At 59.6% G+C, this 69,930-nt stretch overlaps 1 protein-coding gene across 3 annotated transcripts; it reads left to right on the top strand.

Moving 5' to 3' along the window:
- The first annotated feature begins 33,178 nt into the window (after window positions 1-33,178).
- On the top strand, window positions 33,179-69,515 carry PHF24 (PHD finger protein 24). 3 transcript variants are annotated; one of them, XM_074952227.1, is made up of 8 exons: window positions 33,179-33,627; window positions 50,337-50,733; window positions 53,959-54,144; window positions 55,519-55,597; window positions 56,168-56,370; window positions 60,270-60,436; window positions 60,893-60,994; window positions 64,130-69,515. In XM_074952227.1, exons 2-8 carry the CDS (start codon window positions 50,344-50,346, stop codon window positions 64,227-64,229), a joined length of 1,227 nt encoding a protein of 408 aa, XP_074808328.1. In that variant the 5' UTR covers window positions 33,179-33,627; window positions 50,337-50,343; the 3' UTR covers window positions 64,230-69,515. The 3 variants fall into 3 exon arrangements, with proteins under 3 accessions (XP_074808328.1, XP_074808329.1, XP_074808327.1); XM_074952228.1 differs by having other exon boundaries at window positions 33,180-33,627; window positions 50,340-50,733; XM_074952226.1 differs by lacking the exon at window positions 33,179-33,627 and having other exon boundaries at window positions 50,340-50,733; window positions 64,133-69,515.
- Window positions 69,516-69,930: the final 415 nt, after the last annotated feature.

Raw genomic sequence — 69,930 nt, 5'->3', positions numbered from 1 at the left:
GGACCGTCCCTATAAAATCGGGACATCTGGTCACCCTAGTCCCAGTACAGATCCTTGGGGGACCCTGCTATTTCCTTCTCTCCATTATGAAAACTGACCATTTATTCCTACCCTTTGTTTCCTGTCTTTTAACCAGTTACTGATCCAGGAGAGGACCTTCCCTCTTACCCCATGACTCCTTATTTTGTATAAGAGCCTTTGGTGAGGGACCTTGTCAAAGGTTTTCTCAAAGTCCAAGTACACTATATCCACTGGATCACCCCTGCCCACATGTTTGTTGACACCGCCAGAGAATTCTAACAGATTGCTGAGGCCTGATTTCCTCTTACACAAGCCATGTTGACTCTTCCCCAACATATTGTGTTCATCTCTGTGTCTGATAATTCTGTTCTTTACTATAGTTTCAACCAATTTGCCTGGGACTGAAGTCAGGCTTACCGGCCTCTAATTGCTGGGATCACCCCTGGAGCCTTTTTAAAAAACCTGCATCACCTTATCTAGCTGCCAGTCATCTGGTACAGAGGCTGATTGAAGCGATGGGTTACACACCTCTGTTGGTAGTTCTGCAAATTCATATCTGAGTTCCTTCAGAACTCTTGAGTGATACCACCTGGGCCGGGTGCCTTGCTCCTGTGAAATTTATCCATTGTTCAAAACCTCCTCTGCTGACACCTCAGTCTGGGGAAGTTCCTCAGATCTGTCACCTAAAAAGAATGGCTCAGGTGCGGGAATCTCCCTGACATCCTCTCCAATGAAGACCAATGCAAAGAATTCATTTAGCTTCTCTGCAACGGCTTTGCCTTCGGTGAGTGCTCCTTTAGCACCCTGCTCATCCACTGGCCCCACTGATTGCTTGCCTGGCTTCCTGCTTCTGATGGACGTAAAAGAAATTGCTGTTCGTTTTTGTGTCTTTTGCTAATTACTTTACAAATTCTTTTTTGGCCTGCCTAATCACACAGTTACATTTGACTTGTCAGCGTTTATGCTCCTTTCTCTTTTCCTCAGTAGGATTTGACTTCCAATTTTTAAAGGAGGCCTTTTTGCCTCTAAATGCCTCTTCTACTCTGCTGTTTAGCCATGGTGGCATGTTTTGGTCCTCTTACTGTGGGTTTTGATTTAATTTGGGGTATACATGAGCCTCTATTACGGTGTTTTTTAAAGGTTCACATGCACCTTGCAGGCGTTTCACCCTTGTGACTGTTCCTTTCCATTTCCATTTAACTCCCCTCCTCCTTTTTGTGTCGTTCCCCCTTTTGAAGTTAAATGTTACTGTGGTGGGTTTCTTTGCTATTTCCGCCCCTACAAGGAAGTTACATTTAATTACATTAGGGTCACTATGACAGAGCAGTTCAGGTGTATTCACCTCTTGGATCAGATCCTGTGCGGCATTTAGGACTAAATCAAGAATTGCCTCTTCCCTTGTGGGTTCCAGGACCAGCTGCTCCACAAAGCCTGTCCAGAACCCGGCTGGCCCGGGACTCCCTCCAGTTTGCAAAGCCCAGCTCATTCCTTTTTCTGGCTGATGCTTCTCATTCCAGCTGCCTCTGCACTCCCCAGGGGCAGCCAGGTGGAAGTCTGTTCCCAAGGTTTTTGTGACCCCAATTGAATCCAGGCAGATATGGGAATCTCGGTGAGCGTGTGATCATTGCTGGCAGCAGAGCCCTGGGACAGAGACTGGTCAGCACCGGGGTGATGCTGGGAGCCTCATTACTTTAGGCAATTAAAACTGGCGTGGAGAAGGCACAGCAGAACCAGCTATGGGACCATCCTGTACTGGCCTCCGGGGCGGCTAGACTAGGTGGGGGCTTGGTAAGCCCGTCCGGCTGGCTCACAGTGCTCTGGGCGGGTGGCACCATCTGCTGATGCCGTACCAGAGGAGGGTGACGGATGGATTCATAATCACAGCAGCAATTATAGGTTGTAATTTTTGGTTCATTTAAGAAGCTCCTTAATCAACAAGGCAATTACTGTTGCCGCCCTCAGCCTAGGGAAGGAGTGCAGAGAGCGTGTGCTGCTGTGTCTCTGGGGGCGAAGGGGGGTGGGCTGGAAGAGCAGAGAGGTAGGTGGATGTTGTCTAGATTCTCCCCCGCACCGCCTAAGGCCCAGGAGAGGATGCTGACGGCACGAGCTGCGGAGGCCTCGGGAAATGATATCACGAGGCTACGGCTTGTTCCAAGAGGCTGGTGGTCTCACGCCGGCCTGTGTAACCTCGCCCTGGCCCCAGCCCTACCCGCGTTGCTAGCGTGTGGCGAACACCCGTACTACGAAAACCTGCTGCTGTCCCGTGAAGGAGATAGGGCCAGCTGTCACCTTGACTCCCTGCCACTCAGCACCCCGCGGGGAGCAGCCAGAGCCGAATCTAGCTCCTGGTGCCCACTCCTCCCCGAGACGCATGGCGTCTGCCAGGCTTCTGCTGGGGGTGGGAGTTTCATGGGAAGGGAATGGACATTGCAGGGGTATTTTGCAGCACCCCTGATTGACGGAGTTTCTGGAGTGCTTCCCAGCACAGCCCTGCCGTCCATCCCTGGCTTGCACCCCATGTCTCCTGCCCTTTCCCTAGCCAGACGTTCCCAGAGTCTCACCCCCCACTTACCCCCCGTCTCATGTGAAAGTCGCTAGGTTTGGGAACCTCACTGGACAGAAGCGAGCCTGGGGTGCCGGGACCCGTTCGTTTGTTCTGCAGCAGCACTGGTCGGAGTCCAGGGATGACGGGGATTGAGCGTGTCTGCACTGACATGCGATGGCCCAGGCCGGGACCATGATGGACTGGGGCATCCGGCAAACGGAAAGAGACACCTTTGTCTGGGACGCCGCAAATGGTTTGGCCAGATGGATGGGATAGTGATGGCCAAGCCCTGCTGGGCCCTGTGGAAGGCGGAGCACAGCACAGGGGCACCGGTATGATCCCCGTGGATCTTGCACAGTGCCCGGGGCCCTGGCAGCAGGGCATCTCCTAGTAAGATCCCTGGACCCCTCAGTCCAGGGAATTCTCTGGTGCATGCAACCTGCAACCTGACCAACCAGGCAACCAGGGCTTGGACATCAGATTGGCAGTCTCTGGCATGTAAGCGCTAGGATTCCTCCTGTCCCCTCCCCTGTGCTGCACTGGCATCCCCTTCCCAATTATTTCCCCTTCCTCTCCATTTCGCTCCTTGCTGGCGGATTCCAAGCCCGGCTTTGGGCACTGCTGATCTCCGATGTCCTGCCGCCACGCTGAGACCGCACCATCCTGGCGTCCAGAGGGCTTGGGGGAGGAGACCAGGGCATTCAAACACATCAGAGCCACATACATGAAAAACACCTACCGCAGAGCCAGGCCTGGGGCAGGTAATTGCAGTGGGGCTGGGCAGATGCAGGGTAAATGCAACAGAACCGAGCTTGTAGTGTAGATGTAGCCTAAGTGTTAGGGGCTTCCTGGTCCTGTTTGCAGGCTAGGGGGCTCTGTAGGCAACTGTGTGATCTAGGTCAGTGATTCTCAATGAGGGGGACATGTATTATTGGGGGTACGCAGAGGTCGTCCAGGGGGTACGTCAACTCATCTAGATATTTGCCTAGTTTTAAAACAAGCTACATAAAAAGCACCAGCAAAGTCAGTACAAATTAAAATTTCATACAGACAATGACTTGTTTGTACTGCTCTGTAGACTATTCACTGAAATGCAAGCACAATATTTATATTCCAATTGTTTTATTTTATAATTATATGGTAAAAATGAGAACGTCAGCAATTTCTCAGTAATATTCTGCTGTGCCACTTTTTATATTTTTATATCTGATTTGTAACAAGTAGTTTTTAAGTGAGGTGAAACTTGGGGGTACGCAAGACAAATCAGACTCCTGAAAGGGGTACAGTCATCTGAAAAGGTTGAGAGCCACTGATCTAGGTCTTCAGCAGTCAGTCCGCAAAGAGCCAATTTAAAGCAAGGTGGTTTGAGTTGTGCCACTCTGCCTTAGAGAGCAGCCTGCTTTGTTTCTCTCTGTTTTTGTTGTTGTGTGTTAGGGTCATGGATTCTAAGAAATAAAGTTGTGTTACATTGCAGCCTTCCAGCAAGAATATTTATGTTTTTATCTAATGTCTCTGTGTGGATGTTGTGAGCATAACATTGTACCCTTGGAGATTTTGTCTCACCTTTGACCGAACCCCAAACTCAAAGCAAATGCAGCCTCAAACACCAAATCTGCCTATCACAAGTGTGCTTCAAGCTGGGAGCAGGAGTGCATCTGCTAGTCACGCTTCTTCCCATCTCACAAACAAGGGCTGTTCAATGACAACGGAAGGTGTCAAATTCAGAATGGATCAAAGGAAACATACTGACACACAACACACAAGTAGCCAGTGGAACTCAGTGCCACAAGATAGCGCTGAGGCCAAGAACCTAGCAGGAATGGGAAAAGGACTGGACATTTCATTGGGAGCAAGACTATCCAGAGTTGCAGCAGTAAGGATTGAAAGAAAACTAACCAAGAAACCTGGAAGAGGCTGTAAACCCTCCTGCTACAGTGCATAAGCCAACCTCTCACTGACAGCATCTGGGGGAAATTTCCCCAGGGGTAGGTTATCCCATCACTGCTGCCTGCAGCGTTCTTGCATCTTCCTCTGAATCATCTGGGACCGGCCACTGCCTGAGCTGGAATACTGGGCTAGCTGGTCTGATCCCATCTGGCAGTTCCTATGATGCTCAGTGTGACACAGACATGCCCAAACATGCTTGGCAGGTAGGTTACATCTCTGTCCAACCATTTGCTTGATATCACATTGAAGGGGTTCATGTGGGGTGTGACAGAGTGGGAATTTTTCATAATATTTAGTGTGTGCCTCAGTTTCCTCTATGTGGTGCCGGTAACTAGGTGGTGGGGAAAGGTTGTTTACTCTTTGCAGAGATCCAGAGATCCAGGTGTGACTGACATCTAGCTGCCTGGGGCCTGAGCCCCATACCCATGGAGAGTCCCGGAAGACAACGGCCACTCCAGCTGCCCGGACATTTGGCACCTAGCAACTAACAACCATGAATGGCTGACCCTGATCCTTGGCAGGAAGCCAGTGGGGGTCTGACCAGCTGGAGAACAAAGGGCTAAGGAGGAAGCCAGGTGACAATGGCTGCCAAGAACAAGGACAAAGGACGGAGGAGGGGCCAGGGAGGTTGTTAAGTGTGGGCTGTTGGTGGTGGGAGATGCTCCTGCACTGGAACTAAGGAGGGGTCAGAGGGCTCTGGGACTGACCCAGCTGGACTTTGCTGTAACTTTCCGTTCTCTGTGTGAACTAAGGACTTTCTACTCTGTGTCCCAGACAGCTAATACCTCTCCTGCTGCTGCCCCGCTGGCTGGGAGTCGCTGCAGAGACAGGAGGTCGGGGGGGCATTGCTCCCTTTGGGGGTGCAAGTCTCCCTCCGGTGTCTAGCTCAGGTGGACTTACAGCCCGGAGCTCACGGCGTTAAGTAACGGGGCTGAAGGCTCCGAGGGTCAGTCCCAGGAGGCCGTGAGGCTACGGGGCTGACCCCCTTGAGAGTGTGACCCTAAGGGGCTGACACACTGAAGGGCTCCTCCCAGGGACTGTTCCAGAGCCATGCGAGAGCACCGGGCCCGTGGATCCGTGGCATGGGGTCTCTGCCGAGAGCCAAGAACTAGCTGGTCGTCATGGTTCTTCTGAGATGTTTGTATGGGAATCAGTTGTAGAGCTCTGAGATCTGGTGGGAGCGAGACCTCTCACCTGAGACCTCTCACCGCAACAGGAGAACAATGGGCGTCCCTGGAGACAGCCTGTGTTTAGTGTCTGGTGAAGTTTCAGGCCGCAGTGACAAAGGAACCCCAGGAGATTTCCTAGGAGAGGGGGGCGCTCTCCTAAGAGACAATAGGCTGTAACTGTATCAGAGAGAAGAAATGGCCCGTCACAGAGGAGAGACTCTGTCAGTGAGGGGGTCTCATGAACTCCAGCTCTCTGGACTGGAGACGTGCTGAAGAACTAACGGGTGGGTGAGAAATCCCGTCGTAGACAGGAAAGTTCCTTGTTAATAAGTGCAGCTCTAGACGACATTTCATGTTATTCTTTTACCTGTAACCTCCTGTTTCCGAATCCTTTTACTCGCCTTGATTGGGAATCGTTACCACAGGCTCTGTGAAGTAACCTTCCACCTGGGCTGATTATAAACCCGTCTACACATAAGGGGAGCACTGAACGAGGTGAGATCAGGTAGCTGGGGGGCGCTGTCTCCATGGCAGCAGCGGATCAGTGTACACTGTGGGTGTCCAGAAGATAAGGGCCTGGGCGTGCGAGTGTAACAAAGTGGGGTGTGCCAGTTGCTAGCCTGCACTGGGAAAGAGCGGGGCTCACGGAGCCTGGAGCACCTGTGTTGCTAGCAGCCGGGGAGCGTTTCCCCTGCTGGCCCCAGACAAGGCTCCCTCCTGCCACGAGCAGGGGGTAGCCATTTGCCCCAGACACCTGAAAAGTGTCACACTCCATCACTGCGTAGCCAGCCAGTGACGTGGATGTTGAGGGCCAGCATCTCCTGGGCTTCCTAGGACGAGGCAAGGAAGCCTGCTTGGGGACTGTGGCTGTTCTTAGCTCCCCAGGGGCCCCTTTCCCCAGGGCTGCCCAGCTGGGGCTGTATCAATCGCAGTGCTGATGGCTGTTAGCAGTGTGATGCATTGGCTGGCTGGCTGCGTAGCGGGGGAGTGACTGATGGAGTGACCGACTGGCTGGTTAATGGATAAGATTGCTGCCAGTGCGGCCAGCCTGGTACGGTGCCTAGAAGAAACTAGGCTCCTACCCCAGGGATGGCAGAAACTCATGAGTCAGATGGTGCTAGTCAGAACAGCTCTCCGCACGGAGCTGAGCAGGGCAGGGCAGGGACCGGGGCACTGCCCCAGGAGATACCTCTGTAGGACTCAGTCTCCTCCCACTCCCCTTTGCTCTGAGGGGCGAGCAGCTAGTCCAGTCAGCACGCCCTCTGCCAGCTCTGCTGCACTGGCCAAGGCCCAGGCGCCCCTCTCTGCTCACCCCTGGGCACCAGCACTCCAGGTCCAGGTGGAGGGAGCAGTTATGACTTCCCTCTACCAGCACGTGGCTAAGTCATGCTCCAGCACCGATGCTGCATAGAATTGTAGAATCATAGGACTGGAAGGGAGAGGTCTCTAGTCCAGTCCCCTGCACTCATGGCACGACTAAGTATTATCTGGACCATCCCTGAAAAGGTGTTTGTCCAGCCTGCTCTTAAAAACCTCCAGTGACGGGGATTCCACAACCTCCCTCAGCAATTTATTCCAGGGCTTAACCACCCACACTGGAAGTTTTTCCTAATGTCCAACCTAAACCTCCCTTGTTGCAATTTAAGCCCATTGCTTCTTGTCCTATCCTCGGAGGTTAAGAAGAACAATTTACCCACCTCCTCCTTGTAACAACCTTTTACGTACTTGAAAACTGGTATCATGCCCCCTCTCAGTCTTCTCTTCACAAGAATAAACAAACCCAGTTTTTTCAATCTTCCCGCATAGCTCATGTTTTCTAGATCTTTAATCATTTTTGTTGCTCTTCTCTGGACTTCCTCCAATTTGTCCACATCTTTCCTGAAATGTGGCGCCCAGAACTGGACACAAGACTCCAGCTGAGGCTGTATCAGTGCAGGGTAGAGCGGAAGAATTACTTCTCATGTCTTGCTTACAACACTCCTGCTAATACAGCCCAGAATGATGTTTGGTTTTTTTGCAACCATGTTACACTGTTGACTCATATTTAGCTTGTGATCCACTATGACCCCCAGATCCCTTTCCGCAGTACTCCTTCCTAGGCGGTCATTGCCCATTGTGTATGTGTGCAACTGATGGTTCCTTCCTCGGAGGAGTACTTTGCATAGGAAGGGACAGTTGTCATGGTCTCTGAGCTCCGGGCACTGCTCTCTCCAGGGCCAAGTTTGAAACAGCCCTCGCCATGGGGCTCGTCCCCTGGGAGATAGAGGCTCTCCTCCTGCCCTGACTGGACGGCAGCGTGGTTGGTGGGTGTTGCTGTGACCGCCGGCCACTCTTTGGCGGCCTGGGCAGGGTGAGCTGACGGGTCTCAACTTGGCTCCTCGTGGGAAGGTGCCACGTCTCCAGAAGCGCCGGGGTCCCTCCAGGGCAGGGGTGCGGTGCCTGGGCAGGGCCGTGTGTTGGAGGAGCTGGCTAAGGGCAGCATGCAGAGGGTGATGTAGCTAATGCCTATAAGTGCCTTGCAGATAAGCTGGCTCTGTCCATGCTCAGCAGGGATGGGTCTGAGAGCTGTCACCTAGCTGATGACCTTGCCACGTGGCTGCTGCTGACACGGCCCAGCATTGGGGTCCCAGCTGAGTCTGTGTGAGCTGCCACCATCCCCCACCGGCCACCGCTCAGCGCATTTCCCAGCTCCCCACACAGGCTCCAGCTGGCAGAGGCAGCGTTCGCAGCACTCACACGCTGGAGTGCTCCGGAGACACATGATGATGATGAGCAATAATGACTGGCATCCGCAGAGCGCTTGTCATCAGCTATGCAGAGTGCTTCCAGCCCCGCCCTGGGTGCCTGACAGTTGGCACGCTGGATGGGCAGAGGCAGATTGCCTCACCTCGTGTGGAAATGCACCCCCTCTGGGGCGGAGCGGGGCAGCTGTTTAACAGCCACCCAATAGTGCCACCGAGCCGTTTGGGGCAGGAAGGGAGGAAGAATCACCAGGAGCACTAGGACTACTAGCCACACCAGGGAGCAGCCGCAGGCCAGGAGGGGTTCCCTGGACTCTACCAAGCAGAGCTCCCAGCCCAGGGGTCTCCCCGCCCCGCCCTGGAGAACCCACACACGTCAGCGATGTCAGCAGGCTGCAGGTTTGTTTCTGTCTGCCGATGATTGTTAGCTCCAAGCTTCACCCTGCCACTGATCTCACCCGCCTGCCTGTCAGGCTCCCTCTAGCCATCCCTTCCCCACATCTCCCCAGCCCCTATTTGCTCACCCCTCCCACTCTCCCCACCTGGCCCTTCTGACCGCTTCCAGGGTAGCCCCGTCCAAAGCAGACACCCACCAGAGCCTCTGCCCCAGGCTCCTGCTGAGCCCAGCCCCTCCTTCCTGAGGGCTCTGCCTTCTCCCCCTGATTCACACTCTCTTCTGCCCACCCCCTGGGCTCAGCTCTCACCCTTCCCAGGCTCCTGTCCACCTCCCATAAGGCCACTGCGGAGAAACTAAATGAATTCTTTGCATTGGTCTTCACGGCTGAGGATGTGAGGGAGATTCTCGCACCTGAGCCATTCTTTTAGGTGACAAATCTGAGAAACTGCCCCAGACTGAGGTGTCATTAGAGGAGGTTTTGGAACAAATTGATAAACTAAAGAGTAATAAGTCTCCAGGACCAGATGGTATCACCCAAGAGTTCTGAAGGAACTCAAATGTGAAATTGCAGAACTACTAACTGTGACATGTAACCTATCATTTAAAGCAGCTTCTGTACCCAGTGCCTGGAGGATCACTAATGTGACGCCAATTTTTAAAACAGGGTCCAGAGGTGATCCTGGCAATTACAGGCTGACAAGCCTGACTTCAGTACCGAGCAAACTGGTTGAAACTATAGTAAAGAATAAAATTGTCAGACACAGAGGTGAACATAATTTGTTGGGGAAGCGTCAACATGGTTTTTGTAAAGGGAAATCATGCCTCACCAATCTACTAGAATTCTTTGAAGGGATCAACAAGCATGTGGACAAGGGGGATCCAGTAGATATAGTGTATTTAGATTTTCAGAAAGCCTTTGACAAGGTCCCTCACCAAAGGCTTTTAAGCAAAGTAAGCTGTCATGGAATAGCAGGGAAGGTCCTCTCATGGACTGGTAACTGGTTAAAGATAGGAAACAAAGGGTAGGAATAAATGGTCAGTTTTCCGAATGGAGAGAGGTAAATAGTGGTGTCCCCCAGGGGTCTGTACTGGGCCCAATCCTATTCAACATATTCATAAATGGTCTGGAAAAAAGGGCAAAGAGTGAGGTGGCAAAATTTGCAGATGATACAAAACTACTCAAGATAGTTAAGTCCCAGGAAACTGCAAAGAGCTACAAAAAGATCTCTCAAAACTGGGTGACTGGGCAACAAAATGGCAGATGAAATTCAAAGTTGATAAATGCAAAGTAATGCACATTGGACAACATAATCCCAACTCTACATATACAATGGTGGGGTCTAAATTAGCTGTTACCACTCAAGAAAGAGACCTTGGAGTCACTGTGGAGAGTTCTGCGAAAACATCCACTCCATGTGCAGTGGCCGTTAAAAAACGAACAGAATGTTGGGCATCGTTAAGAAAGGGAGAGAGAATAAGACAGTAAATATCATATTGTCTGTATGTAAATCCATGGTACGTCCACATCTTGAATACTGCGTGCAGATGTGGTCGCCCCATCTCAAAAAGATCTATTGGACTTGGAAAAAGATCAGAAAAGGGCAACAAAAATGATTAGGGGTATGGAACGGCTTCCGTATGAGGAGAGATTAATCAGACTGGGACTTTTCAGCCTGGAAACAAGACGACTAAGGAGGGATGTGACAGAGGTCTATAAAATCATGCCTGGTGGGGAGAAAGTAGACCAGGAAGTGTTACTGACTCCTTCTCATAACATAAGAACTAGGGGTCACCCAATGAAATGAACAGGCAGCAGGTTTAAAACAAACAACAGGAAGTATTTCTTCACACAACGCACAGTCAGCCTATGGAACTCCTTGCCAGAGGATGTTGCGAAGGCCAAGACTATAACAGGGTTCAAAAAAGAACCAGATAAGTTCATGGAGGATAGGTCCATCAATGGCAATTAGCCAGGATGGTCAGGGATGGTGTCCCTAACCTGTTTGCCAGAAGCTGGGAATGGGCGACAGGGAATGGATCACTTGATGATTCCCTGTTCTGTTCATTCCCTCTGGGGCACCTGGCATTGGCCACTGTCGGCAGACAGGATACTGGGCTTGATGGACCTTTGGTCTGACCCAGTACAGCTACTCTTATGTTCTTATGTTCCCCCCCTTCCTGGCCAGCCCCCCAGACCTCCTCTGGCACCCCACAGCCATCTACCCCCTCAACAGCCCGCTCTCCACTGCTGACCTTTCTTCTCTCCAGTTCCACCCAGCGCAAGTGTAGTGGGTTGGGGCTAATTGAACAGGGCCCTTAAAGAGGCCGGCCACCCCATTCTAGGCCCCCAGCCCTCCCAGGTATCATCATGGTGCACAGAGATGGTGGGGCTCCATGTGCTGGCAGCCCAAAGCAGGCCAGGTCAGGTTTGCTGGGTCTGTGCTTTGCTTTTTCTTGTTATATTCATGTTCGCTCCAGCACTCCATGGCAGACCCGGGTACCCCAGCGGTTGAGTTTGGGGTGGCGGACCCCTGTGTTCTGGGAGAGCATGGGGGTTGGGAGCAGAAGGTCCCACTGTGCAGGGGTGACCCTCAGCAAAGTACTTTGTAAGCGAATATTTTTACTCTACAGCGAAACCTGCCTGAATGGCCATTTGCCCCAGGCCCCCCCCCACTCCTCCGTGCCCCCTGTAAAGCATTCTCGAGGTTTCTAGCACGTTTGTTCCACCTCTGCATAAAGATCCCCCACTTCAAGGCTGCTCATTTTGCCAGTCCCTTGGTTCACCACTTAAGGCCAGTTTCACTGGCTCGTTATTTCATCGTATGCTTTATTCATCCAGCACCCAAACGAGCCCTGGACCCCTGGAGAGCGGGAACCAGTCCCTGTCCCAAGCAGTTCACAAGCTGCAGAGAGTAATTCCTCAAGCTCGGAAGAGGGGGCGAAAGGCCAAGGGAGAGGGAGTGAGACCTGCCGGGGCTCAGAGTGGTGCCTCGGAAACTGTCTGGTTTGACTGAGGGCAGGTTGGGGAGCTGGGGCAGGGCGGCTTCTCTGCCCCTTGGCGCCTTTCAATCAGGCCGAGGTGTCTCTGTCTCAGTGAGGCACTGTGGCTGCACCAGAGGTGATGGACTGGATGCAGGGATCACTGGTGGAGAGTCCCTGGCCTGTGCTGTGCGGGAGACCAGACTGGATGTGATGGGTCCCAAGAGGAGAGGAGGGGGCAGGGGCTGGGCTGGGACAGCGAGGGACGGCCCTGAGGGAGCGGAAAGGGGATGCGAGGGTGGAGGCCAGGGCGAGGTGCAGGGTGGGTGGGCGTGAGCAAGGCCAGGCAGCAGCGGGAGATTAGACTAGACTCCCCCAAATCCCCCGCTGGCGGATGGCATGGGAAGGGTGTGGCAGCGCTGGACCCCTTGACAAGCTGGCAGGGGGCTGGTGTTCCTGGAATTCCTGCCTGGGGGGCAGGGCTGGCGTTCCCCCAGGCAGGATGGCTCCTGCCAGGGTCATGTCTCTTGCGTCTGGCTCCAGCACCCAGCCTGTCTTCAAGCAAAGGGTGAAGGGGCCCAGGCTGCGCTGGCCGGAGGAGCGTGCTGCAAAGCTGCCGGCTGGCTGGGGAAGTCTCCATAGAGCCCGGCCGCGGCTCCGGAGACCAGGCAGCCAGACTCATACATCATTAAAAGACAGACATCAAGGGGCTGGAGGGAAGAGACTCGCCATGGGCGCCTCTCCCACCCCCCAGCCTCCAGCAGAGCCGCGCCCGGGGCTCTGCGCAGGACAAGAGATTTTCCCTCGCTCCCCATGGTCAACAGCCAATTTCTGAGCCCAACGGTTGGGGGCTGAATGCCGCCCTTTGTGTCACTCGGGGGGGGAGAGGGGGGCTGTGGGCGAGGTGCTCACATGTGCATCTATCTGCAGGTGTGATTTCCTCTTTCTGTGCCAGGGAGTTTCTCTCGCGGGGGGGGCACACACTTCTCTGCCACTCGGCGCCTTTCTCTCCGTGCGGGGGGCTGAAGAGTGCGTCTGGAGGAGAGCTCTGAGGGAGGGGGCACTATGTTTCTGTGAGGGAGGGGTTGTGCGTGCGTGTGTGTAGCTCTGTGTCTGTGTGTGTAGCTGTGTGGCACTGTAGTTTGAGGGAGTACTGGCTATGTGCGGGATTGTGATTCGGTGGGTGTGAGCTGCACTGCATGGCTGCGGAGGGACCTGGGAGTTTGTGGGTCTCTCTCGGGGGCGTGGGGGGCGTGTATGTGAAAGCAGGGCTGTCTGTCTGCAGTGGCGGGGAGGAGAGGAGAGGAGAGATGTGTGTGTGTCCCTGTAGAGGGGGTGCATGTGTGTGAATCTGGTGGGGGGGGGTCTGTGTTGGTGTGGAGGGTGTGTCCGTGTCCCGGGGTCTGTGTCTGTGTCTGTGTTGGTGTGGAGGATGTGTGTGTGTCCCTGTGGAGGGGGTGTGGTGTATCTGTGCCATGTGTTTGCACACGGGGGCTCAGTGCCCTTTGCCGAGTGGCTGGGAACCCGCTGTCCGGACTCCAGGCCCCCAGCTCCCTGCTGCCTGGACCTGTCACACTCCCCTGGCTGGCAGTGCCCGGGCTCCGGGCTGCCCGGCGGAGGCTGCTCCCTTTGGGAAGGTGCGGGCCGGGAGACGGCAGGCTGCACAACAGAGGGCTAATGTATGAACCTGTTAATGAGGGCGGCTGCCTGGCGGCACCCACAGGACAAGTTCAAGGAGACAGACGCGGCTTTGAAACGGCGCAAACTGCCAGCGGCTTCCCTTTGGGCTTAGTTCTGTCACGTGTTTGCCAGGGAGAGCAGCTCCTGTGTAGCAAGCAGGGATCGGTCACTTGTGGTTCATTTTAAGACGTCTCCTCAATGGGGCTGAGTGAGCGACTGATGACATGGATGACCCAGACACCCAACAGCACAAGGCTCGGCGCAAGTCAAAGAGCCGATATTTGTTGGTATCACCCCTTGAAAGGAGAAAGGCGAGAGCTACTGCTGGATCCCTGCCCCTGGGGCCGTGCAAAAGCCAGATCTGCTGCAGACTCCCCCCTCCCCCAAAGTATTATTCCCATTTTGTACAAGGGGAAACTGAGGCACAAAAAGGGGGCATGAGTTGCCGAAAAGAACCATGGAGTCAGAGGCAGGATCATCTCACAGTCTTGTGCTCAGCCGGCTGTGGGTGTAGTTTTGGGGGTGATGGGCTGTGGGTGACACTACAGGCTGTGGGTGCTGTAGGTTTAGGGTGTTGTTCTAGAAATGGAACTGAGGTAGGACCCTCTGCCAGGCGAGGATCACCCTGCGGACCATAAGCTGATCCAGGCATCGTCACTGGAGACCAAACGGCCGCTTCACTAGAGCGGTGGGCACTTGGCAACACCTACCCACGTGGTCTGCGGCTGGGCACCGTGGGTAAGTTTAGCTAGCTGGAGAGATTAGATTGGCATGAGCTCCTTGTGCCTGGCCAGCTGCCCAGGGCGAGCAGGGGGAATGGGTAAGAAGTGCCATGCTCTTTCTATGGCAGATCCCGGAGCAGCTGGAGACTCAGCTCTGCTGACGCTGGAGACGCTGGGGGAAGGAAAGGAGTTCAGTGACCTCCAGATGGGCTGGGAGGAGGCAGGGGTCAGCGCTGGGGCCAGTCAGGCAGGGCCCCTGGGTCAGGGCAGGGCCTGGGTTCAGACTGGACACTGCTAAAATCTTTCAATCACTAGCTCCCAGCAGCCCAGCCCAGCTCGGGAGATTTCGGCCCTCTAGAGTGTCCAGTCCTGGAGATTTTAGTTGCACCTGACCGGAAGCAGGGGCTGAGGGCAGGCTAGCTCCATGCGCAGCTCCGTAGCCAGGTGCAGTTGAAAGGCTGCCCTGGCTTGAGGGGGATCCTGGTGTGCTCACTCTGGGGCAGCCTGGCTGTATCTACATAGCTCTCCCCACCAACAGCCCCTAGCCTGGCCTGTGGCGGTGGGCACAGGGAGCCTGCCCGGTGGTGGGTATCCACCTGCCAGCATCTGGAACCTGCCCAAGAGACCCGCCAGCCCCCGGCACCAGCCAGACCAGCTCTGGGAAGGGTGTGATCTGGGCTCGTCCTACACACCCCCTGCTCCCCTCTGCTCCCAGCGAAGGGGCTTCAGGAGCCGGGGCCCTGAAAGGCAAGTGACGTGAGCGGCACCCGCTGGCCCCTCACTGCCCTCCCCATGGGAGCAGCTCACACACCTAGAGCCCGGGGAGCGGAGGGGAGAGAGAGCAGCACCCCACCGGCTGCCTGCAGCGCTGCCCCTCAGCCCCACTGCAGCCAGGGGCTGCCCTGGTGTAAATGAGGGCAGGATTTGGCCCATGTTGTGGGGTGGTTCTGTGTCGTGTCTGAGAGAACGGGTTGGGGTGGGTGGTGCTGGCGAGTACGTTGGCAGGGTATAGGTTTGGGGTGACGTGGGAGCGTATGTTTGGGGGTGGAGGACTGTGGGTGATGGTATGAGGTGTAGGTTGGGGGTGATGGGCTGTGGGTAGCACCGTGGGTGGCACCATGGGTGTAGTTTTCGGAGTGATGAGCAGAGAGCTCACCCCCAGGCTGAGCCCAGCCAACCACTGCCACTTTAACCATCCAACACAGCCTCACAGAGATAGCGACTCCACCCTCTTTGCTGTCTGCACGTGCCCCGGTTCGGTCCCTGTCTGCCCCGAGATGGGGGTCAAGCCGTCAGAGCTGGGAGGGTGAGTCACCGGACAGCCCCGCTCAGCAACAACGCTGCAGAGATGACCCAAGTTACTGGTTATTGGGCCTTCCTGCCTTTCCCTCCCTAGACATCAATGCTGAGCCAAAGTCACACCCCACATGTACCCCCCCACATACACATGCACCACACACACCCCCACGCACACACCCGTACCCCACACGCATGCACATGTACCCCATAAGCACACACATGTACCCCCACACATATCCCACACGCACACACACCCCACACACACCCGTACCCACACACATGTACCCACATGTACCCCATACGCACACCCCACACACATGTACCACCCCACACGCACACACACATACCCACATGCACACACACACATGTACCCCCACGCATGCCCCACATGCATGCACATGTACCCCACATGCACACCCCACACACATGTACCCCCCACACACACACATACCCACATGTACCCCACATGCACACACACACACACGTACCCCCACGCATGCCCCACATGCATGCACATGTACCCCACATGCACACCCCACACACATGTACCCCACACACACACACCCCACACACACACCTGTACCTACACACATGTACCCACATGTACCCCATACACACACCCTACACACATGCACCGCACACCCCCACACCACACACCCCCACACGCGCACACACATACCCCATGCACCCACAGACATGTACCTTCCTAGGCTGCCATCTTGACATTAGCCCAGCCTTCAGTGCACAGCCATGTCAGCCGGAAGCTGGGAATGGGCGACAGGGGATGGATCACTCGATGGTTCCCTGTTCTGTTCACTCCCTCTGGCGCACCTGGCACTGTCCACTGTCGGCAGACAGGATACTGGGCAAGATGGACCTTTGGTCTGACCCAGTAGGGCCGTGCTTATCCTCTTATTAGCCAATCTGGGGGTGACAGGGACGGCTACCTGGCTGTGTTCATGCCCACATGGGTTTGGGGGAATGCAAGGGATATATGTGGGGGGGGGTATTCTGCAGGGGTGAGGGGTGAGTGCGAGGGGGGGCATTCTGCAGGGGTGGGGGGCGAGTGCGACAGGTGTATGTGGGGGGCATTCTGCAGGGGTGGGGGGCGAGTGCGGGGGGCGCTGACGGTGCTGCCTGTGGGAGCCAGCTGAGGTCACTCAATCAGGGTGATCTGCAAACAGACCGGGGCAGACAAACCCCAAACGCTGGGGGATATTCCAATACTGAGATTTACCCAGCCAGCCCAAAACAGCTTCTCTAGCACCTCCCTGGGTACTCAGACGTCCAAACAACGCAGTTCCCTTAAAGTGATCCAGCCTCAGGCCTCCATCCAGACACACATGTCAAACAGAGGATGATAAACTCTGAAAATCTTATTTCGTCATATAAAAGAAAAGGTTCCCCTGACCCCAAAGGACCAAGCTCCAGACCCAGGTCAAATGATAAACTCAGATCTTACCCAAAATACACGCTTACAGTCAATTCTTATGAACTAAACTAAAATTTATTTAAAAAGGAAAGAGTGTTGGTTAAAAGATCAATATACAGACAGACTTGCATTCAATTCTTGAGATTCAGATACAGAGCAGAGATGAGTTTGTAGTGGCCAAAAGTCCTTTTAGAAATAGTCCATAGGTTATAGTCCAATGTCCATGTTCAGGGTGACTCCAGTCAGTGACTGGGGATCTCAGTCCTTGTGGTTTAAGGTTTCCCCCTCTTGAAACCCAAAGCAGATCTGAGATGAAGAAGGATCAAGTCCCAGGGTTTTTATATGTTTCCTGCAGCCATTTGGCATGAGAAAACAATAGGCTTAATTTTCCTTCTTCCAAACATCCTGGCAATTAGACAGGATCATTTATCCATTAAACAGTTCAGACACAGGTTATCACAACCTTCAATGAGACATAGACAATACTATTGCACTCAAGTGTCTTCCTAAATGTTAATATTCCTTTTTTGATCTTTGAATCAAAGCTATAGCCATAGCCAAGACTTGTTTGCTGACATCACAAGACCTGAGCAAACATCTCCCCTTCTACCTCTAACAATGCAGACCTGCATTTCAAAGCTCTGTTCATTTCCATCTCTTCTTAACCAGTCTTTAAAGTCCGGCCATGGGTCAGGTCAGTCTGGGAGTTAATTAACTCTTTCTGGCCCTGTCACCTTTCAATGAGATATTATATTACACTCATAACGTCACAGGGGGGCATTCTACAGGGGTGAGGGGCGAGTGCGGGTATTCTGCAGGGGTGAGGGGTGAGGGGCGAGTGCGGGCATTCTGCAGGGGTGAGGGGTGAGTGCGAGGGGGGGCATTCTACAGGGGTAAGGGGTGAGTGCGAGGGGGGGCATTCTGCAGGGGTGAGGGGCGAGTGCGGGCATTCTGCAGGGGTGAGGGGTGAGTGCGAGGGGGGGCATTCTACAGGGGTGGGGGCGAGTGTGAGGGGGGGCATTCTGCAGGGGTGAGGGGCGAGTGCGAGGGGGGGCATTCTGCAGGGATGGGGGGTGAGTGGGGGGGGGGAATTCAGCAGCTGTTTGTATGAGCCCGCACTGGGCAACCAGAGAGCTCCATTTGCACTCAGGCTTTCGACCGTCCTGGCGCTGTACATGGCCCAGCCGGCTCGCACCCCCCCCACCCCCAGGAATGACCCCAGCCTGACGTGCGCCTCCGGGGGATCAGCACTGGGGCCTGCACAGACTCCCTCCCGCCACCCTCCTGAGCCCTGGCCCTCCCGCTGCCCACTCTTCATCCCAGACCTGAGCCAAAGCCCAGTGGAGACAACGGCGCAACTCCCCCTGGTCCCGCTCCTAGTGATGCCCCCTCTCCGTCCACCCCAACAGCCCTGTGCCAACTCGCGCAAGAGCCTCCTGCTCCGCAGCTCCCGCCCTGGGCGGCTCCCCGGCCCCTTCCGCCCCTTACCGCTCCATGGGAGCCACAAGCATCTCTGCTGCTCCCGCAGCTCCTGCCGTCTCCCTCGGGCTACTGCTTTCCATGCCCTCAGCCCAGAGGGTGCAGCCTCCGCGCACTGGCTTGGGGCTGGAGCGCGCGGAGAGGCAGGGAGTGTTATTAACCAGGAGGATGATTCGATTGCTGCTGAGTGATATCGCTGCACATCCAGCCCTGCCTGCAGTGCAGCGAGGGAGCACAATCAATACGGCGCTTTCCCGGAAACCCCGGCGAGCCAGGGTCCGAATGGGCTGCCAGGAAAGGGGTGGCCGCCCCATGGCTGCTCAAACAAGATGCTGGGTCTGGGTCTGCGCCTCATCCACATCACCCAGCCCAGGCCCCCTTGTCTGTGCAGGGGGCTGAATGAGCCGCAGCTCCCCAGAAGGGGAGGTGGTGAGAACCCCTGTAAATGCAGGGTCCCGCATCCGGGGGCCCAAAGCCAGGGATCACCCTGCAGGGAAAGGAAAAGAAATAAATGTGACAGGAAGAAACTGAGTGGATATGGCTCTGCCAGCCCCCACGGCTTGACCAGACCTTTCATTCTGTGCCAAGGAATACAAAATCCCCTGGTGCCTGCCTGACGGAGGGCGATGAGCGGCCCTGGCGCTGCTGGTGCAGAGGACGCTACCGCGCCAGGCAGAATGGCTGGGTACCAGGGGCGACTGGGAGCCCACCAGAGAGCCAGGCAGGCTGGAGGGAGCAATTCCTCTCCCAGCTCCATTTCTGGGCTGAGTGGATCTTGGCCAGGGTTAATGGGTGCTGGAGGCCAGGCCCCAGTACCCCGTGAGATGGGCTCCCCAACTCTCCAGCCACCAGCCCCAGGGGCCTGACCCAGCCCCCCTCAGCCCCAGGATCCTGCCCCAGCCCCCGTCACCCAGGACCCTGCCCCAGCTCCCAGCCACCTGCCCCAGGGGCCTGGCCCAGCCCCCCCGAAGCCCAGGACTCTGCCCCAGCCCCCATCAGCTCCAGGCCCTGCCCCAGCCCCAGCCACCCACCCCAGGAGCCTGCCCCAGCTCCAGCCACTCACCCCAGGATCCTGCCCCAGCCCCCATCACCCAGACCCTGCCCCAGCTCCCAGACACCCGCCCCAGGAGCCGTTCAGCAGTGTACCCAGCACGGCTGCATGGGACTCGGCTGGGGAAGCGGCTGCAGCATGACCCACCCGGCAGCGAGTTAATGGTAGTCCCAACCCCTGCCTCCCAGTCCCACTCAGCAGTGAGGGCGGTGGGAGAGGGGGTAGAGCAGGGTGGGGGCCCTGCCCCCAGAGCCAGGGAGCCGGTTAAAGCGTCAGGAAGATAAGGAAACTCATTAACGGCCCATAGTTCATCTGCAGCTCCGCGAACTTCTGCCGCCCTCCGCCGGCTCCTCGCCACCGGCCTCCCCGTCTGCCCCCTCGCCAGCCTGCAGCTCAGCTGGGCTCTCCGGACCTGGCACCAGGCTGAGCCATGGAAACAGCACAGGTGCCCGGATCACCGCCACACGCCCTGCCGTGGCTACTCAGACAGCGGCAGGCCCACGGTCAGCTCAGTCCGCTGGCCAGAGGGAGGCGGGTGGCCTCAGCAGAGCCTGGGGAGTCTCACCCGGCAGATTGAGTTCCCACTGGATTTCCTGCCAGTCGCATTGCTGTGTGATCCTCCCACGACAGGGGCTCACACGGGAATCCAGTGGGCAAAGGACTATGGGAAACGCCGTGTCACTGCTCCAGGCACCTCGCTGGCTTTCGGGGGGGCTGGGAAGAGGAAAGAAGGGAGAGGAATTTAAAGAGCTGGGGAGTGAGGATGCTCTTGGCGGAAGCCCGCCATGGAGTCAGCCGCCTCCCAGGTGAAAGGAGGGGTTTGAATAGGCGGTTGTGCGGAGCCCCCCATGCTCAGCTAAAGCCCCCATGAGCTTGCAGCATGCCAGTCTGGGGGGCAGCAGGGCTGTCCTGCACAGGAGAAATCCCAAGCCCTCGAGCCCAGCTTCAATGGCTCAGCAGGCGAAGCACACAGGGCAGAGCTGGCCGCTTCACAGGGGGTCAGGACACAGCTCTGGCCCCGGTCCAGATTCAGCCCAGAATTAAGACACTTCCGAGAAAGAATCGAGGTTTCACACCTGGGGGGGCTGGACAACCTGCCTCCTAGCGAGAGACTCAGGGAGCTCGATCCATTGAGAGCATCCAAGGGAAGGCTGAGAGGTGACTCGACCCCGATCGACAGGTACCTCCTGCGGAAGGAGGTCTCTCATTGCAGGGCAGGCTGGAACGAAGGGAGAAAAATTAACTGTGGAGGGAACTGACCACTGGAGAACGCCCCCCCCCATCACCTGCAGTCCTTAAAGCCAGCCTGGGGGTCTCTCTAGCTGAGCCAGAAGCATGGGGCTGGACGCAGGAGTCACACGGGGGACTCTGGCCTGCCTGGTGCAGGAGGTCACAGGGGATGAGCACCATGGTCTCTTCTGGCCTGCAGCTCCTATGAATTCTGGAAAAAGAAAAGGAGGACTTGTGGCACCTTAGAGACTAACCAATTTATCTGAGCATGAGCTTTCGTGAGCTACAGCTCAATTCATCAGATGCATGCAGTGGAAAATACAGTGGGGGATTTATATACACAGAGGACATGAAACAATGGGTGTTACCATACACACTGTAACAAGAGTGATCACATAAGGTGAGCTGTTACCAGCAGGAGAGTGGGGGAAAAAAACCTTTTGTAGTGATAATCAAGGTGGGCCATTTCCAGCAGTTGACAAGAACGTCTGAGGAACAGTGGGGCGGGGGGGGGGGAATAAACATGGGGAAATAGTTTTACTTTGTGTAATGACCCATCCACTCCCAGTCTTTATTCAAGTTTAAGTTAATTGAATTCTGGGACTTGTAGTTCTCAGGGAGCAGGGGACTTAGAGGCTGGGCTGCAAGGCATGCTGGGAAGGTTGCAGGGAGTATAAAAGCCAGTCTTTGCTCAAAACAGGGAAAGAGGTGGAGGATGCTAAGGGTTGTTTGGGGGCTTCTCCATGGAGGCAGACAGAGAGGAGGGCTGTTGCGGGGTGTGACGATGTGACGCAGCAGGGAGGGGGGAGTGTTGACCTGGGAATGTGCCCTGGGGACGGGAGACCTGAGAGCCTGTCACCTGAGCCAGGAGGGGGAGGGGGAGGTGACACCTCTGCCCAGGAATGTGGACGGAGGCTGCAGCAGGGAACCTGCTCGGTGGGTTTAGTTTCAGTTTGGGGCTGGGTGGAGGAACACAGGGAACCCCAGGGCTGGGGTCTAAGCTCCCTGCTCCCCCAGAAGGACTTCACTGAGGGGTCCTGGGTGTCCCCACAAGCTCTGTTTTGGACTGTGTTCCTGTTGTCCAATAAACCTTCTGTTTTACTGGCTGGCTGAGAGTCTCAGTGAATCCCAGGAAGAGGGGTGCAGGGCCTGGACTCCCCCACACTCCGTGACACGGGGTTCTGCGGTGGCCAAGTGGGAGGACTCGGGGCCAAGGGAGGTTTGGCTGGGAACTGTCCTTAGCCTGGCGGGGGAGGAGGGTTTTAGTCTAGCTGGAGGGCTGAGAAGAGGCTATGCTGGCCTAGACCTTGGCGCCTTCTCCAGCACCCTCTGCTGCCACGTCAGCTCTGGCAGCGTCTCCACGAGCTGCCAGCGGCACGGCTCCCGGCTGGAGCAGTGAGGAGCAGGGTGCCGTTGGGTGCTCCCAGTCCCCTCGAGGGGGACCCACCGGCAAGGCTTTGAGTCCTCCCAGCTGCAGGCACTGGAGTAGGGGAATACGTGTACCAGCGTAACCCGGCTCACCCCTCCCAGGGCGCCTTTCTTGGCTGACAGGCCTCAGTGTCTCCTCTTTGCAGGGGTTCGTCCTGTCTCCCCAAACCCGGATGGACGGACACCCAGCCTCAAGTCCAGTTTGACCCCATTTCCTCAGGCTCTCACGCTACATCCTAGAAGCGAAGCGATACTTGCCGCACGTTCTGCCAGCACAAATCAGCTTTTACAGCAGTTTCAACCCCAGGTGCCCCTCCATCCAGGCCTGGCTGTCCCCTAGTTCTTCTCGGGCCATATTCTGAGATACAGACCTTTCCGAGTCATTCCCCTTTTGTCCACAGCCTTCAGCCAGCCCCCGCTTGGTCGGTAGGCTCCTCATCCACACACCACAGCTTGCTCCTGCCTCCATTCACACTCAGCCCTCGATGAAATCTCCATTCACCAGCCCCTCCCAGGTCTCCCGCCTGAGCCCTCTGCACCAGAGGCCCGCTCCCCCCAGGGAGGCCTGGGCACTTCCCCATCTCCGCAGCATCTTCCTGGGCCCTTTTCTCAACTGCTGCCCGGCTCTTTAGAGAGGCAGGTGCCATCAGGAGGCAGCTAACTAGTCCCTGCTGAACCGATTCTGGTCCCTCTTAAAGGGGCTGGTCGCCCTGTGGCAGCCAGCAAGACCCAGAGCTCAGCCTGCACCCAGCCAGGGCAATCCCAGAGAGCACAGACCAGCTTGGCAATTCCCCAGCACTGGGGATCTGAGCTGAGAACGGAGCCAGGCGCTGAAGGAGTCCAGCACTTAGCTGTGATCTCCAGGTGGGTCACAATGGTGAAGGAACTCTGGGGCCAAACTCCCCCCTCACTCCTGACGGCATCAAGCTGGAGTAACTCCTCTGCATGAAGAAAACAAAGGGCAAGGCTCAGATCCTCCTCCCAGGAGAGTCACGCACTGCATTGCAGAGGGTCACCCAGCTCTCTGCAGTGCCAACACCCAGGCCTGGCATTCAGACAAGCGCACCCTGTGATGGCAGCCTCGCGTGGGGCACACTACCCCGCTGCAGCTCCTTCCACCTGAGCCTGGTAGGGCACTTTGGCTCCTTTGTCCGTAAACCCCAGGGAGTGAGGAATGGACAGAGGGGCCCCTGGCTGAGATACGCTCAACACAGGGACACACGGGTGGCTGGGGGGTCTGTCCAACGCCCAGTGTCAATTAGAGGGGTCTCAAGGCTGCTCTAATTTGTGGCCGCAAGGGGCCATTTTGGCAGCTGGGAATAGCCAGGTTGCAGCCACGCTCTCTTTACCCCAGCCATGCCCCCAAGGTGGGCACGGGAAGGTTAACCTCTTGGTGCCCCACGCTGGCATTGCCTGGAGAGGAAACCCATTTCCAACAACCCGTTAAAGGCCTGCCCCGGGACAGCCGGTCTGTGCCACACCCCAGCCGCGACACCAAAGGAGATTCCACACGGTGCAGCCTGGCTGCTGCCGGGGGTGGAGGTGCTGTGTGCTCTGGGGTCTGGGCCCGTCCCAGCACTACTCCAGCAGGTTCAGTCACTTCTCCATTTGGGCATCCTGGGTAGTGCCCAGGTCATAGCCTGGCTCGTTCTGGGCATGGGCTGGGCTCAGGGTGCTGCTTGTTTAGCCCCGGGCACCGCAGCGCGGCCTCCAGGACGGGGACCAGGCCCGGTCCCATTGGCTGCACGACCGGGTGCTTTGTGGCCCGGGTTTCTCCGGTGGCCTCTGCGAAGGCACGTGGTGATGGACCCTCGCTCGCTGGGCGGCACCGGCTTCTTGGCGTGGCTGGCACCGACGTGCCCAGCCCAGCCGCTGCGGAGCCCTGTGTCTGCACAGGAGGCTGAGAAGCCGCCCATAGTGCTGAGCTGCTGAGTCACCGGTGAGCTCCTCTGCCGGGGGAATGCAGCGACTCGGTAATGCCATGCGAGGCTGCTGCGAACCTGAGCGCCCGCCAGCCGCTCTGGGACAGGCAGGACCAGTGCCGGAGCCGCGCTGCTGCAGGGAACACAGCTCCTGTAGCCTCTGCCAGGCTCCCGGGCCTGGCCCAGCCCGGCCCTGGGTATCTGGAAGGCTCAGTTAACCCCCCGCCCCCCCCACTGCCCATGGGCTTGGGTGATTGGGAGCCAGCCCAGAAGACTCTGGAGTAGGGGGACCCAGAGCACAAGCTTCAAAGCCCCCCAGCAGCACCCCCACCCTGCGTCTAGAGAGCCCCCCCACCGCACCCTGGGCACCTCTATGGCAGTCCCTGGCAGTTCTCCCCTTTGGAGGTGAGGTTCTGACCGGCCAGGGCACGACTGCACCCGTGCGTGAGCTCCCCGTGCCCTGGGCACGCCAGGTGCAGGGACCCCCGTCAGGATGCCTGCTGCTGCGGCCAGATAGGTGAAGCCAAGGCTGGCCTGTGCTTGCAGCTAGCAGAACCCTGGCTTCACACCCCAGCCGTGGGGGCAGGGGCTCCCCGGGCCCCATGGGTGGAAGTGTTCTCCAGCCGTGGCCCCAACACTCAGACGCCAGCCTCCCACCCCGACGCAGACAGAGCCACTTCAACCAGTGCCAGCAGGGAGCTGGGCAGGGAGCCCTCCGGCCTGGACAGCAGCCGTTCTCTCTGCTCCCCACCCCCAGGGATCTCCAGCCATCGCCTGGGGCCTGGGCCCAGCTCCCGCACCATCCGCATCTCTAAGGCTTCTATTTCTGACCCTCCCCATGCCAGGTGCCCCCCTCCCAGCCCATAACAGCCCCCTGGCAGAGCACCCAGGAGCTCTCCTCCTTTAGCCCAGGATCCTCCCATAGGATTGAGATTGCTGGAAGTAACACAGAGAAGAATAGACCAAAATCCCCGAGTCTCCCTCTGACACCCCTCCCTTCCCCAGCATGAGGTTAATCCCATAGCAGCAGCATACAGGCGCTGCCTTCCAGAGCCAGGGACATCGCAGAGGGGTGAGGAAGAGTGGGGGCAAACCCTTTGGAGACAGCGGTCCCGGTGGGGTCTCGCTGGCCAGCTCCTGGCTGATGCTCAGGGCCCAGGGCCTGGGAGCAGCAATTCACTCAATGGGCCAAGGGCTGAATGGTTTCTGGGCCTTGCTCCGTTTGCAGCTGAAGAGAGCTGGATCTCACAGCCCCAGGCGAGGCAGCCTGGGGCTGGCCCCATCTGCATCTCACAGCCCCAAGCGAGGCAGCCAGGGGTTGGCCCCATCTGGATCTCACAGCCCCGAGCGAGGCAGCCTGGGGCTGGCCCCATCTGGATCTCACAGCCCCGAGCGAGGCAACCTGGGGCTGGCTCCATCTCTTCACTGGCATGTGACAAGAGCGTGTCCAAGCCCAACTGCTCCAGCACCACGGGGCCAGCCCCCACAGTCAGGAGTCAGACTTAAAATTTGCGCAGCTCTTCCACAATGATCAGTGGGGCTGCTCTACCTTGGCCTGCAGGTGTCACCTTCCCTGCTTCCCTCTGCACCCTGAGACTCCAGGGCATGTCCTGGCCAGGGGGCTTTTTGCCATTGACTTCACTGGGGCCAGGATTTCCCCTTCCTGGTTTTCAAACGGAAGCTGAGACCCTCATGTAACCACAGGACTCCAGCAGCCGGGGCTTTCAGAAAAAAGCAAATGTCATAAGGCTCGAGCCGAATTCATGAGAGCTGGCAGTTGGGCCTGGCCCTATGTGAGCACCCCGCCCCAGGCATCCACCCTGCCCTGGATCCTGCTTCATTTCCTTTGAGAGGGGTCCTGTCAGGCAGCCCAATGGGTCCCCACAGGCCAGCAACAATCCTCCTCCTGTTCAAGCCAATGGTAAAAATCCCACTAACTTCCATGGAACAGGATTGGGCCCCATATTTGCATCAGTGGAAGGCAAGGGCTGGATTCTGCCACACGGTAGCGGTGCTATGTGCCAAGTAAGGTATCAGTCCGCACGGGTCCGGGTGGCAAGGAGGGCCCGTGGCGGGAAAGTCTCATTCTGTGGGAATCCGCTGATCTCTTGGGCACCCGCCCCCGCCATCCCTCCTACCTCATGGCCACGGGGGTGCACTATAGAGCCGGGGGGAGGGGGCTGCACCCTGCCACAGTAGCCCTTCACTTCCCTTTGTTGAGAAAACAGACTGAGCTCCCGGCGTCTCTCACTCTAAGGCAGGTTGGCCAATCCTTAAATCGTGGCTCTTCCCTGAACCCTCTGCAATTTACCAACATCCTTCTTGAATGGTGGGCACCAGAACCGGATCCAGGATCCCAGCAGAGGTTACACCAGGGCCAGATACAGGGTCAAATTACCTCTCTGCCGCTACTCGAGAACCCCCTGTGTTTGCACCCCAAGACTGCATTGGCCACAGCATCGTGCTGGAAGCTCATGTGGAATTGTTTATCCACCAGGACCCCTTTTTAGAGGCCTCACTTCCCCCAGGACATGAGCCCCCATGGTGCCGGTCTGGCCAGCACACCTCGAAGGGTGAGCTCCAGTTTGTTTTTAACCCAGTTTGGTGTCGAGGGGCGGGGGGGTCATGGTGGAGGGTTCTGCATGCAGGTTAGAGCAGCCAAGCTGTAGTAGGGGCTTGACGCCGAGTGGAAGGACTGTGCCCGAGAGGACACGACAGAGGCAACGTGCGGCCACCAGCTCCGCTGCCTCTCGGCCGCCAGCCCAGCCCGGAACAATAAATGCTCGTCACAGGAGCCTGGCTGGCGGTGGGGGTGGACACATGGCCAGCGGGGGCTAAGACTGGATGTACGAGGGGTGCTCTGTGTGAAGGGGTGTCCATCGCACAAGCCTGCAGGAGAGGGCAGGCAGGAAGGGCTGCTGAGCCTGTGGCCACGGGCTGGCTCACAGGAGGGGTGAGCTCAGACTCGGGGGCTGCAGTCAGGGCAGTTTGGAGTTTTCCAAAGCCCTACAACTCTCTAGTGCTTCCCACCAGGAAAGCGACTGGCTAAGGAGGCCCTTTGCTCAGCCCCTGCTCCTGGCTCGCCTGCCGCATTGTCCCGGAAGAGGTTCATCGATCTCCAGGTGCCCCCACTGGGGAGCATGTCTAAGCAACCAAGCGTAAGCAGCTCTGCCCTGATCCGGTTGTCTCAGGCACACGTGGGATGCAGCGGTTGGAGCCGTTTGCAACAGCCTGGTGTCCATCCGGGTTGTGACAACCGCACCTGGCTTATTAAAGCACTTTTCGTTTGAATGGGCCCAGTTTTCCCGTGATCCAGATCCCTGTGTGTGACTGGCCGACGGTCATTATTTACTGCTCCGCCAATCGGTGCATCAGCCGCGAGACTAAGAAGCCGGGATCCTACGTTTACTGCCAGCCTGTGGGTGAAAGTATTGACCAGTACTGACCCCTGTGGAAAACCACTGGAAACACCCCCACTCATGAGGGTTCCCCTTTGACAGCTACCTCTTCGGATCTGTCCATTAGCCATTTCTTAAGCACGGGTTTCCCTCGGGGGCTGGGACCCGGCTGTGTTTTCATCTCAGCAGGTTTGGAGCCTCCTTTTTGATCCACCCACTCACTCATCTGGCCATGCCCTTGACCCTCCCCAGCTGGGTGTGATAACCCCACGCCCCTGTCTGGACCAGCTGGAGGAGAAGGGAGCCTTGCCCTGGTCCCGGGCCCTGAAAGGAACAACGGGCAACGCGGCCTGCAGTGATGCGAGAACGCGGGTACCAACCTCAGGCCAGGCTGGCAGGATGCTGGGCAAAACCCCCACATTGGCTGGAACTTCTATACTTAGATTTCACCAACCAATGATCAGGTGTGAACTCCCTCAGGTGCTGGAACAGCCTGATCATGAAGTCCCAGACGGTCCCCGTGGGTGCTCTGATCTCCGTCACCGCACAGGTGGGCCTGCCTTTGCGATAGATGGTCCCTGCAACCAAGTATCACCGCAATATTCAGGTTGCTCCCAGCCCTAGGTTGACAAAGCCCTGGCTGGGATGATTTAGTTGGGGATTGGTCCTGCTTTGAGCAGGGGGTTGGACTAGATGACCTCCTGAGGTCCCTTCCAACCCTGATATTCTATGATTCTATGACCCGTCACTTTCCCCAGGACAGCTGTACTTTAGATCTCACACCAAAGACAGCAATTGTAGCCAATCCTATAACAAACTACATACCACTCTATTAACTAGGGGAAGGAAATGAGAATAATTTACAAGGTGAAAGCCGGTAACATACACATACAAATGAGATACAATCTAAGTTTCAAAAGGTGATAGACACTTCTGTATCAAGCGAGCTCTGTGAGTCTGTGATGGGGTGTCCGCCCCACACCAGCCTGGAAAGGGTTCACGTGTCTCAGAAGGGGTTAAGTTACCTGATAGGACACACCTGGAGGAAGGGCTGACCCAGGAGAGGCTGCAGCCAGGAAGCCTGCACTCATTGTCCGGGCTCGGAGAGGGAAAGGAGGGAACCCTGGGAAAGGCAGGAGCCCTGGGATCCTGGCCGAAGGGGAAGGGTTTACCCAGAGGGGTGGCGAAGAGGAAGGTTGATAGAGGCAGAACAGGAAAAGGCATCAAGGATGGCACGGGGCAGACCTTGGCGGCTGATTGGAGGGTCCGTGGGCTGGGCCCAGAGCAGTGGGCAGACCTGGGTTCCCCTACCAGCCACCAGGGAAGTGACATAGCCTTGAATTGGAGAACTGCTGGGAACGATACCCAGACGACCGATCCAGTGACTTGGATAACCCAGACAGAGAAAACCATTGTGAGCTGGCTGGAGAGCCGAGCCTCCACAAGGGAGCACCAGGTCATGAAGAAGGAGAAACCTGGCTCCTGAGAGAGAGGGAGACCATGGGGCCATCAGAGCGGCCAGGAGCTAATCCCCAGCTGAGCCACAAGGAGGCGCCCTAGCAGTGAGTAGTGATACCCCGTTACAATGTCCTTTAGGGCTGTCCCAGGCTAAGCGCTGGGGATCTCTTGCTTGTTCCTAGGAAACCTGTCCCCCCGCAGAGTCCAAGCAGCAGGGAGATAATCAGTTCCTTCTGAGAGGGGGTTTTGTCCCCCTCCTGCCATGGGCTCTGAGCTGCAGACTCAGCTGATGGGAGGAATCCAGTAGCAAGACTCATCTTTGTGGGGGGAAGAGGAGAACAGCAAAGTCTTTTGTTCTCTTTGCCGTCCCCCAATAGTTCGTTTGGGGTTGATGGCCCTTGGCATGAGCTGGCACCTGGTCTGCCAGTGTCACAGCGTGCACCATCCTGCCCCCAGGGTGGTGATTTCGGGTCAGCTTTGGCTGGAGCAGGGAATTCAGAGGAAAAGTGGCAGGGGCCGGGGAGTCTGAGGAGCTCAGAGGAGACCAAGGGGGCTCCGCATGCGTGTGTTTGGGGGAGAGGGCATGGGGTGAAACCAGCAGCAGCACAATGATGCTGAGCAAAGGCAAACGTAGGCTGCGAAACGTCCCGATGCTGGCGAGATCCCCTGGACAAGCCTCCCACCGGAGCCCTGGAGAGCAGCCCCGGGGGCGTCCTGCGCTGGCCGTAGGGCCTGGCTGGGCCCCGCAGGCTCCTCCAGCCCCAGCGTCGCCATGGTTCTTGCCCATGCTCGGTCACGGCTGACCAGGCACGCTCGGCTGCGCAGGCCCCTGCAGCCTGTGACCCCTCTCTGCTCCGGCGTCCCCAGGGAAGAGGGTGCCAGGTCACCACACACAGATTACACACACACGGTGTGCACACACAGCACGGCACACACACACACGCACCGCACAGCATACACACATACACACGCGGCACCGCACAGCACACACACACACGTACACGCACAGCACCACACGGCACACACACACACCACACATTATACACACATACACATGCACACACGACACAGCATACACACACACATGGCACGACACACACACACATGCACCGCACAGCATACACACAACACACACGGCACTGCACGGCACACACACGCACCGCACAGCATACACACATACACACACACACACACCACACAGCATACACACATACACACACGCGCGTGGCACAGCACAGCACACACACACATGCACACACACTGCCCAGCATACACACACATGCGTGCACGTGCACCACACAGCATACACACACATACACACACACGCACCACCCAGCATACACACACACGCGCGCACGCACACTGCCCAGCATACAGACACACACACGCATCCTGCCCAGCACACACACACACGTGCACGTGCACCACACAGCATACACACACGCGCACCGCCAAGCATACACACACACACACACATGTGCACACCCCGCCCAGCACACACACACACACGTGCGCACCCCGCCCAGCACGCGCACACACGCACACACACACACACGCAGCAGGGACTTGCCTGGCTGGAGTAAGCCTGGCAGCTGAGCCCCAGCCCAGGCTGTCCCCCTCCCCCGGCGGGCACACAGGGCTGCCATTGTGGGGGAGCTGGGCCGAGGCCCCTCGCCAAGCAGGTGTGGTGAGGCCTGCTCACTCTGCGCACGGCCGTGCTGCGGCCTGGCACGTCTGGAGGTGGAGCCCCGGAGCTGGACAGCCCTCGCCCTGGGACTGACCGTGCCCTGCTCACCACCGGCCGGGCCAGCCCCAGGGCTGGTGTGAGGAAGTGGGACTGTTCTTAATGTTTCCTCTGAATAGTGTGGGGGTGGCTCAGTTTCCCCTATGCAGTTCTTAAGTATCTAGGGGGTGGGGTAAGGGTGTATGATCATTGCAGAGCCCTAGACGGCAGGTGTATGCAGGGGTCTGGACACAGAGAATGGCCGACACCCTGTTTCCTGGCAACTGATGGCCTGGCCCTTCCCCCCTGCAAGGTGAGAGCTAAAGGTTTGGAGAACAAAGGAATCCGGTGACCTCCTGGCCGGGGACAGGGACAAAGCCCAGAGGAGGAGGGTCTGGAGAGAGTTTCAGTTTGGGGCTGGCTGGGACATGGAGTGAAGTGCAGACGTGGTTGTCTGGCTCACTACCCCCCAAAATGGACCCGGCTGAGGGGTCCTGTTCTCTGCACCTGCAAGCTCTGTGTTAGACCATGTTCCTGTCGTCTAATAAACCTCTGTTTTACTGGCTGGCTGAGAGTCCCGTCTGACTGCGGAGTTGGGGGGCAGGACCCTCTGGCTTCCCCAGGACCCCGCCTGAGCGGACTCGCTGTGGGAAGCACACGGAGGGGCAGAGGATGCTGAATGCTCTGAGGTCAGACCCAGGAAGGAGGAAGCCGGGTGAGCTGTGTGTCCTGCAGACAGGCTGCTCTCAGAGAGGAGACTTCCCCAGAGTCCTGCCTGGCTTCGTGGGGAGCAGTTCCAGAGCATCGCTCGGGGACTCCATGACACCCCCAGCCAGGGGTTGCCTCCTGTGTGGCCAGCTTGGGGTCGGAGCTTGTCAGATTGCAGGTGCTGAGCCTGGCGGGGCTTGGAGGAGACAGTGCCAAGGAATATCCAGGTGTGCAGGGAGTGGGGTGAGGGGGGGCTCCCCTCAGAATCCGTGCTGTGCCCGGTGCAGTGCTAGGGGGCGCTGGGCGGCAGGGAGCAGGGTGGGTGACCCAGCAGGGGGCGCTCTCCCCCCAGATCAGAGCAGTGCCCGGTGCAGTGCTAGGGGGCGCTGGGCTGCAGGGAGCAGGGTGGGTGACCCAGCAGGGGGCGCTCTCCCCCCAGATCAGAGCAGTGCCCGGTGCAGTGCTAGGGGGCGCTGGGCTGCAGGGAGCAGGGTGGCAAGTAGTGGACATGTGACCCGCTGAATAATACTGTGCCCAGTGCCCCAGGCAGTGCCATGGTGCCGTCCCTCTGATGGAGCTGAGCACAGCTCCTGTCCCTGTGCTGTCACTGGGACCAGAAGGGAATCTGTGATTGCAGCGTCCTGGCCAGTCCCCGCGTGTGTGGTTACTTTCTGCCTCCCTCAGTCCCCACTTCAGCTTCACTCAGATGTGGGATTCCTCTGCACGTCCTGGCCCAAACTCTGTCGCATGCCATCCACCCCAGAGGTGGGTGCATTTCCGCGGCAGGTGGGTGGGTGAGCCCTGAGTGGGCAATCTGGGAAGGATGTGGGAAGCTGGGATGATGATGGGATGATGGTTCATGAGCAGCGCTGCTGTGTGTGGGGGGGGACAGGGACGCAGACAGTGTTTTAGCAGTTGCATGGGAGAGCGATGAGTCGGCCAGTGGGCTGGAAGCAGCCACGTCTCTCCTCTGCCTCCAGGGGAGAATCTACAGGACAGTTACAGGGGTCAGATGGGACCCACTGCCCCATCTCCCCCATGTCCTTCAGGCTCCCTCCCTCCCCCCCCCGCGCTCTCCTGGGAGCGCCCATTCCTGCCTGGCCTTGAACTGGTTCCTTTGGCCCAGAGGAGGTTTGGAGTGTGGGTCTGTCCTGCTGCCCCTCTGTTCGCACCGCCCCACTGCAGTTCTGCCCCAGGAGTGTGAGGGGCTGGATTCTGGTGCAGAGCAGAGAGGGAAGAAGCTGCTGGGGAAGCCCTGCGGGGAGTGGGGGGCATGAATCAGCCCCAGGATGGTGCTGACTCCCCAGCTCTGCCAGTGTCCCTCCATCCTGCCCCCTGCTGCCCCAGCCCTGGGCTCACAGACCCCCATCACCATCTCAGTCAGTGCCCTTCCATCCTGGCCTCCAGTCCTAGTCCTCCCCCTGTTACTCCCTCGTGTGGCCAACCCTGTGCTCTTGGGTACCATGGCCCATTCAGAAGGATGAGAATCCACCAAACTCATTTCACTTGTGACCTAGCCTGGGTTTTGATCCCAGCTCTGCAAGGGAGAAGGGCCAATGCACATGTTCCCAGAGACCCCCCCAGACCAGCTGACATGCAGCAGAGGCCAGTCGGTGTACCCCGGGCATGCTGGGCCTGCCCTGGCCACAGGGGCATGGGCTGGGGAGCCCCCCGCCTTTCCGTCTCTGCTGCTCCGGCTCTGTGAAGGTACCTCTGCTAGGCGGGGAAGGGTTAAAGTACCCAAAAGCTGCCGGATCTCCTGGGCTGGGGCTGGGCGGGGTGGGGAGAGGCTGGGCTGACCTTGCTCCTCTCTTTGCTGAGTGGATGCAGTCCCAGCGCTGCAGTCCTTGAGGTTGTCACTAATGAAAGCAGCTCAGCCTGGGAGCCGGAGACGTGGGGAAGGATTTCATTGGTATCTCCCAGCCAACGTCAGAATGGTTAAAAACCCGCTTCCTCTCCCAGCGAGGAGCCTAGCACAGCTCAGGCCGTAGCTGGTACGGGGCCAGCAAGCCAGGCGGCATCTGCTCAGCCCCGCTTCCTCCTTGCCTGCGTGCGCGCTAGCCTCGGCCACCAGCTGCCAGCATCTTCCTCCTCCCGCGTCCTCCAGCAGCATCCGCTCCGGGTACCAGCCTCCCTTCTCCATCCACAGGCATCGCCTCTCTGGGGCAGCGAGGGAGCCCTGCCAGGGATGCAGTGAAGGCGGGCAAGGAGGAGGCTGTTGGGAGAAGCAGACGGAATGGGCACCGTGCGGGCAGCTCCTTAGGGCTCGCGCCGCGGCGCGTCCGGATCCCCACCCCGGTAAGTGGGGCGTAGCCTCCGTCGGGGGAGCAGCGCCGAGCCTGCTGCGAATGCACTGCGGAGAGCGTTCGGGAACTCGTTAGTGACAGGGTGGGGCACTTCACCCCGCTGGCCCCCTTCCTCTCCAGGACAGGCACCCCTCTCACTGGCAGGGGGGAGCAGGGGTTCGGAGCTGGTCTGAGCTGTGGGGGACTGGCCTTGGTGTTGCCTTGGGGTGGAAAGTCAGACACCAGGGCCAGTCCGTTGGCTCTCTCCCTTGGGTGCAGGGTCCCGATGTGGGTGCTGGGCTGAGGAGGTCTCATAAGGGCTGGTGGGCGTGGGAGCTCCGTGCCGGGGGGATGCTGAGTATGCTGCAGGGGAGGGGACTGTGCGGTCTTGGTATTTCTGCTGCCCTCTGGGAGATGGAGACGTGCGACAGAACAACAAAATCTCCTGCTCTCTGAGCCCGCAGAGCCGAGCCTCCTGCCCCAGGGCCAGGGTGCCAGGCTGCCCTGAGCCCCATCGGCTGCCTCGCTGCAAGCTCGCTCAGCAGCCTGGAAAAGCCCCAATTCAAGCCACTCCAGCCCTTCCCTTCCTGCCGCTGCTTGAATCTTGTCCGAGTGACCTGAGTGCTGGGGAAGGTGCCGGCAGGCAGCCCCGGGGCTAGAATCCCCGGCTAGCCACAGAACAGGGGCAGCATGGGCACCGGCTGTGCCCCTGCGCCCCCGGGGGCTGCCACTCGGGTCCCGGTGCAGCTCAGTGCCAAGGCGGGGGGCAGTCAGAGCCAGTGGAAATAGCGTCCTGGGCCCCTCAGCGCAGCCTCCAGAACCCACCTTTGCTCAGCTGCGCAGGCCTGCCTGCCCCTGCCCACGCCCACGCCCGGGCCAAGCAAAGGGGGCCAGCAGCCTGGCACCAGCTGCACTGCACGGGCCTGGCACGGCTGCTGGTCAGTCCCTCTGCCTCCCCCGCCCCACAGGTGACCCTGCAGCGCCCCAGCCCCAGTGCAAGCGGCGAGCAGGACCGCGCCGGGTGACCAGAGCCAGGGGGCCCCAGCACCAGGAAGCAGGAGCAGAGGGTGCGGGGAGCACCCTCTTTGGCTTCCCAGGAATGCTAGCCCAGCCTCCTACCCCCTGCCAACCGGCGCAGGCTACTGGCCCATGCTGCTTGCTCCCCAGGCTCCAAGAAGGGTCAGACACTGGATGCTGCAGAGGAGACTGCAGGCCTTTCCCAGCCCCACGGCTGTGAGGAAATCGCCCTGAGCCCAGCTGGGGGGACAATGGGCCCTGAGACCCTGCCCCCTTTCCAGACACCCGCAGAGCCCCCAGCCCGCCCAGAGCTGTCCCTGGTTGCCCTGCACATAGATGGGGGCCGTCAGCCCTACAGGGACCCCATCCCCCGTCCCAACGAGGCCAGGTCCCAGGGTCGTTCCTGCCCTCCTGGAGAGTGTGAGCCCACAGCTCACTGCTGAGCCCCAGGGGCAGTGCCCCCTGCAAGGTCCATCCTGCAGTGGCAACGCCCAGCCCCGGGTGTCACGGAGTGCCCGGGCGATGCTCTGGAACTGCTCCCCATGAAGCCAGTCAGGACTCTGGGGCAGTCGCCTTCCGGTGAGCAGCCTGTCCGCAGGGCAAACAGCTCACACGGCTTCCACCTTCCTGGGTCTGACCTCGGAGCATTCAGCATCCTCTGCCCCTCCGTGTGCTTCCCACAGCGAGACCGCTCAGGCGGGGTCCTGGGGAAGCCAGAGGGTCCTGCCCCCCAACTTCGCAGTCAGACGGGACTCTCAGCCAGCCAGTAAAACAGAGGTTTATTAGACGACAGGAACATGGTCTAAAACAGAGCTTGCAGGTGCAGAGAACAGGACCCCTCAGCTGGGTCCATTTTGGAGGGCAGTGAGCCAGACAACCACGTCTGCACTTCACTCCATGTCCCAGCCAGCCCCAAACTGAAAACCCCCTCCAGCCCCCCCTCCTCTGGGCTTTGTTCCTTTCCCAGGCCAGGAGGTCACCTGATTCCTTTGTTCTCCAACCCTTTAGCTCTCACCTTGCAGGGGGGAAGGGTCCAGGCCATCAGTTGCCAGGAAACAGGGTGTCGGCCATTCTCTGTGTCCAGACCCCTGCACACACCTGCCCTCTAGGGCTCTGCAGTGATCATACACCCTTACCCCACCACCTAGATACTTAAGAACTGCATAAGGGAAATTGAGGCACCCCCACAATATTCGGAGGAACCATTAAGAACAGTCCCACTTCGTCACACCGGGCTCCCCACGCTTCCACCCCCCTGGGCCATTGCCCGGAGCCACTTCTGGAGCTTTTCCTGGCCTGAAGTCTGTCTGTCCATCTGGCCCAACTGGGGCCGGGCACCTCGGCCTCGGGGCAGCATCACGGGTTCCAGGTGCCCACCTCAGCCCTTTCCTTGCCCGGCCAGCGTCGGCTGGAATCCAGAGAGCGCAGCGCGGTGACTTGCTCCCAGCCCTTCCTTCCCCCGGGACCCCCGGCAGGGCTGTGCCCGTCAGGCCTTGGGCACCCCGCGCTCAGTGCTCCCGGCTCCCTGCTTCCCCAGCTGGCCACACCTCACGCTCAGCAGCTCTTCCTGGCTCTCTCCCGCTCGCCCCCAGTGCCCTCCCAGGGCAGCCCTAGCCCAGCCCTCCTGAGCCTTTGACTGCAGCCTCCCCTCCACACCCCCATCGCCCGGCACACATGCCAGCCCCGTGAGCCAGGAGGCCGGGCAGCCCCGGGCTCCAGTGGGGAAAAGCGAGGGGTGAAGGGATGGGTGGCGGGTGACTGGCAGAGCCGAGAGAGGGGCAGGGCGCATGCCTGGACTGGAGGGAGCCGGCGAGCTCCGGGCGCCGTATAACAGAGCAGTGACTGTCCCGTGGCCTGCTCCCCTCCAGGGCACTCAGTGACAGCCACCAGCGCAGCGCCACGTTGGACAGGGCACCCCAGCTGCATCCTCCTCCTCGAGACACAGGCCACCTGCCTCCAGCCGCACTCTCCCCTGGCCAGCGCAGGCACCAGGGCCCTGCTCCCACGGCGGGGATTCGGGGTAGGCAGCAGGAGGGCGTCTTTCCCCTCTCCACTGTGTGCCAGCCTGGGCGTCTGGCTGCCATGTGCTTCCCCGCATGCACCCCTCACCCAGTATAATGGGAGCAGCTGCCCTGGCACAGACACCGTCGCTGCGCCCCGGCAGGGGCAGAGCGTATGCCCTCCGTCAGGGAGACGCGGGCCTGCCCAGCTGGGGATCTCCTCCAGCCGTGGGCTGTCAGACGAGGGAGCCGCCCTGACATGGCAGCCGTAGCGGGCAGGAGCAGTGCCTACGTTTAGCTGGCACATTACCCAGCGGGGCCTGCAACAGGCTGCAGCGCTGGGGAGGCCCAAGGAGGGAGGGGAGCTGCACCCAGACCAGGCGGAGCAGCTGGAGGAGACGCCAGCCCCAGGGGCAGCCCGGCTGCCGGGACTGCCAGCCCCGCCCCGGTGTCTGACAGACCCAGCACGGAGATCTCGGTAGCTAGACACGCAGCCGCGGCTGGCTTCCCTGCTTCCCAGGGGCTTTCCCCGAGGGGGCTGGGGCAGGCAGGGCGAGAGAGAAGCTCCTTCCCTCCCGGCTCCAGGGAGCCTGCGGCACAGAAAGCCCAGAGGGCCCCATGCAGACGCCAGCTGTGAGCCGCCGTTTGCACTAGTGACAGAAGTGTGGGCCAGGCCCAGTTACTGGAGGGGGACGGAGCAGAGGGCGGGGTGCAAACTCACAGCGCCCGGTGCACCCCGGAGAACGGGCGCCTCTCCGAGGGCAGGAGGGCAGAGCCGGCTGCAATCAGCCCTGCTCAGGTCCAGCCGGTCACGTTCCAGGGTGGGCGGGAGAGGAACGGTGAGGGACCCACCGTGCTGCGCACTAGACGGCAGGGGACAGACCCACGGAGCCGGACGCGCCGGAGGGCGCAGGCTCACCCCGGGGGGCTGGAGATGAGAAGTCAAACCCCAGGACCCTGTCTCCAGAGCAGGGGCTGATGCTGAACTGCAGCAGCCTGGGGTGGATGGTTCCCCCTGCTCCACGTTAGCTCTCGCCCAGGGCTGAGCTTTCCGTGCTTTCCTTCTCCACACAAAGGCCACACGCTGAGTTCTCATTAACTCACCAGTCGCAGCCTGAGACCAACCGTAACAACCCCGCCCTGGGCTCACAACCCGACCATAACAACCCAGCACGGGGCTCACAACCCGACCATAACAACCCAGCCCTGGGCTCACAACCCGACCATAACAACCCAGCGCTGGGCTCACAACCCGACCATAACAACCCAGCACGGGGCTCACAACCCGACCATAACAACCCAGCACAGGGCTCACAACCCGACCATAACAACCCAGCACGGGGCTCACAACCCGACCATAACAACCCAGCACAGGGCTCACAACCCTACGATAACAACCCAGCCCTGGGTTCACAACCCAACCATAACAACCCAGCACAGGGCTCACAACCCTATGATAACAACCCAGCCCTGGGTTCACAACCCAACCATAACAACCCAGCGCTGGGCTCACAACCCGACCGTAACAACCCAGCGCTGGGCTCACAACCCGACCATAACAACCCAGCACAGGGCTCACAACCCGACCATAACAACCCCGCCCTGGGCTCACAACCCGACCATAACAACCCAGCGCTGGGCTCACAACCCGACCATAACAACCCAGCCCTGGGCTCACAACCCGACCATAACAACCCAGCACGGGGCTCACAACCCGACCATAACAACCCAGCGCTGGGCTCACAACCCGACCATAACAACCCAGCACAGGGCTCACAACCCGACCATAACAACCCAGCACGGGGCTCACAACCCGACCATAACAACCCAGCACAGGGCTCACAACCTGACCATAACAACCCCGCCCTGGGCTCACAACCCGACCATAACAACCCAGCACTGGGCTCACAACCCGACCATAACAACCCAGCACGGGGCTCATAACCCGACCATAACAACCCAGCACAGGGCTCATAACCCGACCATAACAACCCAGCGCTGGGCTCACAACCCGACCATAACAACCCAGCACGGGGCTCACAACCTGACCATAACAACCCAGCACAGGGCTCACAACCCGACCATAACAACCCAGCACGGGGCTCACAACCCGACCATAACAACCCAGCACAGGGCTCACAACCCGACCATAACAACCCAGCGCTGGGCTCACAACCCGACCATAACAACCCAGCCCTGGGCTCACAACCCGACCATAACAACCCAGCGCTGGGCTCACAACCCGACCATAACAACCCAGCACAGGGCTCACAACCCGACCATAACAACCCAGCACGGGGCTCACAACCCGACCATAACAACCCAGCCCTGGGCTCACAACCCGACCATAACAACCCAGCGCTGGGCTCACAACCCGACCATAACAACCCAGCACGGGGCTCACAACCCGACCATAACAACCCAGCACAGGGCTCACAACCCGACCATAACAACCCAGCACGGGGCTCACAACCCGACCATAACAACCCAGCACAGGGCTCACAACCCTACGATAACAACCCAGCCCTGGGTTCACAACCCAACCATAACAACCCAGCACAGGGCTCACAACCCTATGATAACAACCCAGCCCTGGGTTCACAACCCAACCATAACAACCCAGCACAGGGCTCACAACCCTATGATAACAACCCCGCCCTGGGCTCACAACCCGACCATAACAACCCAGCACGGGGCTCACAACCCTACGATAACAACCCCGCCCTGGGCTCACAACCCGACCATAACAACCCAGCCCTGGGCTCACAACCCGACCATAACAACCCAGCCCAGGGCTCATAACCCGACCATAACAACCCAGCACAGGGCTCACAACCCGACCATAACAACCCAGCCATAACAACCCAGCGCTTAGCTCACAACCCTACCATAATAACCCAGCCCTGGACTCTCCTCCTGACAATAAAAACCCCGACCTGTGCTCACAACCCTACCACAACAACCCAGCCCTGGGCTCTCCTCCTGACAATAAAAACCCCGACCTGTGCTCACAACCCAGCCATAACAACGCAGCCCTGGGCTCACAACCCTACCATAGCAACCCAGTCCTGGGCTCTCCGCCTGACAATAACAACCCCACCCTGGGCTCACAACCCAGCCATAACAACCCAGCGCTTAGCTCACAACCCTACCACAACAACCCAGCCCTGGGCTCTCCTCCTGACAATAAAAACCCCGACCTGTGCTCACAACCCAGCCATAACAACGCAGCCCTGGGCTCACAACCCTACCATAGCAACCCAGTCCTGGGCTCTCCGCCTGACAATAACAACCCCACCCTGGGCTCACAACCCAGCCATAACAACGCAGCCCTGGGCTCACAACCCTACCATAACAACCCAGCCCTGGGCTCACAACCCTACCATAATAACCCCGCCCTGGGCTCTCCGCCTGACAATAACAACCCCGCCCTGTGCTCACAACCCAGCCATAACAACGCAGCCCTGGGCTCTCAAGCCTACCATAGCAACCCAGTCCTGGGCTCTCCGCCTGACAATAACAACTCAGCCCATGCTCACAACCCTACCAAAACAACCGAGCCCTGTGCTCCAAAACCTGACCATAACAACCCAGCCCTCTTTCTCACAGCCCTAAGACAGCACCCCGACAGATGCTTGGCGGTCAGCGGGATTTCGGCTGGGCCGGGGCAGTGACTGGCCTGGGGAGCAGAGGGGGCTGAGGGTGAATGGATTGCAGCTCAGGGAGCGGGGGTGATGCATTGACCTTAATGGTGCAGTGGGGCGGGGGCTCTGGGTCCTAGGACCCATCGATTTGCGTTGCGGGGCTGGGTCAGTGGTTTGTAGTTGTGGGGGGTGGGGGCAGATTCCTGGGCGTAGGTGGCTGGGGAACGACACGGGGGGGGCTGTGCACTCTGCTGGAGACCGGTGGCTCAAATCCCGGTTAGCGCAGCTCCAGCAGGGCCGGCGCTGTCAGGGTTGAGCAGAGGGGCCGGAGCGGGGACTAGCTGGGGAGGGCAGGGAGCTGCAGGTCAGGGCTGAGGGGCCCCTGGCAGGTGGGGTTAGGGGGCCCAGGCCTGGACTAGTTGCTGACGGAAACGGTGCCTGATCCCAGCCCCCCAAACTGTCCTTCCGCAGCGGAGCACAGGGAGGCAGGAAGTCTCAGTGCAGCACCCTGCCACCCCCTCTCCTCTCCAGGCAGCAGGGGGGTCCCAGGACGTGGCCCCTCCAGATTCCGGACTGGGATTTCAGGACAAGGGACCAGCCCCAGCGACTCCATGACAGGGTCCAGGGAGCCCTGGCCAGGCTGGGGCAGAGCGTGGGGAGCCCATGTGGTGCCAGTTCAGGGGCTGGCGGGGTAGGAGTGGGACCTGGCAGGGAGGGCAGCTCTGAAGGGGGCAGGGCCGGGAGCAATTGTTTTACAGGTCAGAGCTGCCAGCAGGAAGGTGCCCGTGGTGCCGGGGCTCGGTCTATTACCTCCCACTGGAACAATCCCTCCCTCCCTCAGCCCAGCCCCTCACCCCCCCTCACCACACTGACTGCGCCAGCCATTCCCATAGCAGCTCCATGCCCTGCAGAGCCCCCCACCACAGCCAGCTCTCACCCCCAGCCCCTGGCACCTTCCCACCATGGACCTGCTCACCTGACTCAGAGGAGATGGGATCTCCAGAGCACTGATCCTAGCTCCTCTCCATGCCTTAGTTTCCCCCTTCTAAGGCCGGGGGGGAATCTCCACCCTGCCTTGCCCTGTAGGGGGAAGACAGGCACAGGCACTGGGGGGAGGGGGGCTGGGGAGGGGAAAAGGGGCTTTTACTAGGGGGATACAAAGCAGGAGAGACCTGCCATCATGCAGGTTCCTCTCCCAGGGAAGATCAAGGCAGCTGTCCCCCGGCCCTCACTTGCTGGGCTGGAGCTGAGCCCGGGGGGAGCCAAGAGGCATTTTTAATGCCCTCTGACGGCCGAAGGGGGCTCCCAAGGCCGCTCAGCGGGACAATCTGCTGCAGGGGAGCCTGGGCTGGAGAGGGCCCTGCAGGGGGCAGAGGGAGGGGGGCTTCTGAGCTGGCCCCCGGCTGGGGGCTGGCTGAGCTGGCAGCTCCTCTCTCCAGTCTGTGTTTGATGGGGCTGCCGGGTACCGGGCAGGGCAGGGCGGCACAGAGCCCTGGGGTTTAGGGAACCGCGTTCTTCGCCCAGGGGAGAGGCGAGGCCTGACGTGCCCCGTGCACAGAGCCGGCAGTACCAGTATTACGCCAGGCACCCCCCCCGAATCCCCCCACAGTGCCTGAGCCCTGCCCCGGAAGGGGGGTCAGTCCCCACAGCCACTCTGCCAGGGCGGGGGAGGATGTCCCTGCAGTGGACACTTGGCCCCTAGGAACCAGGCTGAGACTTGCCAGCTCGTGTCACATGGGATCTCAACTGGCCAGCAGACCATGCTGGCTTCCTGCCGCTGCCGGCATGAGCCCTGGCCCTGTTCCCAAGCCCTGAGCCGCCCGTCCGCCAGCTCAGCCCCTCTAGCCGTGTGTGAGTCGTGCACGCACCCCGGCACCGCGGCTGTAGTCGGGCTGGCCCTGGCGGCCAGAGGAGATGGTGAGTTCCCCATTCCCCCACCTGTGCTGGGGAAGTGGACGAAGGCCTTAATGGGGTCAGAGCGGGAGAGGAAGATGGGCCTGCGAGGGAAGGGGAAGGCAGGGTCCAGGAGCGGGCAGGGCGGGGATCCCCTCTGTCCCAGCTGGGCCAGCCAGGGGTGTGGGGTGATGAGACCCGCCTGGGGCCAAATAACTGGGCAGGTGGCTCAAAAAGGAGGCTCCAAAAACAGTCAAGGGGGAGCTGCTGAGGGGAAAGGTCACTGCAGATGCAGCCCCAGGAAGGCAGTCGGGGTAGCCCCTGAGCCTGGGGGGAAGAGGCTCTGGGCCAAGGGGCTCAGGACCACCCGGCCACAGGAAGGAGGATGCAAACCCCTGACTCTAAAAGGGGAGCGGGTTAATCTGACTCCATTAGGCCCTGGGAGAGGGGGCTTTAATTGTAAAGGCTCTGGGTGTGCGTGAGTTACTTTTGGAACCTGAGGGAAACTGAGGCAGGGTGCCTGCAGGGCTCCCCAGGCCAGGGGGTTGTGCCCTGGGATGGCATCTGTCTACACACTCCTCCAAAGATTCCTCCTCCCCACTCCTGAAAGCCCTTCCCATTTCTATGTACCCCTCCTGTCGCTGGGAGTTTGTTTCACGCCCTGCAAAGAGGCCCCCTGCCTCAGTTGCTCTTGGCTGTCCCCTGGGCATGTGCTGCTCCCAGGGCCTGTGGTCATCGCTCTGCGCTGTGGGAGGAGCATAGGTCTAGGAGCCAGCTCCTCCTGAGGGCTGTGCCCAGTTCTGACACATATGGGGTGTGACCCTTGGACCTCAATTTCCCCTTCTGTATGTGGGGGTGCAGTTCCGGGTCTGCTTAGCAGGGGTGGGGAGGAAGCGTTAGTTCGAGCCTGGGAGGTGCTTGTGATGTGCCGAGCGCTTTCACCCCCAAGCCTTCCCCCGGGGCTGAGCCCTTTGCCAGCAGGGGGGTGGCCTCTGCCCCCGGCTCCCAGTGGGGAGGGATGGGTGGCGAGCTGGCGCAGGGGTGGAGGGATGCTGCAGCCTCTTGCATGAAGCCTGGCGCTGCCGTGTGAAGGTTGAGGACAGAACAGCGTGTGGAGACTGCAGCTGTCTGCGGCCAGATTTGGCGTCTCCAGAGAGGAGATCTAAAAATAGCCCCTAGGCTGTGCCAGGCGACAAGGTCAGGCTGGCACTAGCCCGTGCCAAGGTGAGTGGCGGCACCGGATACTCCATGCCAAGGTGTCAGCATATGCTGAGGGACCCGCCAGCAGGGCTCAGCGTGTCCTGGGGGGCAGGGCTCTGCGTGCCCCGGACAAGCCTGGCACGTCAGCAGCACTGCTGCGTAGCGTCTCTGCCATGGCTGTGGGGCGGGAGAGCTGGGGACAGCCAAGCAAGGGTCAGGGGAGAACGTACCCTGGCTGGAGAGAGACGGGAGGGGGCTGCAGAGGGGAAGGCTCTCGCACCCCGAGCGGATACGCTGAACACGTGAAGGGAGCAGGGAAGGCCCAGGAGGTTGGCTGGACCCAGCGCCTGGGTGGGTGAGAGCCCGGGAGAACCATTGCAAGCTGAGGCCTGCAATGCCCGGGGAACCCAGGGAGCCCCTGGGGGCATTTCCCCCTGAGCTGCCTTGCGCGTGGGAGACTGTGACACGGGGAGCGTGGGCGCCAGGGACAGCGCCGAGGGCAGGGGCAGCTGCACCAGCTGCCTTTGCCTGCCTACCCCGAGGGCCTGTGCGCTGACCCTGGGGCATGGGGAGGGCAGCCTGGGAGAAGGATGCTGCAGCCTGAGGTTCTAGCCACGTTGTTCGGTGCTCCCCTAAAGCCGGGGGGCAGGGCAACACCCTGGGGCACACTAGGCACAACTCGCGCCAGGCTGTTGCAGGGGCAAAGGGGTGAAGGCCGGGGTGGTGGGAGCCCAGAGCCCTCAGCCAGGCAGGGAGGGAGCTCACGACACTCTGAGCCCATGAGAGCGTGGAGCAGCCCTGTGCCCCGCGGCAGCTCTGCCGGCAGGGAGGGCTTGGCAAAGGGGTCCCGGGGCTGTGGGAAGGGCCCGCGCGGGTGTGGGGCTGATAATAAATACAGGGGAGTCGTCTGTTCTGGCCGGGCAGGGCTGCCAATGGACCCGAGACGCGTTGGCTGGGGACAGGGAGCGCCCAGGCCTCCGGCTAAGGAGATTCTAGGCCCAGGCTGGCGTGGGGGATGAGGAGTGATCGGGGGGCCCACAGAGCAGGTGTTGATCTCGGCCTCAGTAAAGGAAAATGAGCAATTCCTCTGGCCACAGATCAGCACGGCGGAGCCATGGAGGCTGGCGAGGGACGGCGCCAGGGCACGGGGGACATGGCTCCTTCAGCACCAGATGCCTACGGGGGCAGGGGCCTGGCACTCTGACTGGTGGTACTGCACTCGGAGTACGGCTGCTTGGGGTGTGGGTAGGGTTTTGGGGGCACTGTTATTTGCATATGGTTACTCCAGACACATTGGTCTGGGATACTGGTACTGTTCTTGGAGTGCTGTTCTTCAGGTCCTGTCACCTCTAGCAGGGTTGCTACTGGTGTTTAGAGTACTGTTACTTGGGTACTGTTCCGGTTGTTGAGGGTACCAGTACTGGTACTCAGTCTGCTGTTACTTGGGGCACTATCACTGTTATTCAGGGTACTGGTGGTGTTCCTCTGAGGGCTGTTTCTCAGGGTACCGGTACTGGGGGTACCGTTATTTTGGGTATTGGTGGTGTTCCTCTGAGGGCTGTTTCTCAGGGCACTGGTACTCAGAGGGCTGTTACTTGGGGTACCGTTACTCCGGGAGCTGCTGCTCAGGTCTCTCTGACCTCTCCCCGTGTAACTCCGTCTCTGGTTGCCCCCTCCCCTCCCTGCGTAGCCACAGGGCCAGGGGCCAGTTTCTGGCCCTTTGGAACCGGTGTCTTCTCCGCGCCGCTCCCAGCAGCAGGCTTGGCCTCTCGTGCCAGGCAGCTGGGCAGGGGCGGGGGTTGGAGCAGCATCCCATGGGGGGCAGCGGCCCCTCCCTGTGCGCCTCTCCCTGCGTCTCTCCCGCGCCTGCTGACAGGGCAGCGCAGCGGGTGGGGGAGGCGAGGCTGGCGAGAGCAGATTAGCCGAGGATTCCCGGAGGTGGCTGCCCACACAGACGCTGCGTTGCGACTCACACACCCGCCTTCCCTTTCCTCTCCTCTCACGCCTCTCTGGAAATCACGTATCCACACGGTGGGCCGGATTCCAGACGGGGATGGGAGGGTGCATGAATACACGCCTTTGTGTGTGTGGGAATACACGCCTCTGTGTGTGTGAATACACGCCTTTGTGTGTGCATGAATACACACTTCTGTGTGTGTGAATACACACCAATGTGCGTGCCTGTGAATACATGCCTCTGCGTGTGCATGTGTGTGAATACACACTGATGTGTGTGTGAATACACACTGATGTGTGTGAATTCATGCCTTGGTGTGTGTGTGAATACACACCTCTGTGTGTGCATGTGTGTGAATACACACCTCTGTGTATGCATGTGCATGAATACATACCTATGTGTGCACGTGTGCGTGAATACACACCTTCGTGCAAGCATGCAAACATGCCTCTGTGTGTGCGTGTGCATGAATACACACCTATGTGTGTGCATGAATACCCAGCTGTGTGTGCATGTGCATGAATACATGCCTCTGTGTGTGCATGTGTGTGTGAATACACACCTTGGTGTGTGTGTGAATACACACCTCTGTGCATTTGTGTGTGAATACATGCCTCTGTGTGTACATGAATACACACCCATATGTGTGCACTCATGTGAATACACACCTCTGTGTGTGTGTACACATGAACACACACCTCTGTGTGTGCATGTGCGTGAATACTCATCTTTCTGTGTGTGTATGCATGTGTGGGTGCATGAATACATGCCTGTGTGTGAGTGGGGGGTGTATGAAGACACACGTTTGTGTGTGCACATGAAAATGCCCCTCTCTGTGTGTGGGTGTGCAAGAAAACGGCCCTGTGTGGGGGTATGTGCATGGATACATGTCCGTATGTCTGCCTGAACACGCAAGTGGCCATGAACATATCTTGGTGTATGTGTACCTTTGTAAATTTACCGCAGGCATGTCTGTGTGTGTGACTAGAGAGCTGAGTGTGAGTGCGTGTATGTGTTTTTCTGCCTGGGTGTGTATGATCATGCCTCTGTGCACGTGTGTGCAGTAGTCAGTGTTTGGGGGTGGCTATACACCTGGCTGAGTGTGTTTGTGCAGAATTATGTCCGGGGATCAGAGCACAATAGAGTGTTTGTGTTTGCAGGTGTGTATCTGTGTACAGTGTGTGGGTGTCTCTGATTGTGTCTACAGCAGAGCTTGGCGAGCACTCACTGACTGGCAGAGCCATTGCCGGGCACCGTATTTGACAGCCTAGCGAGCAGGTGAACAAACACGATCAAAGCCGCTCACGTCTGCTCGTTTCCTTTGACACCCGCCGTGTAGCTGTAATTATTTCAGATGATACTTCCGAGCACAGCGGCGAATGCACCGGGGCGTATTTTATACAGCAAGGCAGGCTCAGCCCTGTGTTCTCTCACTACAGCTCCCGCTCCTCGGGACTTTTCCAGCCCCATAACCGTGATAATGATTGTCAAGGTCCTGTGGGCCCATTAGCTCACTAGTCTGACCCTCCTGCCCCTCACAGGCCAGGACGTTCCCCTGCATGCAGGGGAAAATCGCCCCCCTGTTCTCCTCCCGTCCGTACAGCCAGGGGTTGCATTCGCCCTTTTGGCCAGGGCCTCGCACTGGGGGCTCGTGTTGAGCTGTTTGTCCGCTCTGGCCCGAGTCACTGCTTCCCAGGGCACAGCCCCGCTTCCCTGGGTCTGGCCGGATGCCCTGTCCCTACGTGTAGAATGCCACATGGCTAAAACCCCGCTTGGCTTTTCACAGGCCCGGCTTACGCAGCGATCCCGATCGCTCGGTGTGGCCTCGTCACCGTTTATAGCTTCGCCAATCTGTGTGCCCGCCGCACGTTTTACCAGCAGGGATTTCATATTTACTGCCCGGATCAGGGCGGGGGAGATGTTGAAAAGCGTCAGGCCTAGGATGGAGCTTGGCGGCCTCCCGCTAGGACCCCATTTGATGAGGATTCCCCTTTCGAGAGCTCCCGTAGCCAGCCCTGAACCGGCTCCCGCGGGCTCCGGTGATATTGCAGAGCGCTCGCTCTTTAATCAGACTATCCGTGTCCTCGAGCTCTTGCAGCGCTGCGGCGGGCCCAGGCTGCCGCGCTCTCCGCAGGGCTGTGGCTGCGGATTAGCAGCGTGGGAATGAGGGCGTTTCTGCTCGGTGTTTGTGTGCACATTGACACCTCTTCCTGCAGGGCGGGCGGGGGGAGGGTGCCCTGCTGGCTCTGTGTGTGTGTGTGTGTGTGTGTGTGTGCTTACTCGCTCTGTCTGTGTGTGTGTGAAGGCAGTGGGTGCGTGTGAGGGCAGTGTGTGGGTGTTTCTCAATGCGTATATGTATGAAGGCAGTGTGTGTGTGTGTCTTTCTCAGCGCATGTGTTTCTGAGTGTGTGTGTGCGCGAGGGCAGTGTGTGTGTTTGTGTTTCAGTGTGTGTGTGTGAGAGCAGTGTGTGCGTGTGAGGGCACTGTGCTTGTCACAGGCTCTAAGGAGCGAGGACACTGGCTTTTGGGCTGCATCCCTGTGGCTGGGGGAGGCTAGTCTCAGGGAAGGCGATGGGCCCTGCCCCACGGCTGCCAGCCAGCCCGGCCCAGTCTCTCCCATTGCAGCAGACGGTACTTCCACTGCTCTTATTCCTTGGCACTAAGGTGTGGGAGGAGATGTGGGGCAGGGCCCACGGGGTCCAAAGGGGTGGCGGGAGCCTGAGGTCCACATGCGCAGCGTGACCAGCGAGCAGCCCCATTGCACAGGGCCCCACGCCGCCCGCCAGCACCCTCTTGCCCCAGCTGTGCTAATGCCCTCTCCTGGTGCCATGGTGCCCCCATGGCAGAGCCCACCATGGCCCTGCCCTGACTGTGCACACGACGCTCCCCTGGGAGCATGGCGCCCGCCTGCCCACGCTGCTGCTTCCTAGCAGCTGCTGTCTGCCCGCCCCGTGCCCTGGGCTCCTTCCTTGCATGGTTCTCCTGGCGCGGGGCCTGTCCAGACAACGGCGCCCGGCTGGGCCGATGCTCCCGGCTGGGCCTGCAGCGTGGCTCTCCCGGGCGTCTGGTGGGCAATGGCAGCGCCTCCCTTGGCTCTCCCCTCCCTCGTCAATGGGCCGCGCCACAGGGAGGGACGCTGCTTTCCGGGGGCTCTGGGCCCCTCCCTCCACCCTGCGGGGCCCTCGGCATCCCCGGCGGGCACGCTGCAGCGGGGGGCCCCGGGACCTGCACGCGATTCCCCCAGCACGGCATCCGCAAATCACTTACCTGCCAGCCCCGGCCCGCGGGAGCCTGGGTTGCCCTGGCAACCGGGGAGGAAATCAATCGCGCCCGCCAGCCAAGCAGAGCGTGCAGGGAGACGGGCAGCGTTTGGGGTGCGGGGCCGCTCGCTGGCCCAGCGGGAACGCGGGGCGGGGGGGCGCACGCGTGATGCGGGGGCAAGTGGGGCCGCTGGGAAGCCTCGCTGATAGCACACGACTGGCAGGGGGCACGGAGTCGCCCGGGTGACCCCGGGCCCAATAACAGAGGGTGCAATGGGGCACCGAGGGCTGGGACGTACTGGGGTTTTGTGTCCTCCACCTGAACTGCAAACCTGTGGATGGCGGGGGGCTTGAATGTGCGTATGGGGTGGGGGGCGTCTGTGCACGGTCCTGTGTTTGGGTGTGTTGCATGGGACAGGGGGCTGGGGGGGTGTTTGGGGTGTTTGGGGGTTTGTGTTGCACGTGACAGGGGGCTGTGGGTGGGAGAGGGAGGGGGGTGGGTGCGTGCGCGTGCCGGCGTTTAGGTGAGTGTGTTTCATGCGACAGGGCTGTGGGGCTGTGTGTGGAGGAGGGAGACGCGTGTGCGCTGGCATGCGGAGCGTGTTGCGTGTGACGGCCAGCACGGGGTGCAGGGCTGGGGCTGAGCTGGGCTCACACTCCCTGACCGGGCCAGGGCTCTTTGAACTGTTCATCTGACAGACGACGCGCAAAGCACGATTTCCACGCCGGCTTAGGCACGATCTGCTCCCGGAGAGACCATCCCGCTGCAGGGTTTGCATCTGCAAAGCTGGATCCACACACTGGCTGATGCCCCTTCCCCCCGGCAGGGCCAGGAGAACACCCTGGGCTCCGCTCTCCAGGGAAGGGAAGGCCAGGCAAGCAAAGGGGTGCAGGGACTTGCTCAAGGCCCTGGAGCCGGTGTCTGAGCTGGGCCTGGAGCTGCCACAGCCTGGCCCAGACCCCTCCTCCGCCACTCCGGGAGGGGAGGGAGCACGTGTTTGTGTTTGCAGGTGCGTATCTGTGTGCGGTGTGGGGGTGTCTCTGATTGTGTCTACACCAGAGTCTGGCGAGCGCCACCCAACGGGGGAGCAGTGTGAAGGGTTGGGGCTGCCCAGGCCCCGGGAAAGGGTCAGAGGAGAGCTGAGGGGATTCTCCATGGCTGATCTCTGTTTGTCCCATCCTCCCCTGAGCGCCTCTTTCAGGCCAGAGCCACAACCACACCGAGGGCAGGACCTGGGCACTTTCTACAAGAATCTGGGTATAAACCCGGGTCAGAGCCTAACACGGATCAGTCGATTCCCCACCACTCTCCCTTACCCCTCCCTGGAGCTTCAGCTGGACAAGGAATTCGTCGTCACCTCCTGTCCCACTCTGTGGCGCTGGGTTGCTGAGCGCTGTTAAACAGCTGCTGCGCCCTGCCCCAGAGGTGGCTGCATTTCCGAGCTGGGTGCGTGAGTCTTGTGCAGCGTTGGCGTGCGCTGTTAAACAGCTGCTGCGCCCTGCCCCAGAGGTGGCTGCATTTCCGAGCCGGGTGCGTGAGTCTTGTGCAGCGTTGGCGTGCGCTGTTAAACAGCTGCTGCGCCCTGCCCCAGAGGCAGTGGCCTTTCAGTGGTGAGTGAGTCCTGTAGAGGCAGCTGCCATGGCGCACCCCAGAAGAGGCTGGCTTTTGGTGAGGGGAAGGGCTGGGAGCTGTCGGGCGGTAGCCGCAAGGCAGGCTACCCCTGAACCCCCCACCCCCTCTTTCCTGCCAGCAGAGCCATGGGGGTGCTGATGTCCCGGCGCCAGACGGTGGAGCAGGTGCAGAAGGTCAGCCTGGCCGTCTCCGCTTTCAAGGATGGGCTGCGGGAGCGGCCCTCCACCAAGCGCAAGGCGGAGGCGTGGGGCGGGCGGCGGGGGACACTGGAGCACGTGGTGCAGGAGGTGCAGGAGGAGGAGGAGGAGAGGCCGGAGGCCGCTGGCCCCTCGCAGGCACAGCGGGAGGAGAGCCATGCCAACCGGGCGGCCTGGGAACGGCTGCGGGACGGACGGGGCGTGGAGCCAGAGGAGTTCGACCGCGCCAACCGCTTCACACCGCCGGCCTTCGTCCGGCCCACGCGCGAGCTGCACGATGACGAGCCGCTGGAGATCAGCCTGGAGCAAAGGGAGCAGGTGAGTGCTGGGCGGTGCCGGGCATGGAGACGGGGGGCACCGGTCATGGAGACGGGGGAGCCCAGGTGGACACTTTAGAGGAGCCGGCGTAACCTGCTCTCCCCATCACTCCCCAGACTGGGGCAGGCACCAGCAGCCAGCGAGTGGGAAGGGGCAGGAGGCTCCCAGAGCTTGGGGCTGGCAGACGGACCCGCTGCTCCAGGGCAGGTCAAATCCCCTCGTCCTGGGCGCCAGGGCCCAGCGGGGGACCATGCCGAAAACCCCCGGCTGCCCCTGGGTGTGGGGAGACCGTCTGGGTGCTGCAGGCCCCATGGCACAAGTCACTGCAGCAATCACAGCCACGGGCCATGGGGGGCTTGGCCCCCTCCTGCCTTAACCTTTGACCCTCGGCCACATGCCGGCAGCCTGGGTCAGCTTGGCAGCACATGTGTGGGGGGGGCCATGGGTCCCCGCTGTGCCCAGGCCTGTGGCCTGGGGGTGTTTGTGCTGCTCTGGATGCCACTGGCCGGTGGGTGCTGGAGAAGGGTCACGTGCACGGGGAGTTGGGGCTCTTGGCCCTAGAGAGGCCTTTATGGTCCCTAGGAGAGGAGGCCAGCCAGCCGTGCCAGCCTGCCCAAGCCGAGCGGAGAGCCAGCGCCCCTCCACCCCGACCCCCTGCTCCCCCAGCCCTGGCCTCCGCCGCGCCGGCTCTGCCAGGGCCCTCAGCCCCGACCCCCCGCTCCCCCAGCCCTGGGCTCCGCCGCGCCGGCTCTGTCAGGGCCCCTCCACCCCGACCCCCCGCTCCCCCAGCCCTGGCCTCCGCCGCGCCGGCTCTGCCAGGGCCCCTCAATCCCGACCCCCTGCTCCCCCAGCCCTGGCCTCCGCCGCGCCGGCTCTGCCAGGGCCCCTCAATCCCGACCCCCTGCTCCCCCAGCCCTGGGCTCCGCCGCGCCGGCTCTGCCAGGCCCCTCAACCCTGACCCCCCGCTCCCCCAGCCCTGGGCTCTGCCGCGCCGGCTCTGCCAGGGCCCCTCCACCCCGACCCCCCGCTCCCCCAGCCCTGGGCTCTGCACTCAGTACGTCTAGGGCTAGCACCTGTCGGCCCTCGGCTCCAGCGCTCCCCCATGGGCCAGGGGCTGATCTGCTGATGCCCTCAAACGGCCCGTGCAGTGCTCCCCACAGCTCCAGGGCCCAGGCCCCTCAGTCCTGACCTGCAGCCCCCCACTAGGGGCTAGAGACGCCACGGAGAGACCTGGTGACCCCGGGTGTGGGTTGGGGGGGAGGTTCCACAGCGCAGGCAACCTCAGCTTGGGGACAGGGAGAAGGAGCTCCCCATCTGTCCATCCTTCCTGTACACATCCCTCCCCCTACATATCCCTCCCTCCATCCCTCCCTCCCCCTACACACCCCTTCATCCATCCCTCCCTCCCCATCCCTCCCCTTACACACCCCTCCATCCATCCCTCCCTCCCTCCATCCCCATCCCTCCCCCTACACACCCCTCCCTCCCTCCATCCCCATCCCTTCCTCCCTCCCTCCCTCCATCCCCATCCATCCCCATCCATGCCCCTCCATCCATCCCCATACACACCCCTCCCTCCATCCATCCATCCATCCCCATCCACACCCATCCATCCATCCCTCCCTCCCCTTACACACCCCTCCCTACCTCCATCCCCATCCATCCCCATCCATCCCCATACACACCCCTCTCTCCATCCCTCCCTCCATCCATCCATCCATCCCCATCCCTCCCTCCCTCCCTCCATGCCCATCCATCCCCATACACATCCCTCTCTCCCTCCCTCCATCCATCCCCATCCATCCCCATACACACCCCTCCCTCCATCCATCTATCCCCATCCACACCCATCCATCCATCCCTCCCTCCCCTTACACACCCCTCCCTACCTCCATCCCCATCCATCCCCATACACACCCCTCTCTCCATCCCTCCCTCCCTCCATCCATCCATCCATGCCCATCCATCCCCATACACATCCCTCTCTCCCTCCCTCCATCCATCCATCCCCATACACACCCCTCCATCCATCCCTCCCTCCCCTTACATTCCCCTCCCTCCCTCCATCCCTCCCCATACACACCCCTCCATCCCTCCCTCCCTCTCTCCCTCCATCCCTCCCCATACACACCCCTCCATCTATCCGTCCCTCCCCTTACACACCCCTCCCTACCTCCATCCCCATCCATCCCCATACACACCCCTCTCTCCATCCCTCCCTCCCTCCATCCATCCCCATCCCTCCCCTTACACACCCCTCCCTCCCTCCCTCCATCCATTCCCATCCCTCCCCTTACACGCCCCTCCCTCCCTCCCTCCCTCCATCCATTCCCATCCCTCCCTCCCTCCCCTTACACACCCCTCCATTCCTCCCTCCCTCCCTCCATCCATCCCCATCCCTCCCTTTACACACCCCTCCATCCATCCATCCATCCATCCATCCATCTTCTTACACACCCCTCCCTCCCTCCCTCCCCTTACACACACACACACACACACACACACATGCTCCATACCCATCCATCCCTCCCTCCATCCATCTCTCCCCATACGCACCCCTCCATAGTCCTACACACCCATCCCTCCCCATACACACCCATCCCTCCATCTCTCCCCATCCATACCCCTCCATCCGTCCCTCCCCATACACACCTCTCCATTCCTCCCCTTACACATCCCCTCTATCCCTTCATCCCTCCCCATCCCCCTACACATCCATCCCTCTACACACCCCTCCATCCATCCATCCCCCTACACACCCCTCCATCCCTCCCCTTACACACACCCTCTATCCCCCATCCCTGCCTATACACACCCCTCCGTCCCTCCATCCCTCCCCTTACACACCCCTCCATCCAACCATCTATCCATCCATCCATTGCCATACACACCTCTCTATCCACCCCTCTCTACCCCCCACAGCCCTCTGTCTTTCTCCCCCCGACACACACCCCTCCTCCATCCATCCCCATATGTACCCATCAATGCATCTGTCCACTGCCCTCTCTCTCGTGTGGCCCCCATCCCCAAAGGAGCTGAGCCCCCTTCTCCCCGCACACAGCCCCCTCGCTAGTTACAGATCCTGGCCTCGGGGCCTTGCGCCCTGCGTTGCTGGCCGAGGGCTACAGGCCGAGGGAATGGGGGAGCGGGGCGCCGAGGCGGTCCGTGTGACGGGTCCCCGCCTGCTCACCCCCCCCGCCCGTCTCTCCCGCCTGCCTCGCCCAGGTGAGCAGCGACGAGATGTGCGAGATCTGCGAGGTGTGGACGGCGGAGAGCCTGTTCCCCTGCAGGGTGTGCACCCGGGTCTACCATGACGGCTGTCTGCGTCGCATGGGCTTCCTGCACCACAGCAGCGCCGTGGAGGTGACGGAGACGGCGCACACCGAGACGGGCTGGAGCTGCTACTACTGCGTGAGTGTGGCCCGGGGGGGCCGGCCTGGCCGCTGCCCTGGGGCCAGCCCCGGGCCCCACGGCTCCCTGGGGAGCCGCACGAAGGGTGGGCAGGGAGCGCCGAGCTGGGGACGCCCACAGCAGGCTCTGCCCGGGCAGCAGCAGGCAAGTCCCCGACACCTGCCCCATGGGGTGAGCTGCGCCCTGACCTGCCCCGAGCCCGGGGCCGTGCCTGTGCCAGGGCCCCGCTGCCCCATGGGGCACAGGACAGGAGCCAGAGGCTGACGGAGGCACCTGCCTGGGCCCAGACCCGCAGGGCCGAGGCTCCGCTTCCCATAACCGAAACCCTGTGTCCCCCCCAACCCCTTCACCCCGGGAAACGGGGTCACCCCCCCACCAAGCCCAGACAGACGGTGTCACTCCCGAACAGCCCTACAATAACACACCAGCACCCCCACCCCCCGGCATTCCCCAGCAGCCCTACAATAACACACCAGCGCCCCACCCCCCGGCATTCCCCAGCAGCCCTACAATAACACACCAGCCCCCCACCCCCCGGCATTCCCCAGCAGCCCTACAATAACACACCAGCCCCCCACCCCCCGGCATTCCCCAGCAGCCCTACAATAACACACCAGCACCCCCACCCCCCCGGCATTCCCCAGCAGCCCTACAATAACACACCAGCCCCCCACCCCCCGGCATTCCCCAGCAGCCCTACAATAACACACCAGCCCCCCACCCCCCCGGCATTCCCCAGCAGCCCTACAATAACACACCAGCACCCCACCCCCCGGCATTCCCCAGCAGCCCTACAATAACACACCAGCACCCCCACCCCCCCGGCATTCCCCAGCAGCCCTACAATAACACACCAGCCCCCCACCCCCCAGCATTCCCCAGCAGCCCTACAATAACACACCAGCATGCCGCAGCCCCGCGCTCACACCAGTAACCTGACAACAGACCTCGCCATGTTCAGAACAAAATGCAAAACCTGCTTTGTCACTTCGGCTTTCCCTTGCCAAATCCTTCTCAACCCCGCTGCACGACACCGCACTGCACGCACACCCCTCCACACTCACACGTGTGTGCACAGCACCCCGCCCCCATCCACACGCACAGGGCACAGCTTCCCTCCCGTAACAAGCAGCCTGCAAGCGAGCTGAGCTAGTTCCGCTGCACGCCGGGAAGGGAGAAAGAGACAGACTGGTGGCTCTCCGTATTTCCATGGCTACACGCTTGGGAGGCGCCAGATGCTGCTGCGATGGGGCTGGAGAAGTCCCGGGCGGGATGACGGATCCCGCCAGGCAGCTGGGATGAAGCTCCGGGGCTGTTCTCCGGGTGCTAACGAACCCCTGGGTGTTTCTCTCTGAACGTCTCTCCCTGCGGCAGGATAACCTCAACCTCCTGCTGACGGAAGAGGAGATGTACAGCCTGATGGAGACCTTCCAGCAATGCAAGATCATCCCCGGTGAGTGCTGCCCTTCGCCCCGCCTCATGCTGCAATGTCCTGGCCCCTGGGTGTGTATATTGCTCCCCCTAGGAGCTACAGAAGATAAAAGCTCTACTACGGCTGACAGCTGGTGGAGTTTCTCCTTTAACTCAAGCAGAGAGACCAGGGTTTTCAGGCCCAGAGTTAGGCCCATTCCGTACACGTGTGGGATACCTAGAGCCTCACACAGGCACCCCGAACTCCAGCAGTGCACCCCCAGTTCTGAAAGCCCTGGGTCAGCAGGTGAGCAAGATTTTGGGCCCAGATTTGCTCCTTGTTTATTCACCTGCCAAGACCTACACTCAGGTTCCATGTTTCCCTGGCCAAATCAAGGACATCACAGGTGCACAATGCAGAGTGTGCCTGAGATGTCATGGGGTGGGGGGGCGGCAAGGGACCACGGGAGGCCTGGCTGCAGGTCCCGGCTGGGGAGTGGACCAGCGTGATTGTGACGGCAGCGCCGGCTCCTTTGGCTGGGCTGGGACCCGGGGTCAGCGCTCTCCCCTGGGCGCAGCACAGGGCTGACGGGCGCCGGGCCTGGCCTTGCAGAGACCTGCCTGATGCAGGACAGTTTCCTGCACTATAAGCACCTGGTCCACAAGCGCCACTTCGAGAGGCCGATGAGCGAGGAGCAGGAGGAGCGAGCTGCCCTGCAGTTCTCCACGCTGGACCCCGACAAGAAGGGCCACGTCGAGTGGCCGGATTTCCTCTCCCACGAGTCCATCGTGCTGCTGCAGAAACTCCGGCCACAGGTACTGAGACAGCCCCCCTCCCCTCCCCCCCACGAGCGCACGGAGCCGGGCCCCCTGGGCAATGCCACAGGGCGGGGGCTCGGCACCCCGTGGAGGCCAAGGGGGATCCTTGAGCATCCCAGAGACTGCCCCAGTGCCTCTCCCCATCCCAATGAGCTGCCCATTCCTCGAGATCTCTCTTTCTGCCTCACTTCTGTTTGTGTGTCCGGCCCTCCCCATATCATCTATCATCTATCTATTCCCATACATCCCCTGTATCTATCTATCTATCTATCTATCTATCTATCTATCTATCTATCTATCCCCACACATCCCCTCTATCTATCTACCTATCTATCTATCTGTCTGTCTATCTCCATCCACCCCCTCTATCTATCTAGCTATCTACCTTAGTTATTTTAGAGCACCAATCTCCAGGGTTCATACCCAACACACCAAAGCAGACTGTGAGGAGTCACAAAAGGATCTCACAAAACTGGGTGACTGGGTAACAAAATGGCAGATGAAATTCAAAGTAAATGCAAAGTAATGCACATTGGAAAGCATAATCCCAACTATACATATAAAATGATGGGTCTAAATTAACTGTTACCACTCAAGAAAGATCTTGGAGTCACTGTGGATACTTCTCTGAAAATATCCACTCGATGTGCAGCGGCCGTCAAAAAAGGGAACAGAATGTTGGGAATCATTGGGAAAGGGACAGAGAATAAGACAGAAAATATCATGTTGCCTCTCTATAAATCCATGGTATGCCCACACCTTGAATACTGCATGTGGATCTGGTTGCCCCATGTGACGAAGTGGGACTGTTCTTAATGTTTCCTCTGAATAGTGTGGGGGTGCCTCAGTTTCCCCTAGGCAGTTCTTAAGTATCTAGGTGGTGCGATAAGGGTGTATGATCATTGCAGAGCCCTAGAGGGCATGTGTGTGCAGGAGTCTGGACACAGAGAATGGCCGACACCCTGTTTCCTGGCCACTGATGGCCTGGCCCTTCCCCCCTGCAAGGTGAGAGCTAAAGGGTTGGAGAACAAAGGAATCAGGTGACCTCCTGGCCCGGGAAAGGAACAAAGCCCAGAGGAGGAGGGGCTGGAGGGAGTTTCAGTTTGGGGCTGGCTGGGACATGGAGTGAAGGGCAGACGTGGTTGTCTGGCTCACTACCCCCCAAAATGGACCCAGCTGAGGGGTCTTGTTCTCTGCACCTGCAAGCTCTGTTTTAGACCATGTTCCTGTCGTCTAATAAACCTCTGTTTTACTGGCTGGCTGAGAGTCACGTCTGTCTGCGAATTTGGGGTGCAGGACCCTCTGGCTTCCCCAGGAGCCCCGCCTGGGCGGACTCGCTGTGGGAAGCACACGGAGGGGCAGAGGATGCTGAATGCTCCGAGGTCAGACCCAGGAAGGTGGAAGCTGTGTGAGCTGTGTGTCCTGCAGACAGGCTGCTCACGGAAAGGCGACTGCCCCAGAGTCCTGACTGGCTTCATGGGGAGCAGTTCCAGAGCATCGCCCAGGGACTCCGTGACACCCCATCTCAAAAAAGATCTATTGGAATTGGAAAAGGTTCAGAAAAGGGCAACAAAAATTATTAGGGGTACGGAACGGCTGCCATATGAGGAGAGATTAATCAGACTGGGACTATACAGTTTGGAAAAGAGACGACTATGGGGGGGATGTGATAGAGGTCTATAAAATCATGACTGGTGTGGAGAAAATAAATAAGGAAGTGTTATTTACTCCTTCTCATAACGCAAGAACTAGGGGTCACCCGATGAAATGAATAGGCAGCCGGTTTAAAACAAACAAAAGGAAGTATTTCTTCACACAACATACAGTCAACCTGTGGAACTCCTTGCCAGGGGATGTTGTGAAGGCCAAAAGTATAACTGGGCTCATAAAAGAACTAGATAAGTGCATGGTGAACAGGTCTATCAATGGCTATTAGCCAAGAACAGGAACAGTCAGCATGGATTCACCAAGGGAAGGTCATGCCTGACTAATCTAATCGCCTTTTATGATGAGATTACTGGTTCTGTGGATGAAGGGAAAGCAGTGGATGTATTGTTTCTTGACTTTAGCAAAGCTTTTGACACGGTCTCCCACAGTATTCTTGTCAGCAAGTTAAAGAAGTATGGGCTGGATGAATGCACTATAAGGTGGGTAGAAAGCTGGCTAGATTGTCGGGCTCAACGGGTAGTGATAAATGGCTCCATGTCTAGTTGGCAGCCGGTGTCAAGTGGAGTGCCCCAGGGGTCGGTCCTGGGGCCGGTTTTGTTCAATATCTTCATAAATGATCTGGAGGATGGTGTGGATTGCACTCTCAGCAAATTTGCAGATGATACTAAACTGGGAGGAGTGGTAGATACGCTGGAGGGGAGGGATAGGATACAGAAGGACCTAGACAAATTGGAGGATTGGGCCAAAAGAAATCTGATGAGGTTCAATAAGGATAAGTGCAGGGTCCTGCACTTAGGATGGAAGAATCCAATGCACCGCTACAGACTAGGGACCGAATGGCTAGGCAGCAGTTCTGCGGAAAAGGACCTAGGGGTGACAGTGGACGAGAAGCTGGATATGAGTCAACAGTGTGCCCTTGTTGCCAAGAAGGCCAATGGCATTTTGGGATGTATAAGTAGGGGCATAGCGAGCAGATCGAGGGACGTGATCGTTCCCCTCTATTCGACACTGGTGAGGCCTCATCTGGAGTACTGTGTCCAGTTTTGGGCCCCACACTACAAGAAGGATGTGGATAAATTGGAGAGAGTCCAGCGAAGGGCAACAAAAATGATTAGGGGTCTAGAGCACATGACTTATGAGGAGAGGCTGAGGGAGCTGGGATTGTTTAGTCTGCAGAAGAGAAGAATGAGGGGGGATTTGATAGCTGCTTTCAACTACCTGAAAGGGGGTTCCAAAGAGGATGGCTCTAGACTGTTCTCAATGGTAGCAGATGACGGAACGAGGAGTAATGGTCTCAAGTTGCAATGGGGGAGGTTTAGATTGGATATTAGGAAAAACTTTTTCACTAAGAGGGTGGTGAAACACTGGAATGCGTTACCTAGGGAGGTGGTAGAATCTCCTTCCTTAGAGGTTTTTAAGGTCAGGCTTGACAAAGCCCTGGCTGGGATGATTTAACTGGGAATTGGTCCTGCTTCGAGCAGGGGGTTGGACTAGATGACCTTCTGGGGTCCCTTCCAACCCTGATATTCTATGATTCTATGATTCTAAGATGGTCAGGGATGCAACCCCATGCTCTGGGTGTCTGTAAACGTCGGGACTGCCAGAAGCTGGGAATAGATGACAGGGGATGAATCACTCAAAATTGTCTTGTTCTGTTCATTCCCTCTGAGGCCAGCACCGGCCACTGTCAGCAGACAAGATACTGGGCTAGCTGGACCATTGGTCTGACCCAGTGTGGCTGTTCATATCTTCGAGTGGTTGGTCCACAAAAGAGGATAAGAGCCTACTATAGCAGCCATCCAAGGAACTTCTCCTTTTGCTCCAGCCCTAGAGGCTCATACCTTCTCATACTGAGAGAGAGTCCCAGATTTGAACCCCTCTGTCCGCCCGAGAGGGGTAGATTATATGGAGGCCCCATCACTAGATTAGCCTCCCCCTTTGTAGGTCAGGCTGAGACAGTGGCCGTCCCAGCTGAGGTGTGGTCTCCTCTCCCCACACCAATCAGCAGGATGGGGCTGAATTCCCACCACCCCGGCCTGGGATAGCTGGAGAGGGACCTGCCCAGGACATCCCTCAGTGTTGCCTGGGGCTGGCACGGCTATGATGAACCCAACCCCTTGGCTTGTGTCCCTGTGCCTGAGGGGAGCTTTGCCCCCCTGCAGCCTCTTCCGCCATGCCCCGGAGCTCCAGCCAGCCCCCCGTCCTCCTCCGTTCTCTCCCTCCTGCAGAATTCCCTGCTGCGGCTACTGACAGCCAAGGAGCGGGAGCGAGCGCGAGCCACCTTCCTGCCCCTCAACCAGGACGGCCAGGGGCTGATCAGTGAGGGCGAGTGCCGGAGAGCCCAGCACACATGGTTTCGGAAGCACCAGAAGGAGGCCCCGTCCTGCAATGTCAGGTAACGGGGCCGGGCTGCCCAGGGGGAGAACCCTTCCCCACACGTGCTATGGACGAACGCCAGAGCCGGGGGAGCACCAGGAGGCCCAAACTCCTGGGGTTAGTTAGCGGGGCGATTCTACCCGGAACCCCTGCCCTGTGTCTTCCCAGCGCAGGCCAAAGCGTCAGCCAGACCCCCCGGCCTTCCCCCCGCACCCCCCCAAGCAACAGCTTCCACTTCCCTCTGCGTCCCCGCATCTCCCTCCCAGCTGCCTGAGATTGGCATGGGGAGCCCCCCCATCTCCCCTCACACCCCTGACATCACGTGCCCAGCGTGTGGGGCACAGCTGCAGCGCAGCCGGCCCTGGCGACGCGCGTTCGTCATAAGGCTACCCCTGGGCGCGGGTGGCGTCCCAGCCCGGCTCCTGTGCCCAGGGGCACGTTTGCAAAGGCGGGAAATGCCCTTTCTCCTCCGCAGCATCAGCCACGTGGGGCCCATGTCGGAGAGCAGCCCAGCCAGCAGTGGCAGCAGCCAGAGCCAGGAGAAGACCCTGCTGGGCACAGAGCAGGAGGAATCCAGGTGAGTGGGGCGGGGCGTGGGGGGAAGATGGGTCCTGCTGCAGGAGTCTCCAGGCCCATGGCCGCAGCCTCCGTTCAGCTCTGCTGGGCACAGGCTAGCTGGGCTCCCCCACATCCCAGTGCAGCTTGTCCGGAGGGCCCCGCCCCACTGCTGGGGGGTGGGGTGTTAAAGGGGTATCATAGCAGGGTGGGGCTGGAAGGGTCCTGCAGAGCTCATCTAGGCCAGCCCCCTGCCAAGTAAACCTGGACCCCCCCTTGGTGAGGGTTTGTCCTGCCTGGCCTTAAAAACCTCCAGCAACGGGGATCCTACCACCTCCCTTGGGAGCCTGCTCCAGAGCTTAACAACCTGAGCGTTAGAAAGCTTTTCCTAAGAGCCAACCGACAGCTCCCTTGCTGCAGATCATGTCCTGTCACCATTGATCTCTGTCCCCTTTAGAGCAGCCCTTGACACAGCCGAGGGCTGTTATCCGGTGGGTCGCCCATAGCCTGCTTTTCTCAGGACTAAACAATACGAGCCTGTCTCACAACTACCTCACCCCATTGCCTGGTGTTCAACTGGCACCCACTCTAACGCCCCCAGCCTTTGCTGCAGTCCGACCACCCAGCGAGTCCCCTTGTACACTGGAGTTTTCCTTCCTAAGCATAGTGCTGGCGAGAAACCAGTGTGCCAGTATGGGCTGCTGGAGGTGCCATCTGCCGGGTCAGACTGAGCTGGTACCTCCTTGTGGTCAGTAGTAATTACAGCTCGTTTCACCAGTAGACCAGTGTCCTTGCCCCCATTTTGCACATGGGGAAGTCTAGTGACTTGTCCAAAGTCACCCAGTAGGTGAGTAGCAGAGCCAGGACTAGAACTCCGGTCTCCAGAGTCCCACCCTAGCGCTCTATACACAGGCCCACACAGAGCCTCCGGTGCCTTTTTGCAAGAGTGGTGACATTTTCCAGGAAAACTTGTCTTCAGCAGCTTTCCTGGAATCCACAGAAAGCAGCAGCTTAATCAAGATGGCCTTCTTCGACAGCTAGAGCAGAACTGCACCCCTCAGCCCGGAGAGTCATGCTGATGGTCTCCCATCACAGCCAGCAGCAAACAGATGTATTGCTACCCCCCAGAGGTGGCTGCATTTCTGTAGTGTGGGGTGGTGGTGAGGGGAGTGATCCCTTTATATTCAGTCTGGAAAGCAGCTGGAGAGTCTCCAGGGTAATGAAAAGCACTATAGGTATATGAGGCAGACAGTGTAATTATCCCCACCCCCCCACCCCGCACCCAGTCCATGCGTCTGGAGAAAATGTTCTGTCTCCTATTAAAATCACTAGGTGGTTGAGGAAATTCACCCAGATGGGAAATCACCTCGGTAAGCTGGAGCTCCATGTATTTCATGGCGTTCAGTCCACGCAGAAAGGGCTGGCTTCATCGCTGAAGTTAACGGCATCCCATCAGTGCAAAGCTGCAGGGACAGAGGGCTGAGCGGGGCTCTCTGTCTGCCAGATGCCTCGGCTCCTCCGCCCCGGGAAGGATTGTGTGATGGCGTCCCTTTCCCAGGCGGGCGGGAGCACTCTGGTTAAAGCACCCAGGCGTGGGTGTGTTTGGGAGCCCGGCTCGTTAGCAGAATCCTCCCGGGGGACAGATATCTGCTGGCTAGTGAATACATTTTGAAATGGAATAGTCAGCAAATCCTCTCTTCCTTTTCGTTCTCCTGCCCAGGAAAGAGGGAGCCGGGGCTAGTGGTTAGAGCAGGGGACTGAGCGTCAGGACTCCTGGTTTCTAGTCCTCTGTCACCGACGCACTGTGACCCAAGGCCCTTCCCCTCCCTGTGCCTCAGTTTCCCACCTGTACAAATGGTGCTGCCCTGTCTCCTGGGGGTGTGGGACGGCTCATTCATGTTTGTGAGGTGCTAAGTATTGTTAACTTAAGATCAGGATCCTACATTTCCACGGTCACGGCACAGGCACAGACCCCTAAAGCAGCTCCACGGCTGCTGCCGGATGAACCCCGGACTTAGGGGTCGGGCCCTGAAAGGTCGGAGCATGACGCAGCAGGTGGGCGGGCAGAAGACGCTGGAGCTGCACCAAGCGCTGCAGAAACCAGCTGCTGGGATGGAAAACGTGCTACTCTGTGCCCCTGCCACCTGTCGGCCCCCCTCATTGCCGGCTCCACCGCCCTGGCTGCTACGCAGGCCGGGAATCACGGGGAGACCCCAGAGCGCTACCCTCCGAGCTCCTGTGTGCAGCTGCTTAGGGCGGGAGTGCCCCAACCCCCGGAGCCAGGAGCCTGCCAGCTGCACCGCGACTCGACTCGGAGACAAACACTGAGAAGCACTGAAGGCCCTGCAGGCACGAGGCTGGCGTTCCCGTAACCACTCAGACGTGTGCTAAGGGAAGGGTGTTTTACTGGGGCTGGCAGGGAAGGGGAAGGTTGCCGATACCCTAGGTACCGAGGTTTGAACAGGTACGGTGCAAGGTGAGCAATAGCGGTTCTTGGTTGGGTCTGGGGGGCAGCCCACTCGAGGGTCATGGGTGGCTCTTCCATGCCTGGGCTGCCCTCTCCAGTCCGGGCTCTCGTCCAGCAAATAGGCGCGTGCAGGCTCCCAGGCCAGGATCACTTAGCAGTGTATCTAATCAGGATCCCTCTGCCCTGGCTCCCTGCCAGCTGCCACACAGACCTGCACCCAGCTGTGATGTCCGGCCGTCACAGCCTTCCATCCGGGACTCTCCATCCAATTCCTGGGGGGCCCTCTCCGCAGCCCCTGGCTTGCCAGGCGGCTGCTGCTTCCCCTAGGTGCCCAGTCAGATCCCGGTTCAGGGTCTTTCATAGGGTTTCTGTGCCCCCTTACCTGGCCAGAAGGAAGGAGATGTGCAGTGGGGCGGGGCTGATGGGAAATGTAGACCCCTGCTTAGCAGGTCCATCAGGCCAGGCTCTGGTGAGGGGACCCTGTCTCCCCAGTGGTCCCTACGAAGGCAGAGCCCCTCATGCCCCGATGGAGCGCGGCACGCTGGGCTCTGTAGGGCCCATGGGCTTGCTGCTCCGTGGCCAGGCTGGGCTGGCCGGGAGCTGCCGCATAGCACAGATGGGCTGGGCTGGGCTGGGGACAGAGCCCTTGCCCCTGTGGCCCCCACACTAAGCCCCCTCCGCTCTCCCCAGCAGGCTTGTCGACTGGCCGACCTTCCTGAAAGAGAACGTCATCTACATCCTCGCCGCCCGCCCCAACAGCACCGCCATCCACCTGAAGCCGCTGGCGTAGCCGCTGCCCGGGACAGGAGCCGGGCGAGGGCTCCCAACCGGGACGATGCATGAGCGGGCGGGAGGCCGGACGCACGGAGCCCAGTCCTAGCCATTGTGTTCTGTATTCGCCGAGCTTGCAGCCGGAGGAGCTGACAGTCTGCTTCACCCGCCAGAGGGGCGCTCCAGCCTGCTGCCCCGTCTCCCATGGGCCTCAGGAAGCCGCACCCGGCTCCGCTCCCTCACCACGGCCCAGCAGACTTCGGATGGGTGGAGCGAGGCCTCAAACCCCGCACCACGCCCAGCCCCACCCCCAGCTCAGTAGAGTTCTGGTTTCTGATTGGCTGAGAGGGAGCTGCGCCCCCCCCACACACACACACACACCCCCACGAAATTCGGCAGACTTCTGATTAGTGGAGAGAGGACTGAACACAAACAGTCCAGCAGCATTCTGGCTTCTGATTGGCCGAGAAAGCCCATGCGAGCCCCCACGTACGCGGCTGGACGGTTCCCAGAGTCGAGGTAGCCCTGTGGCAGGTCGGCGGACCCCGGTGGCTGTGGACTAACGAGGCCCCTGCTGGCCCGGCAATGGCACGGGCGTGCCCGGTGGAGAGCAGAGGGAGGCGTGTTGGCTGAGCCGGGGCAGCAAGGCCTGCGGGGCTGCCCTGCCGCTGACAAGCTGGGCCGGGCACCGTCCCAGCCTCTCCCCTGCTCTCTGGGACCCGCCCCCAGACACACACACCATCCGCTTTCACCAAAGGCTCTCAGGGCTGGTCCCCAGCGGCCAGGGCAGTGTTACCCTCTCCACTCTGCACGGTGGCTCTCGACACCCATATTCCAGCCTCCCTGTGTGAGCAGATCTCCGGCTGGGAGAGCAGCCTGCCAGGGAGCTGGGCATGGAGCAAGAGCCGAACACCGTGAGACCCCAGCTAGGACATGGCATACCGGGCCTGGGTCGCCCCTCACCACCACCACCAGATCAGCAGTGTGAGCGCCACCACGGAGCTGCTCCTGGTTCACACCTGTCTCCTGGAGAAGAGTCAGACCCTGGTCTCTGTCCGAGCGACAGTCCTGCTCTGGCCGAGAGGGCTGGGTGGGGGACAGGGTGGATTCGGGGCAGAGCAGCTCCGTGTCCCCGGGAGCGGGCATGTGGGGAACTGCTTTCCTCAGGCTGGCAAATACCCGGCCCACTGCTGCGGCTGCATAAACGAGCCACAGAGAACTCCCTTTGAGCAGCTCCACCTCCCGGGTCAGGCGCCAGGCGCTGCTCTGCTAACCAGGGGGCCCATCAGGACAATCCTGAGAGCTGGGCGGTGTGTCGGCTGCTTGTCACGGGGCCGGCTTCCCCTCTCGCTCCCATCAGTGTCAGCTCCAGTGAAGTGAGCCGGGTTCACTGCAGGGTGGGGGAGGAGGATCAGGCCCCCTGTGTTTATGGAACGAGGACGTGGTAGGAGTTGTCGAAGCGTTGCCACGAACGTAACCTGGGCCTCGCCCCGGGATGTCTTTCTAGAAGACGCTTGCTAGCTCACCCACCAGTACTGGGCTGGATGCAGGCGTCATGGGGCGGGGTTAGGCAGGAGGGCAGGCTGGAGGGTCACAGTGGTCCCTTCTGGCCTTGCCATGCGTGAAGAAGGGAGACGAGTTTCTTGTGATTTCTTAGTCCTCTCAGACGCCAGCTACCTGCCTTTACTACACAGCATCGCATGTCTGCGAATTCCGAGACCTCCGCCAGATTTTATGGAATCCGTAGCCACCCGTGACTTCACAGCCATAAGCCAGGATAGAAGTCATGCCCTCCTGCTCCAAAAGCACCGGCCAGTGCCCGGAGTCAAAGAAGAATCTTCTTTTACTGTTAGCAGTACAGGAGCTATGACACACAGCTGAGCAGTTCCAGTTCCACCTACCGGGGGGCAATGGTGACACATGTGCACTAGCTCTGCACGTCTTTCACAGGCCCAGTGCTAGCAGCCCCCATTGGCACTCGGGACCCGACAGCTGTTCATAACAGTGCCTCCTGTTCCCTACAAAGAGAAGTCAGTATTGCACCATGATGCAAGATCAGCAAACTCGTCTGAGACGCTATCAGGAGGGACCAGATTTCCACCCCACCCAGCTTACCCACCACAGAACACGGCCGCAGGGACCAGCTACCTTCCCCTTGAACGCGAAGGCGCAGCCTGCCCAGGATGCAGTGCCTTGTCCCAACCCAAGCAGAGGGCGCTTGGTTGGAGACAGAGCATTGCATGCTGGCATCTGTAGTCTCCGCGCCGATGTATTCATTAGGAAGGGGGCCATGGGCTCCACCGGCTGCTTGACCCACAGATCCCCCGCCCCCGAAGCCTATAAAAGGGCCTGGATCAGCTTATGGGAGCGCATCAGGGGAGCTAGGAACCAGCCTGCATTCACGATGTCTAGAGCCAGTACAGAAGCTGAGAGCCTGAGAGAGGAGATCCATGGTGAGCAACAAGAGGTCACTGGATCCCCTTAGCCTCCGGCAAGGGCCCAGGCTCAGAATCAGCGGGCTTGGGCCTCTCCAGTAGCAGTTCTGGGCAGAACTGAGGTTTGCTCTTGTGCTGTTTCTTCAGGCAGGGAAAGCAGAAGGCGTGAGGCTCCCACAGCAAGAGCTCTCCTGTGTAGACAGAGGCTCCGTGAGCTGCGCCGAGAACAGCAGAGAGGGCCTCCCCCCTCGGCGGGCTCTGCCTCTCATTAATAAGCACTTGGCCATCCCCAGAGCCAGCTGCATATGAGCTGAGCGGCTGCAGCAAATGCTGGCTCAGCTAATGGGAGAGGGAAATCGGTCACAGTTCAACCTAGCGGAGATAAAACGGTTACATCAGGCATGGCCCGCTTCCTGACCAGGCCCAGCCACCGCCGGAAATAAAGTCCTTCCTGACAGCTCTGCCTGGAGCACCACAGGACTCAGGAGGGAATTTCCACCCATGGGGCATTGTCACGTGTCGGGGGGTCACTTCAGAAGCACCCAATTGCCGCCCTTGCCACAGGCAGGATCCAAGACTTGCCGGAGGCAGGATCCAACTGTCTGATCCAGTGTGGCAAATGCTTTCGCTTTCGCTTTGCTAGACCTTCCAGTGGGCCTGGCTTGGGGAGGCTGAAAGGAGAGGACACAGCGCCAGAGATTGCTGGAGGAATCAATCCCATTGTGACGGGAGGGCCTAGGTGCAACCCCACCCCAACGACAATGAGTCCATGGTCACTGTCTGGCCAGTGGGGTCGCTCTGTCTCTTGGGAAGCAGCTCATGGATGACTGCTCACTCCAGATCTTGCAGCTCTCCGTTCTTGGGGGTTCACTGGCCAGTTAGCCTTGTTTCAAGTATATTCAGAGCACAACAGCTGTTGGCTTCCCAGGGACCTGCCCAGAACTTCGTCCTGTTTTTAGAAGGAAGCCTGCCCTGCTGCCTGCAACGCCCTCTCCTGCTCCATCCCCGTCCATACACTACAGACTATAACCTTCCTCGTTACAGGCTTGCCCGAGTCACCATCTCAGCAGCCCTGCCTCGCGTCCACTGGGACAGTGAAGGTAGCCTGGGGCCACACAGGGTGTGCGTGGGGTGGGCCCGGCGTGGGGAGAGGCTGAAGGATTGCTGCTGCTGAATGTAAAAGATTCAAGTGCACAGGAGTGACCCAAACAGGAGCCCAACCATGCTGTCTATCTAAGGGATTCCTCTGGCGCCTCTCGTCCTGGTGCGTGGGCACAGATGGCGTGGAGCAACACGCCCAGACTTTGTCACCACCCGACTGTTGGCACCTTGCAAACAGCTGGCGAGCTGCACCAACCATGCCTAACCCAGAGCAGATTGTGCCCACCCGTACGTCCCCAGAGGAGGTGCAGGTGAGGAGACGACAGGCCCCAGCCCGCAGTGCCCCCCAGATCAAGGTGGAGCGCAACATCCTGGGACCCACAGTCTCTGCGCTACAGCCCTGCGTCAGAAAGGAGTGGAGCCGCGGGCTGCATTGCAACGCACCCTCGGTCACGTTCGGCCCGTGGGCGTCCCAGGCATGGACCGCGATGCTGAGCCAAGGCCGCTCCCCTACAGGTCCTGCTTGTGAAAGCCGTCCCTCCGTGGGGCAGCCCATTTAACGATGGCAGAGGGAAGGACCATGGAACTGCCCCAACAGACACCACCCGGGGCACGGCCTGGCGAGAAACCACGAGAGGCAGCTGCAGCGATGCCAGCCAGCAGGGCTACCGGACGAGCGGCACGTCCAAGCCGGCCCTGCTCTCACACATGCATCAGCCCCCAGCGGTGCCTTTCCTCCCTGGGGGAGTCGGGAGCAGCGCTCGCAGTGGGTCCGAGGCTCTCAGGCAGCTCTCGCAGCCGGTGTGCCAGGGACGAGCGCTCCTCGTACTCGCACTCCAGGGCTGGCACATCGCCGAGTGCACTTCAGGATTGAAATGAGGGCAGCAGGAGGGTGCACTTACCAGGCAGGGATAATATACGGGGGGCTCCCTCCAAGAGGCCCACTGCTGAGTTAATGGGACAGAGGAGACACGGGCAAAGGAAAGCTCAGGGACCCGGGGGCAGGTAGCTTCCTGGATCTTTCTGCTTGAGCCCAGGAGATAACCAAATGGGGAGCTGTCCCCATGCACCCAGGGGATTTAGACACGTTCTCTATTGATATGAGGGCAGTCCTGCATCTGTACCCTCTGCGCCGCTCTGAAGCCCTCAGCCTGCTTCTCTCTGGCTGGTGACCCAGGGTGATGCTCCAGCTTTGGGCACTGAAGGCTGCCCTTCGTTTGCGGGAAATGGAGCTGCGTGCAGCCTCCACCTTTAACAGAGGCCTGACCTGCAGAGACTACGCATCCCAACATGCCTTGCAGCCTGTGCACTGCTGGGAAGTGTCGTCTCCGGGGGCCTGTGGTGGTGAGCCCCACGGGCTGGCTGGGAACACAGGTCTCGCTTGGCTCGCTGGGTAACAAGTGCATGGGTTATACCCAGCCAGCCAGGGCTGCGTGGAGGCCAGGGTCAGTGGGGGCAGAGCCAGTCAGTTACCCAAATTCCCACACCCCATGTGGCAGCTGGGGGGCACTGGACAGATAAAGGGGCCCATTCCCCTGCGCCTTGTGTGGAGCCCGACCCTTCTGCCTGGGCTGCATTTTACCCCCGCTTTGCGCAGGTGCCAATGGCTGCAGCGGGAGCGGGGAAAATGGGGGAGTCAGCCCCCCAGGTTTGCTGAGACAGCCCCATGGCCTGCTGTCAGTGGGACCGGGGCAACGGCTGGTCATTGGGAGGTGCCGCGAGGCGTGAGAAGGGCTGTGCAGCGAGATGTGTTCATTAAACAGCTGTGTCCAACCTCGATAGATCTGTTGGTCTTTGGATTTCGGTATCGCTCAGTCACCAGCAGCTCTGGGGGGTTCCTAAGGGCGGTAACCCCGGGGGGCTGCTGCAATGACGCAGGGGTCCAGTGGCCGTGGCTGGTGCACCCTGGGCCCGCAGCACCTGGTGAGTCCGTATCCCAGTTGCTGAGATGGGAACTTCACGCAGTGGCCCATTCTGTCCTTGGACGCTGTGGCTGCCCTTGAGTACCAGTGGCTTGTGAGGTGGCTCCTGGTTCCCTCGCTCCAGAGAGGCCATGAGCAGACCGTCCTCAGTGCCTCCCCTCAGCACTAGCCAGGGCAGCCCCAGACCCCCTGGGCCGAGCTCCCTAGCCAGGGGACTTGCTGTGAACTTGAACTCAGCTCCCTCCTGGGCCTTTGTTTAGCA

The sequence above is a fragment of the Natator depressus genome, chromosome 5, assembly GCF_965152275.1.
Source record: "Natator depressus isolate rNatDep1 chromosome 5, rNatDep2.hap1, whole genome shotgun sequence".
NCBI lineage: Eukaryota > Metazoa > Chordata > Testudines > Cheloniidae > Natator > Natator depressus.
This window is presented reverse-complemented; position numbering and strand designations above follow the sequence as displayed.

Excerpts from the sequence above, each read along its gene's own strand:
- PHF24 (XM_074952227.1), top strand. The coding sequence starts at position 50,344 with ATGGGGGTGCTGATGTCCCGGCGCCAGACGGTGGAGCAGGTGCAGAAG. Across the intron at positions 50,734-53,958 it reads GCCTGGAGCAAAGGGAGCAG|GTGAGCAGCGACGAGATGTG; the intron begins GTGAGTGCTGGG and ends TGCCTCGCCCAG. Across the intron at positions 56,371-60,269 it reads TGCAGAAACTCCGGCCACAG|AATTCCCTGCTGCGGCTACT; the intron begins GTACTGAGACAG and ends TCCCTCCTGCAG.